This window comes from Eutrigla gurnardus (assembly GCF_963514095.1).
Source record: "Eutrigla gurnardus genome assembly, chromosome: 10".
NCBI lineage: Eukaryota > Metazoa > Chordata > Actinopteri > Perciformes > Triglidae > Eutrigla > Eutrigla gurnardus.
Window position 1 is genome coordinate 27,497,676 of NC_139924.1, and position 70,281 is coordinate 27,567,956.

At 42.1% G+C, this 70,281-nt stretch overlaps 6 protein-coding genes and 1 long non-coding RNA gene across 7 annotated transcripts in view; 5 read left to right on the forward strand and 2 right to left on the reverse strand.

The window, feature by feature from the left end:
* The window catches only part of tsr1 (TSR1 ribosome maturation factor), a 7,166-nt gene extending 4,825 nt beyond the window's left edge, over positions 1-2,341 (reverse strand). The window contains exons 1-5 of the mRNA XM_084020318.1: positions 2,192-2,341; positions 763-866; positions 441-669; positions 212-346; positions 1-125 (exon numbers count right to left, since the gene is read on the reverse strand). The exon at positions 1-125 is cut by the window's left edge and continues 306 nt beyond it. Coding sequence (XP_083876444.1) covers positions 1-125; positions 212-346; positions 441-669; positions 763-866; positions 2,192-2,318 — 720 coding nt within the window. The 5' untranslated portion in view covers positions 2,319-2,341. The remainder of the gene's footprint in view (positions 126-211; positions 347-440; positions 670-762; positions 867-2,191) is intronic.
* A 1,794-nt stretch (positions 2,342-4,135) lies between these two features.
* Positions 4,136-16,870, forward strand: taok1a (TAO kinase 1a). The gene is made up of 20 exons (XM_084020154.1): positions 4,136-4,574; positions 7,048-7,297; positions 8,170-8,241; positions 8,329-8,430; positions 8,515-8,560; positions 8,678-8,774; positions 8,856-8,969; positions 9,053-9,144; positions 9,289-9,382; positions 9,472-9,553; positions 9,654-9,821; positions 9,933-10,133; positions 10,264-10,392; positions 10,515-10,751; positions 10,835-10,963; positions 11,049-11,252; positions 11,348-11,587; positions 11,966-12,178; positions 12,339-12,521; positions 13,183-16,870. The coding sequence occupies exons 2-20, from the start codon at positions 7,166-7,168 to the stop codon at positions 13,711-13,713; spliced, it is 3,066 nt and encodes a 1,021-aa protein (XP_083876280.1). The 5' UTR covers positions 4,136-4,574; positions 7,048-7,165; the 3' UTR covers positions 13,714-16,870.
* Positions 16,871-16,983: 113 nt separating this feature from the next.
* LOC311019774 lies at positions 16,984-19,101 on the forward strand. The gene is made up of 4 exons (XR_014597832.1): positions 16,984-17,109; positions 18,049-18,186; positions 18,361-18,405; positions 18,488-19,101. It is a non-coding gene; the product is annotated as an uncharacterized lncRNA (long non-coding RNA).
* A 511-nt stretch (positions 19,102-19,612) lies between these two features.
* paf1 (PAF1 homolog, Paf1/RNA polymerase II complex component) lies at positions 19,613-24,287 on the forward strand. The gene is made up of 14 exons (XM_084020186.1): positions 19,613-19,829; positions 20,637-20,669; positions 20,779-20,871; positions 20,989-21,110; positions 21,207-21,273; positions 21,343-21,444; positions 21,529-21,634; positions 21,909-21,977; positions 22,177-22,280; positions 22,368-22,484; positions 22,585-22,713; positions 22,805-22,910; positions 23,262-23,340; positions 23,464-24,287. The coding sequence occupies exons 1-14, from the start codon at positions 19,783-19,785 to the stop codon at positions 23,913-23,915; spliced, it is 1,626 nt and encodes a 541-aa protein (XP_083876312.1). The 5' UTR covers positions 19,613-19,782; the 3' UTR covers positions 23,916-24,287.
* A 209-nt stretch (positions 24,288-24,496) lies between these two features.
* gmfg (glia maturation factor, gamma) lies at positions 24,497-26,196 on the reverse strand. Its single transcript, XM_084020187.1, has 7 exons — positions 25,927-26,196; positions 25,486-25,582; positions 25,343-25,392; positions 25,216-25,267; positions 25,048-25,128; positions 24,766-24,839; positions 24,497-24,669 (listed from the first exon to the last, which is right to left on the reverse strand). Exons 1-7 carry the CDS (start codon positions 25,927-25,929, stop codon positions 24,598-24,600), a joined length of 429 nt encoding a protein of 142 aa, XP_083876313.1. The 5' UTR covers positions 25,930-26,196; the 3' UTR covers positions 24,497-24,597.
* Positions 26,197-27,082: 886 nt separating this feature from the next.
* On the forward strand, positions 27,083-39,644 carry samd4b (sterile alpha motif domain containing 4B). The gene is made up of 13 exons (XM_084020070.1): positions 27,083-27,418; positions 28,809-29,366; positions 29,470-29,940; positions 30,038-30,280; positions 30,437-30,546; positions 30,864-30,950; positions 31,069-31,360; positions 31,564-31,649; positions 32,069-32,184; positions 32,397-32,595; positions 32,981-33,107; positions 34,627-34,710; positions 36,687-39,644. The coding sequence occupies exons 2-13, from the start codon at positions 29,171-29,173 to the stop codon at positions 36,713-36,715; spliced, it is 2,040 nt and encodes a 679-aa protein (XP_083876196.1). The 5' UTR covers positions 27,083-27,418; positions 28,809-29,170; the 3' UTR covers positions 36,716-39,644.
* A 140-nt stretch (positions 39,645-39,784) lies between these two features.
* On the forward strand, positions 39,785-44,128 carry socs9 (suppressor of cytokine signaling 9). Its single transcript, XM_084020071.1, has 2 exons — positions 39,785-39,933; positions 41,379-44,128. Exon 2 carries the CDS (start codon positions 41,533-41,535, stop codon positions 43,225-43,227), a length of 1,695 nt encoding a protein of 564 aa, XP_083876197.1. The 5' UTR covers positions 39,785-39,933; positions 41,379-41,532; the 3' UTR covers positions 43,228-44,128.
* Positions 44,129-70,281: the final 26,153 nt, after the last annotated feature.

Sequence of the window (70,281 nt, forward strand, 5' to 3'; positions counted from 1 at the left end):
CTGCTCCGAATCCAGAGGGAAGAGACGGGCGTCGGGGAAACGGATCTCTGTGATCTTTGCCAGAGATCTCTTGGACTCGACCCTCTTCTTCACGGGGAGGTCAGACACACCCTGACACACCAGAGCTACGAGGGGATTCAAGGACAAGCGGTCAGAACGAGTGCATCCCAATGGAGGAGCCTAAAAGCAGCATGTTCAGGTTCATACCCACCGTGGCTGGGGAGGCCCTGGGCAAACAGGCAGGAGAGACAGTAGTCTCCATAGCTGTCCCAACCTTCAGTCGAGTCCAGCACAAACACAAGGCTATCTGCAATCTTTGCCACGTCCAGCAGGGAGTGGATGTCCGCTGTCCAAAGAAACCATGAGAGAAGCTTCAAAACATAACATTTAACTCACTTTATTTCTCTTGAGTCCAGTTTTTGTTCCTCATCACTACTAACCCGTGCTCTGGCTTAGAAAGGTGAACCTTTGCTTAAAACGAGGCAGAAGCAGCCCAAAACTGTCACTGATGCCGCTGACGCACTGCTCCTGATGCACGACGCCGCCGGCCGCCTCCCCACGCAGCAGTTTGGTGACAGCGCCGGCGTCGACTCCGGCGTGGAGCGACAACACGGCGACCAGATGAGGAGGACCGTCCCTGGTGCCGAGACGTCGCTTTTCAGTCAGGACCTTCATTAAAAAGGATCAGAGCCACGAGCATCAGTCAGCAATTTACAGAAGACTCTTCTTCTTCATGCAAGATAACAAAAATAACTGGAATACCATGTCTTTCTTATTCCTGCGTATCTGGGTGGCTTTGTGTCTTCTGTCCATCCTCTTCTGCTCCTTCCTCTGTTTTTTGGTCAGGGCCGTCACTGAAACTCTCCCTGAGAAAACACAAGGATGTATTCGTGCATGCAAGATCTCAAGTCAAGTCTTAAATCTACACGTGGGTGTGCACTTTCAGAGGCTTAATTTAGATGCTTTATTGAGCAAACCGCATAGTATTTGCACGGTCTCAATAACAAATTGCAAAAACAACGTTCCTTAACAGTTCAGGGAAGTAAACCACAACCTCGCTACTTAGAAAACACCTTCTAGTACAAGAAACCGCCGTCCGCCTCCTGTTGTGCATCGTGCATCACCCTGCTGCAATATGTTAATAAAGGCAGATAAACAGTGTCGGTATGCACACATCCTGCTTATCAATCACTGCAAACTCGTATCAAAGAGGACCATTTTTATTTTTATTTTTTTTAAGAAGTGCCGTTTGGTCTAAACGTGTCATTTAGATAAAACATACGATGTAACTACAGGCGGCCAACGAATCTGCAGTAGATTTGTGAACAGTGTGCGAACAAGATTTTCACATGGCTTTCTGGAGGCTATCGGAGTTATGATTGATGTCTTCTCGATGGACCACGTATCAAAAACACCTGTTGGGTTCAGTGCAGTCCAATTCAACAGAGACTGTTGTGACTTTGTGAGGCTTATAACGATTTTTCCCCTCTTCTTCTTCTTAGGGATTTATTGATTATATGGATAACATTTAAGGCCATATTCAGTTCAATAAACAGCTCTCTCAACGAACAGCTGTTGTAAATATAATTTAAATAAAGGGTTTTTAAAAATACACATTTTTAAAATGTATTTATGCATTATTTATGCAGGGGACCTGATCATCTTACTTAAGATTATTCTACACTAACAAGGAATGTTCCCTAAAAAAATGTCTTATCTATATATTAGTTAATACGTTTATATTACACACATGTAAAGTGATTCCAGTGTGTTTGATAATATCGTGAATCGCAGTTATCTTGGACAAGATCCCACGCATAATATTACTACTACTACTACTAATAATACATGCATATAAAGTTGTTAAGCATGAAAAAGGTATGACAACAGCAGCTCTTCTGATACGTCTGGGAGCCCTGATTGGCTGCCCGTGCTATAAAAAGGTCACGGGGTCAACAGCGAAAGAAGCGTTTAGTCAGCAGCGTCTCGCCGTCGGTCGTTTTTACGCACTTAATTTAAAATAAATCTATACATCTGATTTACATGTAACGTCACCGCATGTTTCTACTAACCTGCCACGTAAAACCTGAATACACAACCCACGTGTGTTCGCAGATCCGCGGCCGCAGCGACAAGCTAACAGTAGCCGTAAAGTAACGTTATAAACCCGTTATAACCGGACGCGGCCTACCTTTGTTTTCTCTCTCGAGTTCGCCTTTCGTCCGGTGCTTGCCATGTTTGTGGCCTTTATTCTTCTGCTTGTATATGCCGGGTCTGTGGCCCTGTTGTTTTTCCTCAGTGGCAGCCATTTTCACCATGTGGGAAAGGCAGCACTTTTTTACTTCCGCACTAGCGCTTACGTCATTAGCAGAGGCGTGTCCTGAGACTTTCCGGGAGAGGATCTTTCTTCAAAATAAAAGCATATTTCGTGATCTCGTGAACGTACTGTCAGAGGGTGTGAAGTAATGACGTAGAAATACTTCGTTACCTTACAAATACTTTGTTACTTTGAATTTTCAGGTATCTACTTACTTTCTACTTATATTTTCAAAACAGACATTAATTTGATTGCATTTGAGATAATTATCTATTTGTGTTTTTCTTATTAATATGACTCAAGATTCAGTTAGCCTTTGTAACAACCGAAACAGCTTTTTACTTTATGCTTTCAGTACATTTCAGAGCCTGTTTTTGAAGAGTTTTTGAACACAGGTACTTCTACTTGAGTATAGGATGTCTCCGCATAGTGTATGTCTGTGGGAGGCATTTTCCACGTCAATGTACATGCAGTAATACTGCAATCATAAAATATAAGCCAATTTTAGCTCATTTTGAAACTACTGTGGATCTGAACAAACTGCTCACAATTACGGTGGCAGCTAAAAAATAAAGTGTAATGAATAACATATCATTTTATCCTGTTTACCTGCCCTCTAAACAAAAATAGAGGAATAAACAGACACATTTCAGCAATGAAAATATGGAATTTTTATATCTGTCAAATGCAATGCCTTGAAGAATGTTTAGGAAATAAGAATAGGTGAAAAAGAGAAAATAGAGGAATGTACTGTGTAATTACGCTGCTGGTAGTTGAGTATTGTTCCTATGAAACGAGATCCCGTACACGATCTTTATTCAACTGTCAACATCAGTCATTCGTCATTCATTCCAGTGGCAACCTCTGAAGAGGAAGCGTGTCAAAGTAATGCAGCCTCCTCCGCTTCGCATTCAAGCGGATCCAAGAGCTGTCGAAGAGTCAACTCGAGTACAACTTTGCCATTCGCCGGCTTCAGAACAGGCAGGTTATTGTACGGGGCTAAGTTGCCATGCAGATAGTGATGGGTAGAGAGAGAGAGAGAGGCTGGAGGGGGTTTTCTTCTGCATGACGTTTCATAACAACACAAACCAACCAAATGCAGAGAAATGAATCAGCTTTATTGGCCAAGTAAGTGTGAACACATACAAGGAATATGACTGGCTTTTTGTCGCTCTCAATATACATACACAGAAATAGATATACAACTAAAGCAAGGATAAGAATCTGAATAAAGGTAAACAAACATTTCACTACTATCAACCAATATAAATATCTTTTTTGTATATATATAAGCAAATGAGATTTAAGTCCGCCATCATAATGATTTGAGATTGTTTTTGTTGTTGTACTTTTACCAATATTAGTATTCTTGCACAATATGTTCACTAACCAAATTATTGTGTTTTTGATGACCTTTGACCTTTTTTTCTGCCGCCATCATCAAGCCAAAACAATGTCCACTTGTAGGCTATATAAGAAAAAATGTCACCTATTTATGAATATTTTACAATATGTGATAAAGTAGTTAACCCTTATAATAATTTTCAGATAACAGCATTTTCTTCTTTGTATATTTATTAATATATATTTATTTAAATATAATTGTAATATATATACATATAAAATCGTATCTCTGGATGTTTTTGGGTCAGAGAGAGTTTACTTCACGGACAAACCGTCAGGGCGGAACTGTTGTTTTTCAGCATGTGGGAGGGAGACGGACACACAAGGCGGAGCAGCAGCTGAACTAAACGGCTGAGTTACTAGTTAACGCCGCCGTGTGCGGTCAAACCCGCGGGGTTGTTGTCTTTGTTTCTGTCTAACGACATTCGCGGACACCACTGTGAAGTTTCTGGGTTGTTGTTGTTTTTTTTTTTTTTACTGGGGTTTGAACCTCCCTCACCCCCCTCCTCCTCCCTCCCACCAACGTATTTCCACGAAGGGAGGCGGCGGCGGAGCGCTCGGCGGCCATCTTTGGACTTGCCTGGGAGTGGGATTCGACTAATACTGGCAACCCCAGTTACTTCGAGGGTGGGGATTCTTTTTTTTAATTTTTTTTTTATTAATAAACCTACGATCATTTAGAAAACCCGTTGTAAACCGAGTGACAGCGGTCGAGAACCGAAACGGATTTAGGGCAAACGAAGTCACTACGCCGGCGATGAAACGGGAAGAAGACTTTAACGATCTCAAACTGTTGTGAATTACACGACATTCGCCCCAGTGCTTGAAACCCTGGCCTGTCAGGAGAAGAAGGGTGAGTTTCAGGCTCGCTAGCTAGCTCGTAGCTAGCTTAGCTAAGCTAACCTAGCTAAACATCACACACACAAGCCTTAGCGTGCTAATTGTGCAACGTTCTGGTAAATAACTCCCATAAGTTAGTTGAATTGCAGGTCGTTGTCGTGGTTACCAAACTGTCGTCGTTGTAAACGGGTATCGCCTTCGGGATTGTTTGATCATATGACACGTAACTTATCTTAGCTAACGTCAAGTTTGGTGTGTGTGGGGCTAACATCAACGTTGGCTAGTTTTGGGACTTCCTGAAACCCTTCGTTTCCCCCCTTCTGTCTGAGCACGCTTGGTAACGCTGTTGGCTCGTCTACGTTTACTTTTGTGAGTTTTGGTTTACTTGTTTTGACAGCTGACACAAGCTGCTGAAAAGTGGCTTTTAAAGAAATCCCCACTTTCTCTCTTATTCCACTTTGGGGCTGTAACAGTGAGGTTTTGCTCAGGTGACTTGAAGCAGGTAAGACCTCAGATCGTTTTGAGTCACTTGAGATAAAGCATTAGTCACTTGATTGTGGTTTAACGCTACTGTACAAGTGTCTACTTAAACCCACTGACAAACTTCATGAGGCCAGATTGCCATCTTACTTATTAACATGTGGCCTGTACATAAACATATTTGTCTTTTTTGTTCTTTGACATGTATGAAGATAAACTCTGGTGATTACATCCTTTTCTTCTTCTTCTAGGGATTGCAGTGCCAAAAGGAAATGGCTTAACTGACCGTCATTACGTATAAGTTTTAAAGTGCGTGTTGATTTCTAAAACAAAGCGATGGTGGTGACACTCTTTTTTTGTTGCAAAGCTTCACTTGAACAACTTTTTTTTTCACAGTGAGACATTGCAACGCGATGTCTGTGAGCATGCCATTGCTGTTAAGTCAAGAAAAGACAGATAATGACTAGTCAAAATGCTCACCAGGGCCCCTTCCTACCTCCCTATAGCTGTGCGAACAGGAAATGCAGCGCAGTGAGGGCATACATTGGGAATTCCAGCCCTCCAGCTTTGTTGTCCTGTCCTGCTGCATTCTTGTGAATATCTGTGTTCTTTTTTTTGCGAGTCAGAGCACACGGGTGGGTGGGTGTGTTTTTGTTAATTTTTTTTTTAATGAAGGTATGTTATCATCACTCACTTATATTGTGTGCACGTGTTGGAAAAAATGCCATCGTGAGAGATGACAACAAAGCTCATTCATGGGGCAACAATGTAGTAAAGAACAATGGCAATAAAGAGGCACAGTCCCACATGGTAATGAGGCTTTATTCCAGGGCCGGGGCTGAATCTGTGTGGAATAGTGAGTTGTTCAGTGTTGTTGTGTGAGACAAAAGATGTCTGCTTGAACTGGGGGCTGTTTCTCCCAGGCTGGGAAAGAGAAGTCTTGTGACTCTAGTGTCAGCTCTGCATCTGTTTGCAGCTGATCATCTGAGCCGCGTGGACTCAGAAAACTCTCCTCAGTGATCTTTTTATAGTCTACATCTGTATTACAGCAGTGCGGCTGTTTGACAAACTTTTTTAATAGGCGGTACACAGTTAAAAGTTTACGGCTGGCAGTGGAGGTGTGGACCTCTGCTATATTCTTTAATTTTTATCCTATATAAAAACACCCGCCCTCATAGCCCCCGGTGGTATCTCGTCAAGCAGATACTGGTTTTATGTGGTGATCTCTTGTGATCGGGGTAATCCAAACACATCCAGAAGAAAACTCTTTTCGGGGGGGGAGGGGGATTATTTATTGGAAAGGCATGATGAGTTTTACATTTTTCAAATTGTCTGCTTTGTATTTATTGAGAATGGGTGTCTTGTGTTTTTGTGTGAACTGAGCCTTTTAATCACTTGTAGGGAGGTCATATGGATATGGCATGTTTGACAACGCGTGTTTACGGAGTACTTACAGGTCTAACAAGTAGTCCAATCATTGGAATGCTTTGTTTCGGTTCAGGCGCCTATCTCGCGACGAGTGAAGCGCCGCGTTGTCACCTCGGTGTCTTTGTTCAAGCTGGAAATTGGCGGCTGCGAGACGGTTCTTTGTATCCTCCTCACATCTGTCTGTCTACATACCAGTCAGCGAAGGTGTGAGAGGAGTTGTTAGGACACAGCTCACCGGTTCCTTTACTCTGGTTGCTGTTGCTGTGGAAACAGGAGACTTTTCTCTATCTACCTCCAGGATTTCCGACTGGCCATTCGCTGACATCGTGGTTCGGTTGGGTTTAGTTCGACGCCTTCTCTCGCTCTGGACACCCGTGTGATGTTTCACTTACCTGTTGTCTCTCGCTGTAATATATAGAATCAATACTGTAGCATGACATTATCATGGTGAGGAGCTTAACTGTTGGGTAGAGACAAACAACATACTAATTAACTGAGACTATTCTGCTGTTTTAATACCATGCTGTTTTGTTTTTTCCAGTCTACTCATTCTTGTTTTTTTCCCCTTGTTTGTTTAGCTCTGAACACATATGAGACCACTGTCCTGCAGATGAGCCATTGGTGGGGGCTTTCAAGTCGCTGTCGCAGACCCAGATAGTTCCTGGCGGCAGCGGCATTGCCCCCCGACTCCCCATTATGCCCAACAGCAGTCGGGCGGGGAGCCTGAAGGACCCCGACGTCGCCGAGCTCTTCTTCAAGGAGGACCCAGAAAAGCTCTACTCGGATCTGCGTGAGATCGGACATGGCAGCTTTGGTGCTGTATATTTTGTGAGTATTTCACTATACAAGGTTATTGTCCAAGCCAAAGGCCATGTACAGTCTTGGCATGAGAACTGTGTTAAAAAAATGGAATCACCGTTCATGTCAGTGAGGCCACTGTGTCGGCACATTAGAGCAGGAAAGGGTCTGGTCAAAAAATAAAATGTTGGGCTTGGCTCAGTTAATCAAATACATTCAAATGGACATTTCTGTTATAGCACTGTTTAAGATGACTGGCGTTATTCAAATGTTTACCTCAGCATTGTCGTGGATATGAAAGCTGCCCTGATAGATTCCCAGAATATTAGGAAAGTCACATTATTGTGAGCCTGTTTCAGCCTGTTAAATCTTCACAGAACACGCTTGAGAATTAGGACTTTGTAGCTGTGAAGGTCACTAGGATGATATTGATATCATTTGTTCTGTTTTGTTTCAGTATTAGGCAATAGGAGAGCATTGTTTCATCAACCACAAATGCCGTTTAGATGGTTCAGAATGATTCAAACTGTTTTAGAGACACTGAGTGTCTGCAAATTACTCAGCAAGCAAACGTCACAGTAGAAAATCAGTTATTATGATGTTTTTGCCTCAACATCTTTGAAATTGTGATATTTTGGGTGTGACTTTGCATAATGTGTTGACTGAAATATAACCTGTTCTATCTTCGTGTCGTCTGTAATATGAATCTTATGACCAAGCAGTTCTAAGCGTTCATTGAGCCTATATAATATGACTGATCGTGCTCTAGTACCGGTTGTGTTGTCATGATAGTCAGTGAGGTCACATACAGTTGATTGCTGATGTTAATAATGCAGGGAGGCATAAATACAGCTTCATCACTAAACTCAAAGCTAACAGCATGTACTGTGCTTATCATCCAGGCACGGGATGTGCGGACAAATGAGGTGGTGGCCATCAAGAAGATGTCTTATAGTGGAAAGCAGTCCACTGAGGTACGAGAGCCTTCATGACCTAAGTATTAACAGGCAAACTGTTTTGTTTGTTTACCTAGTCCTCTAATTTTTTTACTATTTTCACAGAAATGGCAAGACATAATCAAGGAGGTGAAATTCCTGCAGAGAATACAACACCCAAACAGCATAGAGTACAAAGGATGTTACCTGCGAGAGCACACCGCCTGGGTAAGATCCGACACGAGAGTCAGAGATGACGATGATGACTAAAATGTATCACCCACTGATGAAACACTCTGGATTTCGTTGCAGCTGGTAATGGAGTATTGTCTCGGCTCTGCTTCAGATTTGTTAGAAGGTGAGAAAACCTTTTTGCTCTCCAGATGATTGCACGACATCAAACCCGAGAAGGTAGTCTTAACTTTCCAAGTTTATCCACGTCGCCTCCGTCTTGATTGAATGTGTCCCTTTCCAGTTCACAAGAAACCTCTGCAGGAAGTTGAAATAGCCGCAATTACCCACGGGGCTCTTCAAGGGTTGGCTTATCTTCACTCCCACAAGATGATTCACCGGTGAGTGGACACGGCGTATGCCCTCGGGCGTTCTGTCCTCTGTGCCTGGACTCTAATCCTTTCCTCTTTTTGTTTCATCAGAGATATCAAGGCAGGAAACGTCTTGCTGACGGAGCCGGGGCAGGTAAAACTGGCAGATTTCGGTTCTGCCTCCATTGCCTGTCCTGCCAACTCCTTTGTTGGGACTCCATATTGGTACGCTGCTAAACATTTTTTTTAATTCTATTTAACATGCGTATTTCTCATTGTTTATGTGCTGAATGTGTTTGTTTTCCCAGGATGGCCCCAGAAGTAATTTTAGCTATGGATGAGGGCCAGTATGATGGGAAGGTGGACATTTGGTCTTTGGGAATAACCTGCATTGAATTAGGTATGGTCACTGTTGTACACGTCTTGGTTCACCTCAAAGATTTAGATTACATCTCGTAGCTAGCAGTAACTGAATAACATACATTTTCCTTTTCTTTATTTCTCTGCAACGTCTGAATCATGTGACCCGCTACTCGGTCTATAGCTGAGAGGAAGCCTCCGCTGTTCAACATGAATGCAATGAGTGCCTTATACCACATAGCACAGAATGAGAGCCCCACGCTGCAGTCGAGTGAATGGTAAGCTTATCATTAAATGTCTAAGAGCTGCTCTATTGTTTCTCAAATAGAATGACTTCATAAAACAATTCCATCTTCTTTTTTTTTAGGACGGATTATTTCCGAAACTTTGTAGATTCTTGCCTTCAGAAATTTCCCCAGGATAGGCCCAACTCTGAGGAGCTCTTAAAGGTAAGAAAAAAAACGGATGTCATATTATGTTTGAAGGTTAATCCCTATAACTATATGCAGGATTTGAATGTGTTCACAACTGCCTGTGTTCTTCCCCCAGCATGCATTTGTCCAGCGTGAGCGGCCGGAGTCGGTTCTCATAGACCTGATAAGTCGGACTAAGGACGCAGTGCGAGAACTCGACAATCTGCAGTATCGTAAGATGAAGAAGCTCTTGTTTCAGGAAGCCCACAATGGCCCCACGACGGAGGCACAAGACGAAGAGGAGGTCTGTCGCCTTCTACCAGCCTGCATGTCTCTCTCATCTCTACCATCTTGTGTTTCGTATCATTACGTCATCCTAGAGAGCATATTGTAATCTGATTACTGCTGTTTTTAGGAGCCAGAACACAGCGTGGGTAGGACGGGTACGGTAAACAGCGTGGGGAGCAACCAATCCATTCCCAGCATGTCGATCAGCGCCAGTTCCCAGAGCAGCTCCGTCAACAGTCTGACGGATGCAGGCGACGACAAGAGCGAGGTGGAAATGGACGGAGATCACACGGTCATGTCCAACAGCTCTGTGATCCACCTGAAACCAGTAAGACCACCTGCAGCCACGTCCTGTCACATGGTTCAATGTGATATTCATTTTAAATACAGCATGACATCATTGTGCTGCATCTTGTTCTGCTGTTTACACCTTCTGTGTGGTTTTGCCTTCCTTTCAGGAGGAAGAGACATATAATGAAGAGTCGGAGTCGAACACCCGGCCAGCTGAGACCCAGTCCCCGCCCGCACACACCCCGCGGCCGAAACGAAACCGCGAACACTTTGCTACTATACGCACAGCCTCCGTGGTAAGAACGCCGTTATCGTATTTGCTGATCTGATGGAGAGGATGGATGCATGGGTTGTTCAGAGGCAGACATCTTTCCACATATTGTCCAACAATATAAAGAGTTTCTTGTGTTTGTTCCAGCTCACTCGCCAGATCAAGGAGCATGAGCAGGACTCGGAGTTGAGGGAGCAGATATTGGGCTACAAGCGCATGAGGCGGCAGCATCAGAAACAGCTGATGGCTCTGGAAAACAAGCTGAAGGCTGAAATGGACGAGCACAGACTCCGTCTGGACAAGGAGCTGGAGAACCAGAGGAACAGCTTTGCCCAGGAGATGGAGAAACTGATCAAGAAGCACCAGGCGTCCATGGAGAAAGACGTATGCTCTCCAACTCATTTATGTGTCCGCTGAAGAGTCGCAAAGATTCCCAAACCCATTTATGATGTGAATTTCTCCAACAGGCCAAAACGTTCACCAACGATGAAAAGAAGTTCCAACAACACATTCAGAGTCAGCAGAAGAAAGAGCTCAACAGCTTCCTTGAATCCCAGAAACGGGAGTACAAACTCCGCAAGGAACAACTTAAAGAGGTGAGGGGATCCAGGCCTGCTTTAGTCTCCGAACCCTTCCAGTCAGTTTATGAAGTCTGCTCTTATAAACGTTCTTCTGTTTTAGGAGTTGAATGAAAACCAGTCGACACCCAAGAAAGAAAAGCAGGAGTGGTTGTCCAAGCAGAAGGAGAACTTCCAGCACTTCCAAGCGGAGGAAGAGGCCAACCTGCAGCGCCGACAGAGGCAGTATCTGGACCTGGAGTGCCGCAGGTTCAAACGGAGGATCTTGATCGCTCGCCACAATATTGAACAGGATTTAGTGCGTGAGGTGAGCACTCCACTTCTCCTGCATCGCACTGCCGGGTCTCAAATGTTTAAGATATAAACGCATTCTGAATGTTTTTTTATTTTGCACATAATTAGGAGCTAAACAAACGTCAGACCCAGAAGGACTTGGAGCACGCCATGCTTCTCCGGCACCACGAGTCCATGCAAGAACTGGAGTTCCGTCAGGTCAACACCATCCAGAAGACGAGGGCCGAGCTCATCCGCCTGCAGCACCAGACGGAGCTCACCAATCAGCAGGAGTACAACAAGAGGAGGGAGAGGGAGCTCCGACGCAAACACGTGATGGAGGTTCGCCAGCAGCCCAAGAGCCTCAAGGTGAGAACTCCTTCTCTGTCCATCGAATATTCAGTAGATACTCTCATTTCAATCATAATGAAACGCTGCCCCGGGCTGCTTGTAAGGGTTTGTTTAATATGCAACACGCTATTTGTCAGGCAAGACCCATTTGTCATCTTGAATTAGGCAAGATTTGCTGAAACCAATGTGCTCTGCATCAAAGCAATGTGTAAATGTCTCTGTTTTGTTCAGCAAACCCTTTTAAAACCACACCGAGAACAGAAGCTGAGCCATATTCCTTATTCATGTCATGCCTGGAGTCACGGTTCTCGTTGCTTGGTTTGAGCCCCAAATTCACGTGATTTTACAATAATGTTCTGTTTTATAGACCTTTTGCTACGTTTTCTCTCCTCCTAGTCCAAAGAGCTACAGATCAAGAAGCAGTTCCAGGACACGTGTAAGATCCAGACCAGGCAGTACAAAGCACTGAGGAACCATCTGTTGGAGACCACGCCAAAGTCGGAGCACAAGGCTGTCCTCAAAATGCTGAAGCAGGAGCAACACCGCAAACTTGCCATCTTGGCAGAGCAGTATGACCACTCAATCAATGAGATGCTTTCCACTCAGGCGGTGAGTCTGGGAATGCCAGGAATGTAGAATCCTACAGATGTAAAATAAGACCATGAAGGTGCCACCCAATGTCCCATTTTTTTTAAAAAGGATTTGTCCAAATCTGCTATAGCTGTGTTTTTATATTCGTTGCTGATCCTTTATGGTCTCTGTCCCGTAGCTCCGTCTGGATGAGACTCAGGAGGCTCAGTGCCAAGGCCTGCGAATGCAGCTACAGCAGGAGCTGGAGCTTCTCAACGCCTACCAGAGCAAGATCAAGATGCAGACGGACGCCCAGCACGACCGCGAGAGGAAGGACCTGGAGCAGAGGGTGTCACTCCGACGGGCCCTGCTGGAGCAGAAGGTTCTCCTCCATAATGATTATTGCCACGGTTTTAGTTGTCGAGGTGCTCTTCATTTATAAAACCCCCGCTCACTGTCGGTTTATCTGGTCTGAACACTTCCACTCCGTCCTGGAGAGCTTTAATTAGGTAGAATCGTTTAAAATCACCTGTGGCTGTGTGCCATGGGTGTGTTGGGACTGGAAAAGTAACTTATCACAGCAGGCATTTTTAACTTGTCATAGTAGGAAAAGCAATGTGTAGCTAATAATATTAACAATGGCTCTGTTCTATTCCAGTTAGACATCAAAGCTGCTAAATGGAATTCATCCATCCTTAAGGAAACACAAAAGGTGTAACTGATAAACTTAACGGGTGTTTTTACACTCGGGGAGTTGGGGTAAAACTATTGTGATATTTAATCTAATTATGTTGGTAATAATTGCTTCTTCAGCCCACTAGATGGTGCTGAGTTTTTTTTATTGGTACAGTTGGTGGGATTGGAAGGAACAAAGATGGAGTGTTGGTCAGTGGGATGAGTGGTTCCCACCTCTGTTTTACGCTATGATTTTTATTTGGTATAACATGGATGGATGGATGCCAGTAGAACACGGTGCAGTTAAGTGGCTCTGCTGTGAAGAACAAGTTGTAATAACTTTATTTTATTTTATCTTTCCCCTGTAGATTGAGGAGGAAATGATGTCGTTGCAGAACGAACGCTTGGAGCGAATCCGGAGCCTGCTGGAGCGCCAAGCCCGAGAAGTGGAGGCCTTCGACTCCGAGAGCATGCGTCTGGGCTTCAGCAACATGGTGCTATCCAACGTCTCCCCGGAGGTCCTCAGCAATAGCTTTCCCGGGGCTCCGGCCAGCTGGAGTCACCATCACCAGCAGCACCCGTCCGGGAGCTCCCCGGGGTCGCAGTGGGGCGGCGGAGGTTCGGGCGCGGGGTCAAGCCACCACGGCAGCCATCACCACTATCACTCCAGTCCGGGAGGGCCACCCATGCAGCAAGGCTGGGGGCAGGGAGGTGGGCTCCCCTCACCCTGGGGCCACTCGTCGGCAGGATCCCTGGTCTCCCGCGGCAGTGGAGGTGTACAGAATAGCCCCCAAGCAATGGGGAGGACACCCTCGGGTGGGCGCAGTGAGCAGAGCATGAGCAGGAGTACCAGCGTCACCTCGCAAATATCTAACGGGTCGCACCTCTCCTACACATAGATGCTCCCCGACGGCCCCAGGAGGCGAAATATGAGTGGATATGTAGAAAGAGCGGGACAGAGGATGGGCGGAGCTCTGCTGCTCGGCCTCCCTCTGCGACCCCCGACCCCCCCGGTGTTCCTCCCGTGTACAGATGTGGATGTGCGATGACATAAATGTTGCTCAGGTCAAAAGGGCTGGAAGAGACGCAGCCCGTCCTCACGGCAGTTTATCGGCACACAAACAGATCCTTAAGTTTATGTTACATTAGCCGTTTTGAGTGTCAACACATACTCCCATTTGTTCTTTTGATTTACAGCTCTCTCTCTTGCAGATTTTTTTTTTAAATATATGTTTTGTGTCACAGCCATTGCTCTCATTTTGCACATGAAACACTGTTAAAAAAAGGCTTTTTGACATGTGTTGACGATGTCCTTAGAAATGTGGTATCGAACAATCACAGTAAACTGGTTTTATTTAGGACCCCCCCTCCCCCCGGTTCATATTCAGTTGTACACTGGTCGATTCTGACGGTGGGTTAAAAACGCAGCACGCCGAACTAAAGATGCTTTTGCTGTTGTGATACCAGCCTGCTGTGATGGTCATTGTGATAATTAGATGCCTCCTTTTTGGGGTCAGTAGTTTGATTTCAGCAGGCAAAATGAGACTTTACAAATCAGAGCCAAATACAACAAAACTGTTTTCAACACAACTACAGTGCCTTTTAACCCTTTTATTATATAAAATCACTCGGATGTTTGTTTTAAATTCCACTGAAAATGATTTTCTCAGATTGTTATTTACTGTGTATGCAGTGAAGTTGGTTCAAGTCTTCTAAATGGTGAGAAATATCAAATCCGTACTATATTTCTGGGTCTTCAGAGTGATGGTACACCAAACGTCACAGAACGCCATCGTACACATTCACAGGACGATAGAAAGAAAGGAGACTTGTTTGCGTTCAAAAAGAATTCTCAGATTGATCTGGTGGGGGGTTTCTTTTCTTTTTTTTAACAGTGCCTTTTAAACTGCTGCCTTTTTCAAAGCACTTTATACAGCGGAATATATGTATAATTAATATTTGACTTCTTTTCGCAAAGCACCTGGTGGATGAGTGTTTTCGTCGGTACGCGAGTAGTTAAGTGGAGGACTGGAGCTAATCCTTCTTTTTTTAAGGAGCCATTTCCCAAGTAAGACCTCCTCTGTGCGTTCCTGCTGACTTCTGATTGAATGGAGGATGTTTAAGAACGGTTTGGCTACAGTTTCCAGAAAACAAACTGAGTTGACCGAAGAGTTTTCAAAAAAAGCTAGATGAATAGATTGTCATGACCATGACAGCAGGCTCGGCACTACCAAGAAATCTACACTGTTAACAGAAGTGTTTAGGACCCAGAAAAGTGACACTAAAAATATATTCAAACAGGTGCTAAGTTATAAAAGCTACACCATCGTCAAGCTCATGCTCGCGACGCGGAAATGTGAAATTCAGTCGACGAAGCACATTCTGGAAAAACAGCCAAATGCAAAATAAACGTGGCAAAAAGCACTTAGGAACACTTTGATAGCTCTAGCAGTTCCTGATATCTGTCTGTGCTCGCTCCCTTCCCTCTGGTCTGTGGTTGAGAAGTCCTTTAAACCTTTTTTTTTTTTTAAACCCGCCTCTCTGTACAACTAAAAATGCTCCCTTCGAATCACAAAGCTGGAGTTAAAAATGTTCATATGTGTATATTTTATTAAAGAAAAACATTTAAAAAAAACTAAACTTGCATTTTTAAGGAAAATAATTTCTAAAACTAACTTTATTTAACTGACAGGCCACACTGATAATTAGCCAACCTTGTCACTCAAAGTGGGTTTGAGTTGTTTGGACGTAAGCTTAGCGGGAGGAATGCCTCGTGTGCTCGTTGTTTGCCGTCGTCTTCTTTTAAAATGCCACTTTTTCTCTTTTTTTTTTAGTCAAGCGGCCGTCTTTGAGCGTTATCGAGTTGATCATCATTTGTCTTCTCCTCTGATTCAGAGCCACCGTTTCAGTTGCCGGCTCTTTCTGAATGTCATACTGTGATATATATTCCTATCACATTTGAGGACACAAAAAATGCTGGGGTCTTTTTTTTTTTTTCTTGAATAAATAGGTGGGATGTTCATTTTCCACGTGTATATATCCTATCCTTGAAAGTATGCATTATATCAAGTTACATATGGTTTGGTCCCAAAACACGTACTTTAAAAAAAAAATGCCGAGTGACTAGTTCAAGCTACTGTAACACAGCAGGTTGTTTTCATCATTTCTGTTCTGATTTATTGATATTTGGTCAAGAAAATGGGAATGTATTCATCGTGATCAGAATCTTTCCTTCGGTCAAAAGCCAAGAGTTGGAATGTCAGGCCAATCAAACCTCACATACATGCCAACCTTACGTTTGTATGCGTGACTTTTGTTCACTTTATGTCAATGTAGTGTGTGTGAGGGGGAGTCTGGATATTGTCAATCATTGTCAGGGTCATGAGACCTCCGCAAACTCTGATTTTATTATTATTATTATTATTTTTTACTTTTAACGTTGATGTCAAATTTTGTCCTACTGACTGAAAGTTTATGGGAAACTGAACGAGAATCGGCAACAACAAAAAAAATGGCGATCCTTTCTATGGTCAAACACTGTGCCATACCTGAGTTGCCAAGCCCAGATACCACTGCATTGTCTCACCTCGATGGGTTTTACCGATCGGCGTGGGCTGACGGCAGGAACATGTACGAAAACACAAAAACAAGTTGGTTCTGGTCTCGTGACCAAAGTAAAACAAATGAATATAAAAACTAAAAAAAGGCTTGAAAAGATGACGTGGTGACAGGCAAATTATGAAAAGAGATTGCATTTCTTTTGAAGATGTCAGTATTCTTCTTTGGCACATTACCACTACAACTCATAACCTGTATTAAAATGTATAGATGGTGGAACACGTTATTGAATGTCGAGAGAGATTATGAAGATGCTACGTGAGAGACGGTAAAGTAGTGGATTTAAATTGTGTAAAAAAAAATTAAAAAAAGATTCATAAAGCAGAATTAAAAATAGGATCAAATTTACTATTTTGTTTGTATTATATTTACCATTGTGTTGGCAGAGGGATATTGAACAGAAATCAGCTGTAATAAAGTAATTTTAGTATAACTGGCCAGGTGTTTGTATTTTATTTTATTTTTTTATTATTGTTTTTTTTGTACACTAATCACGTGACACTACGTCGATGAGGCTGCTGGAAAGTCCTCCGCGGCTCAGAGGGCAGTTTGGCAACCGATGACGTCGCAGCTCCCAGTGTGCGTGCAACGTGATGACGTCGGGCCTAGTAAACAAGCGGAGTGTTTTTGCTAACCCGTTAGAGGAATGCCTTTACAGGAGTCCTCCTTTACTTAAAGTGAGTACCGGTAAATGGTGTTACAACACCAATCAGTAGTTAACCAACTTATTATGTTCACCCCGTTAGCGACATGAACACGTGACAAATGTAACTTCGCACGCTTACGTCACGCAAACGGTGTTAAAGTAGCGTGCTAACTAGCTAGCCAGCTACAGCACTTACTTGTATGGCGACGTTAGCATCCAAGCTAACCGCGTTATTAACTTCCCTGCATCGAGATTACGTGAAAAACAATATGAACGATTTCTTTAAAACTTCATATCGTGTTACCATCGCAGTCGGCGACATTTAACTTAGTTAATAGTCGATATTTAACGTTAACTTAGCGGAAACGTTTGCTAGCTTGACTTTGAACAGCTCATTTGTTTTTATTTGTTTTAACAGTTTAATTAATAATCAAACAGCGTTGTAAACATTTACAAAAATAACAGCAGAAATACCAGGGGATCAGAATATATATACCCAGAAATCATAACTTAGTTTGTGAAAAAAGTTATATAGGATACACAGATTCATGGTTTTAATAGATTTTTTTGCTATATAATGTAATACAATAAGATCTTTTTTACAGTGTATTTTGTGTAGTTATACCGTAGGAGTATTTTATGACATGATTTAATTTAGAAAACATGGGATGTGTTTGAATAAATTAATTAAAAGTTATAAGAATGTATGTTGACATGCCACATGTTTTAATGTATGAACCTGTGAGAAGGTTAGGATGTAAACTGCATGTTAAAAGGAGCATATTAAAAGAAGAGGGCATAGGTCAGGACAGGTGAAGCTCTTTGATAGCCTCACCTGTATCCGCTGTGTGTGTGTGTGTGTGTGTGTGTGTGTGTGTGTGTGTGTGTGTGTGTGTGTGTGTGTGTGTGTGTGTGTGTGCGTGTGTGTGCGTGTGTGTGTGTCTGTGTGTGTGTGTGTTGTCGTCCTCAGAGTCTCCAGCATGTTGTGTGAAGTCCTGCTGTCATCGCTGTGGTTCCTGTTCGTCATCTTCTGGGTCGAGACGATAAGTGTTTGGCTGTTTCTGTCCACGTTCTACCAGGACCAGGCATTTTACCACTGGGGAGATGGGTAAGAGATGTGTTTCTGTTTTTTTCCCTTCTCATCTGCATCATATATTCATCATTAGACAAATGCTCACTCTATGTTAGGGTGTCAAAAATGCGGCCCGATGGATGGAAAAACACTCATAGACAACATTCATTATGGAATCAAGTGTTTGTTTAAAAATGATTTTAATTACAGGGTTATGGCAGATGATCCTGGACAGATGATATACACATTCAGCAGGTAAGAACTTTATTGTCACCCTGGCTGATTGCGTTTATATAAATTTGAAATATGAGCCGTGTCATCTCCTATCTCTCCGCAGAGTTGACACCCGGATGCAGTCAGACATGCAGACCTGAGACGGGAAAAGATCAAGAACTGGACTGAAGTAACTCTGAAGTGAGGGCTGTTGCTGTTATGTGACTGAAGAACATATGATGGAAAGCAATAGGCGTTTTTCCTTTGCACTGACCTCTCTGTTAACATACTGTAAGTACATGTAGGCCCACTTTTATTAATAGGAGAGTCACAGCATGACTGAAGGTGCAACTAATAACTAGCAGAATAAATGTCGCAGAAACCGCTTTAAAAAACAGGTTTTAACACTGAGATTCTGTGACACAAACCAAGATGGTGTTTTGATAATTCTGTTCTATGCAACCACGTGTTGCTGTCTGCAGCTATTTTTGTGTTTTTAAATATCAGATTAAAGTAAATCTGAATTGGAAGATGAGTTAATGATTTGATACATTTTCAACAATAGGATGTATGTAGTAATTTAAATATAAGTGAAATGATACTTTTACAATATGCAACTCTTTGCAAGCCTGTGACATTTATTTTTGTATGTATGTATGGTTTTTGGGGGAAAAAAGTGTTGGTCTCTTTTTGCAATTGAGATAAATAATGTTCAATATGCTAAATAAATAAATATTTTACAGGAACAAATATGCTTGACTGCTTTTTACCCTTTTCTTTAATGTGTTGTATAGTTTATTGTGCATGTAAAAGGTGTCTGGAGCACCTCAAGTGTTCAAGAGTCTCAAAGTAAGGTATTTGCATTTTTACATATAGCAAAGATTTGTTTAATGGTTGCCATGTTGAGAAGACCCACAAGGTCACAGTAGATTTTATTTGGTCGCCAGATGAATTGCAGAATTTCCTCCATGGTCTTTTATTTAACATTTATATCTGCAGTCTTTTTTTGTATTGTTCTGATAATTGTGCTGCTTCTATTAAAGGCATACATTCTGTTTTACTGATGATAGGTTAGTCCGTTAACTCCACCTAAATGTATAACTGATGAGAGGACATTTAAATTAGGCCTAAATGCATTAATTTAATTTATTTATACTTACAGCACGTTCTCCTGGTCCACACTCCCACTCCAGTCCAGTTGGTGGCGGTAATGCGCCTTTAAGCTGGCTTGCCACAACCGCCAATAAACACCAGCGAAGAAGAAGCAGCAGCAGAAGAACGCGACACCGCCGGGTCAAAATGAAAATGCCGTTCACCTTTTGATTAAAGTTAGATTTAATTGTCGTGAAGGTTTGTGGTCGCGTGTTATCCGGTCGATCACTCCTGCAAACGAAGAAGTGTCTTCAGTTTGTTGTAAACATGGCGCCAACGATTCAAACACAATCCCAACGGGAGGACGGCCACAGGCAAGTTCTAATAAATATATATATTTACATTGTACAATGTTGTTAAACGAGCTGGCTGTCTTCATTGGACGGTTAATGTCATTAGTTCATGACAAAGCAGCTACAAGTCTTCAACTCTTCTGTTTATCAGATTGTATACAACGTTAGCTATCGATGCTAGTTAGCCAGCTAATCTTTAAAAAAGCGAGGATCAAGTTAACTAATGCTAGTTCCGGTCATTTAGCGCCCTAACTTCATTATTTCTGCGTTAATTACCGTGGATTGTGTCCATCCACTCAGTCGTAATAACGTGATGCACTCGCAGAGGGCTAACATTGTGTTCATGATAGCTGGCTAATGTAGCTACGGTTAGCATGTCCTAATGCTAACTAACGTAGCGGGTGACGTAGAGCTCGGTTATTGTTTACCCTTACATTAGTATTTTCTCATAATAACTCGTCATTGGCCACATTATATATATATAAATACATAATTGATTTGTGCTTCACAATGAAAGACGTGTTTTGCTGAGTTTTTTTTTTTTTTTTTTTTTATATCACAATTTTATCGGAATATTGTGAATCGCAGTTATTGTGTCCAGAATAATTCATACTTGCATGAAATTTTCTTTTTGTACTTATTGTAAGTCGCTGTGGACAAAAGCGTCTAGCATAATGTAAATGTAGTCTAGAATATTGTAAACATGCATCTGGTCATCCAAGTGTAATATTCTAAAGGTCAAAGCGAGCAGTGACCTCATCAGTGACCTTTTCACTGAAACATTTCTATCGAACAAGAAGTCTGACAAAAGTCTGTTTTCTGTTCCAGTCGGCCGTCCTCACATCGAACTGTTCCAGAGAGGTAAATAGATTCAGCACCATTAAGTTTTTACTGTGATGTACAGAAATGTCAAGCAGGCCTTCCTTTATAAGAAGTAAACAAACATGCTTTTGTTTTTCCCCTCCGACAGGTCAGGGGTCGTCTGTCGAGTGAAGTACTGCAACAGCCTGCCCGACATCCCGTTTGACCCCAAGTTTATCACATATCCGTTCGATCAGCACAGGTAAACACGCAGCCTCTCCACTCACGTCTGGATCACACACACACACACACGCACACACACACACACGCACACACACACACTTCAGAAACACGGCTACATGTGTTTTCCTGTTGTTAGGTTTGTACAGTATAAAGCCACCTCTCTAGAGAAGCAGCACAAGCACGAGCTCCTGACTGAGCCGGACCTCGGGGTCACCATCGATCTCATCAACCCAGACACCTACCGCATCGACCCCAACAGTAAGTCTCCGGTGGATGATGCGTGTCACCACCCAGTTTGGATTTTTTTTAATCACGTTTATATTGTAGACTGATGCACTCTTTTCAAACCGTCAGTACTGTTGGATCCCGCTGATGAAAAGCTGTTGGAAGAGGACATCCAGGCTCCATCCAGTTCCAAGAGGTACGGCTGCTAAAAAAAGAAGCTTTATGTTCTTATAGATCCAATTTTAAACATCTTCTTCCTTATAAGGTCGCAGCAGCACGCCAAAGTGGTGCCGTGGATGAGGAAGACAGAATATATCTCTACAGAGTTCAACAGATACGGCGTTTCCAACGAGAAAGTGGAAGTCAAGTAAGTTGTGTTCACTTTGAGATTGTCGCCTAGTAGATGATTTTTTTTGTGTGTGTGTTTAACCGAGACCTGTTTTGTGTTTAGGATCGGTGTGTCTGTTAAACAGCAGTTTACAGAAGAAGAAATCTACAAGGACAGAGACAGCCAGATTTCTGCCATCGAGAAAACATTCGAGGATGCACAGAAATCGGTCAGTCAGCTAAAACAAGCCAAACTCAATCATTGTTGTTTGAAGACGTCCTATTACACTTTACTGCTTCTTCCCTTTCCTTTAGTGTGTTTATATAGTTTTGTTGTTCATGCTAAAGGTCTCCATAGTGTCAAACCCTAAAGGTCATGAGTTACTCTCCCCCAAAGGAACTCTGCTGTCATATAAAAAACAGCACTTTAACCCAAAATGCAAAAGTATTTTGGGCAATTGACAAAACGTTTTATGGTTCGTAAACATGTTGTTGTCTCTCCAGATTGCACAGCACTACAGTAAACCCAGAGTTACTCCTGTGGAGGTGCTCCCCGTGTTCCCCGACTTCAAGGTGACTTAGACTTTCATGTTTATTTACTGTGTATGATTTAAAATGACATGCAACAGGCACTAACGCAGTAGAAGTACACAGAGGGGAACTCTTCACTACAAAATACAGCAAATTTACAAATGTGTCTTTGCTCCATTCAGACACACCGGCACTGTAAATATTGATCTAATGATGTATTTGTACATGCTCTCTCTCCCAGATGTGGATCAACCCGTGTGCTCAGGTCATCTTTGACTCTGATCCTGCACCTAAAGACATCACGGCACCAGCCGGAGTGGAGATGATGTCTCAGGCCATGATCAGGTACCCACAATATATCTGTTGAGTGAATTTACGTTTAAAAGATCACGTTTTTTTTTGGCATGAACACTATTTGTTTTCTCACTACAGAGGTATGATGGATGAGGAAGGAAATCAGTTTGTGGCCTACTTCTTGCCCCACGAAGAAACAATCCGCAAGAGGAAGAGAGACTGCGATGAAGGGATGGACTACATGCCTGAGGATCTGTACGACAAAAAAATGACTATACATTTAAAAATCATATCGTTGCTTTCCTTTGCTTATAAACTAATAAGTAATAATCCATTGTATTTGACTGTTTTCCAGCTATGATTACAAGATTGCCAGGGAGTACAACTGGAACGTCAAGAACAAAGCCAGCAAGGGTTACGAAGAGAACTACTTCTTCATCTTCAGAGATGGAGATGGTGTTTACTACAACGAGCTCGAGACCAGGTGAGTCATTTGCACCTGGACATGAGGGAGAAGGAGATGTGATGCAGCTGGTTTAGATCCAAGTGTGACGGCGTTTTCTTCTTCGCTGCAGAGTGCGTCTGAGCAAGAGGAGAGCCAAGGCTGGAGCTCAGTCCACCACCAACGCCGTGCTGGTGTGTAAGCACAGAGACATGAACGAGAAGGAACTCGAAGCTCAGGTCTGTGTCGTTTCTACTCTCTGGTGTCTCTTGGTTTTAAGCTGAACACTCAATTTGTCCATTTTTTGTATTTTTACCGCTCATTGGGACAACATTAATGTTGGATGGAGAACGTTGAAGTCAGATTAGTGACTTATTTATCTTAAAGCCAATCGTTTATTTCCATGCCTACATATTTATTTAGAAGCCACTTAAGTTAGGAATAAAGAAGTTATAGTGACACATTCAGTTGGTCAGTTGTAGTTTTGTATTTAACAATCCTTTCCAACGACTACTCTTGTGACTGAACTGTATTAACTATCGGATTTGAAGGAGTACTGATGACTGATTCTCCTTCATTGTGATTCTCAGGACGCACGTAAAGCTCAGCTGGAGAACCACGAGCCTGAAGACGAAGAGGAAGACTTGGATAAGGACTTGCAGGACTCTGGTCAGTTTTCTTTTTATTCTCTGCCAGTGAAGATCTCATCACTTGGTTTTTTACTTATTTGACTCTGCTGCACTGTAATAACATGTTCTTTAATCCCTGTGATATTTGAATCGTTTTCTCCAGGTGATGACAAGGAGAAGGGCAGCGGCAGTGAGGCTGAAAACTCTGGTAGTGAATCTGAGCGGGAAGATGAGGAGCTGGAACAAAGGCCAGAGGAGGAGCCAGAGGAGCTGGAGCCCCCAGCCAAGCGGGTCAGGAAGCCGAGCGGCAGCGGAAGTGAGAGCGGCGAGGAGAGGACCAGGGAGATGCGTGACGAGGAGGAGATCTTCGGTAGCGACGACGACAGCGAGGACAACGACAACAAGGCGAGGAGCAGCGGCGAGGAGGGCAGCGGCAGCGAGGACGAAGGCGGGAACCGAGGAGGCAGCCGGAGTCGCGGAGGCAGCCGGAGTCGCAGTCGCAGCGCGTCACCGGCACACAGCGACCGTAGCAGCGAGCGCTCGGAGACCCGGGCGCAGAGCGGCAGCGGCAGCGACCGAGCCTCGGACTCCAGCGACGCCAGTGACAGTGAATGAAGTCTGGGGTCGTGACGGCGAGGTGAAGGTCACCTGTACCTGTACGTTCAGCTCCAAACATGGCAGCAGCGTCCTTTCACTGACCTCAGTACAACGCTCAGTCCAAGGGCAAGGCGTTCCTTTCGATTGCAGATATCAGATAAATTTGTGTGCAAGATACTCGTTGGATTTAGACCGCGGACGTCGCTCTTCAATCCAGTTTTTTAATTGTAGATTTAACTCTCACACCGGTAGCTATTTGTACACCGCGTCCTCCTGATTCTGTCTGGATCATGTAAAAAAATGTCTTTGTTTTTCTGGCCTTTTGATGTCATTGTGCTTTAAAAGTGGTAATAAAATGCAGATGACGTTTTGTAAGAAACGGTAAACACAGCTTGTAGTTTTTTCTACTCCTTAGTGGATTTGGGGAACGTCTTAATTCCATAAATATAACAGTTTATTCTGAAATCAGCCTGAAGAAGAACAGAAACGCTCATTAACAAAGATATCTAATATTTGATTTGTTTACTTCGACTTTCGTTGGACAAAAATAGTGTTCATGTCTGCAGTTATTGATTTCAATGCAACACCATTTAATATAGTCATTTAATATCAATGTCATGCACAACGATTGAACTTTAATATGGACCTGCATGTCACAACACAAAGACAACAACGAGATGTTTGTCTTGGAGATGCACATTCAGCGAAAAAACGCCAGCTGCTTCTTCAGCCATTCTTCTGTCAAGTCCTCAGCGTTTCTCGTCTCGAAGACCTCGCGGGGCAAAGCGGAGACTTAAAATCATGAAATGTTACGAAACTTGTCAATAGAGGAATCAAAGCTGCTGAATGTAAAAACGGTGAGATTCACCTTTGTGAGCTCTGCTTCTTGCACGAGTCGAGTCTTGCTGCCTGCATACATCATGTTTTGCTCCGGCTTACATCCTTTTAAATGAAAATTACATTTTTTTTTTGTATTTTGACCAAACATTCCTCAGCAGATCCAATAAATCTTCAACAATAATTTCTAATAAAGTGGATTTCAGACAAGAAGACACCTGTTAAAGTTAAGTTAGTCTGTTAATCAGAATAATATTAATCTAAATGGAGAGATTTCTTTTTTATTGAAGTTACTGTTAAGTTAAGTGCTTACCCATCGGACTGAAGAAGATGAAACACAGAGGGTAAGACACCCTTCCATCAGCATGGACCAATTTGTAGCTGTAAACGATGAATGTGCACCACCGTCAAGAAATGTAAAACCTTTTTTCATCTTGCTTTTGTGTGAATTTAAGGATTTCGCTTTATATTCGGGAAGGATATCTGGGTTGCTGCTCCGGAAGTTCTTCTCTCAGTTCATCCATTGAGATGTCCTAAAAGAAAAAGTTGATTCTGAGTGACTTTTAATGAAGGAAAATATATATAGGAATATTTATAATTTGACTTGCCTCATATTCCCCTTCAAGGATAACCAGCTGTTTCACCATGTCTATTTTAACTAGGGAATACAAGTGATGATTTAGGTTTTATATTGCACTAATATGTGTGTTAATCAACTTAAAATGTGTTGATCATTAGTTGAGATACTTACTCAGTATGGCAGCGTTGTTGGTCTCTTTTCGAAATCTAAACGTTCTCAGTTTAGCTTTCAGACTTTCGTCCACTTCACACACGACCAGAGAGCTCGACTGCAAAATGGCGTAAAAAGAATATATCACTTGAAAAGTGTCGTTGGTTTTTAGGCCAGAAATAGAAACAAAGGTGGCTCGTTGACGTCTCTGTGCATCTTACGTGCACGCATTAAAACATTCACAACTATTCTGACATATTGAGGGTGAAGGAAATGCTTTTGCTGCAAAAATGCAAAAGAAATAAATATAGTTTCCTGTTTGAAAGGGTGCGGGGGATGGTGGAGATGTTGCAATGGTGTGGTAAAAACACAAATACATACGGATTTACAGCTCATACTAAAGAGTAAATTCCAAAAGTAAAAGCAAAGCTTTTTTCAAGCAGTTGCATCGGTTTCACCTACCATTCTCAGCGGATCCTTTTCTGCCTTCCTGTCTCGGGGGAAAGTAACAACCTGACGGCTTCTCCTGATGTCAAAGTGTCTACAGCACACACCAGTGACTGCTTCCTGTTTTCAGCTCTGCCCGCGTGTTGCATCAAATCAGCGTGACTATCTTTTATGTTGAATAAGCAGGCATAAAAAAACTGTTATCTTAATATGTATTTATGACTTTGTGTTTAATAGCATCAGATAGAAAGCTTGAAAGCTTCCTCATCCTTTAAAAACCAGAATAAATGCACATGTAAGTAAAAGTATAACAATTTACTTATACTATATAAGTCAAATGTAGACTACTTAAACTACTCAAGTAAAAAGGCTCCTGTCACAGTATCACACTTCTGTTACTGCTCTCTGCTGGTGGAAACTGTAGGCATGTTGCTGCTCTGGCCCCACCCCAATCAGTCATGTCAATGTGTGTGTGTGTGTGTGTGTGTGTGTGTGTGTGTGTGTGTGTGTGTGTGTGCATGCCACTGACAGCTGAGAGCAAACACCTTATTGTAAGACGTTATGCTTTCAACCCGTACAGACTAATACAGCAGTTCATTTATGTTATTTGGTGTTGATTTACATCTCAACACCACTGAGGAAAATCCTAAAAAAAAAACATTTTCTATTTATATAATTTAAAACGACCTCCCCTTGTTCACTGATTTTCTGCTGAGACTCCCAAAAAAAATAAAAAAAATAAAAAAAATACTGTATCAGCACAAAATCACCTGGCACAAATGTCAATCCATTCAGCATTCATTTATCAACAGGGCTGTGGTGCAAGTGGATGTCCTCTTACATATGTTAATTAATTATTTTTTAGGTTTAGGGCTGTAAGGGCAGAAAAAACTACTGGAAAATCGAGGACTTTGGGACATCAAATGGAGATTTTTCATCTTTTTCTAGGTCTTCTAGTAAGATATAGATAAAGATAAAAGTAGATAATTTTATTGTTATTGTAAATAAATAGTTCATACGCATGAATAAAGCTCCAGACTCGTGTGTTATTACATTATCTGGGTGGGAAGCCTTCCTGTGTCATTTACCCAGACAGTGGGCGTGGCTAAACCTTACGCACCAGACAGACGTATGACGTCGCGCTCACGTCTTGCGTCAACTCAAAATCGAAGTAGATTTCTCTCCAGGCGTACACTCTTTTTATTTTCTGCACTGGAATAAGCATTTTTGTTGTTGTTGTACATACATTCTTTACCATGGCCTCGCTGGACACACGGCAGCTCGCCGCTGCAACGGAATAACCCCGTGGAGGAAAATACTTCGTACGAAGGGATCGAAATCTACGAATTCTTTCAGCTAAGCTAACGTTATTGCATCTATTAGCAAAAAAAAACTTGCTAGGCTAAGAAGCTAGCGCTAGCACTTAGCCCCCTACCCTAACCCGTCGAGCTAGCTATGTGTTAGCACTTTAGCCTAGCCTTCGCTAACCAGTGACAACTGACAAAAGGTAAACAACAAAACCTTTTTTAAGTCTCTTTATTGTTGTTATCACAATTCATCTAGTTAACTAGCTACTGTCTATTTGTTTAAAAATGCGTTTTAGCGTCGCCGCTAAGATTATTAAGTAACGCGACGAAAACGGGAGAAGAAGGGGGGCAGTTTAACAGCATTAACGACAAAAAACAAAAATACAAATCCCGACTCCCTCATCGCTTACTGGGCAGACCAAACCGACGATTTTGGGAGGGTTTAAATTAAGTTTTTTATGAAGCTACTATGAAGCAATTGTGTGTTTTGGGTGAAAATTGTGTTTCGAAGCATTTGATTGTCATAAAAAGGGCGACACCTGCTGGTCGAGCCCTTTGTATCGCGTCGATATAGTCGGATTAAAATCTCGAGTCCACGATTAAACAGTTAGGTAGCGATGTTTCTGTATAGTAAAGAGCGTTTTACAAACAATCTGGAGGAGCTAAATGCTAACGCAGATTAGCTCTGCACTGTTCCAGGGTTAGCATCCGAGCTAACTGAAACTAGCAGCTATCATGCTAGGTTGGTCCGGGTTGCAACGTTAGCCCGGTGTGTTTCGGGTTCATAGAGGAGGGGGGGGGGGGGGGAGTAATCACAACAACATATGATAAAAACACAAGTTTATTCCTCTAATATAAACATCGATGCTAGCCTGGTGATGTCACAGGTGCTACTGTGACGTAAGCATCCCCTCTTTAGTCAGTCAGTCAGTCTTTACTTTACTTGAGTAGCGGATGTAACCTGTGATTTTTAAACCTAATTACCCCTCGCTGCTGTTTGTGAACACACAGCACTTAGTCGTCGGATAGCAGTTTATTTTAAGCGTCTCTCTCTCTCTCTCTCTCTCTCTCTCTCTCTCTCTCTCTCTGGCGTTAATGACCTGGATTCTTATCTTCTGCATAGTGTTTGTGGATTACTTCACCCCCCTTTTTTATCAGTGTGATTATAACTTGAAACACTGTGGGCAAGATTGTTGGGATCCAATATGATGTGAGGAAGTTTCATAACACCCTACAGTCACAGTTATAACAGACTTGTCTGGATACTCCTTTATTATAAAATATAATACATGTACAGTCTATTTTTATGGGGAAAAACAGGTTGTCCTTCACAAACTAAAGCCGAAGATTCATCTCCATCATTTAAGAAAATGACGACTCTTGTTTTCAGTCTTAAAAGCAGAAAAATATATCTGACCAAACAAGACGTGTCTAGTATGTAATCTGTGTGGTTGGTGTCATGGTGAAAGAGGTACAATTATGTATTACACTGATATATACAGAGTAAATATGGTGTTGTTTAAGACTTTAGACATTAGTTAAGTTGTCATCTCAGACTGTTGTTTTTTTCTCACTTGTGGTTTTTGATAGGGCACGGATGATGTGATCCTGAACATGCCGGAGTGAAAAAAACAAAGCTTTTTCTCTTTTGTGACATCGCCGACTACGATTGACACTTTTAAGCTCCACTTCATAAGACGATCTTCGCCGCTAATCCACACAGCATCCCCGTCTGCAGTTCCTTACCGCACCTGAACCATGTGAGGGCCCCTCGGTCCAGTCTGAGGGGATCCCAGGACTGTTGCAAACACGACCCCGCTGTGCGGGGCGAGACTGATCCTATCTGTGTCTTTTGAGAGAGAGAGAGCGGCCTTTCCAGTACCCCTCCCTCCCTCCCCTCCCCTTCCCTCCCCATCCACACATTCCTGTTCTCCTTACTGAGGAGACGCGCCATGATGTTCCGAGACCAGGTAGGTATCCTCACAGATTGGTTCAAGGGCTGGAATGAGTGTGAACAGACGGTGGCACTGTTGTCCCTCCTGAAGAGGGTGTCCCGCACCCAGGCTCGCTTTTTACACATCTGCCTTGAACACTGGCTGGCGGACTGCACAGAGATCCACATCCTAGAAGCCGAGGCCAACAATGCAGGTAGTTGGGGCATTGTTTTTATTAAATTGAAGAAGGCCTTAATTAAACCATCAATAAAAGATGAATTGCTGTTGAAATGCTCTGTTTGCCCTTTTGTCATCAGCAATTGTCAGCCAGTGGCATCAGGAGCCAAAGGAGAAGGTTGTGTCCTTGCTGCTGTCCCATCTGCCTCTGCTGCAGCCGCGGAACAGCGAGGCCAAATGTGAGTACATGAAGCTGCTGCAGAAGGTGTTAAGTCACACGATTGAGAGTAGCCTGTTTGTGGAAGAAAGCAGGCAGCTGCTGTCATACGCGCTCATCCACCCTGCCACCACACTGGATGACCGCACCTCTCTGGCCATGTGGCTTAACCACCTGGAGGAGCACCTATCGGGCGGCTACGCCCCCCGGGCCCCATCTAGCCCGTACCATCCACGCCAGGGCTCAGATGAATGGCCCAGCTCTGCTGAGGCTCTGGACCCCGGCCACGCCTGGCACGACCAGTCCCCCTCATCCAGCACGTCTCCGGCAGGCCAGAACGGACACATGCCTTTCCCAGGCGGGATGTCTTCTCCCATCAACAGCAATAACACTGGTACCGTTTATCATTCTCCTCATTTTTAACAGTGTTACCATTTCTTTCAAACAACTCCCTAAGTCTGCTGATCGTCATATATTAATTCTCTTACCAGGTCTGGGTGGGCAGATGCAGCCCAGCCCTCTGAAGAAGTCCATGTCCGTTATTCCTTCCAGTCCCCAGGCTTGTGGCTCTGAGTGGGTTTGCCAGGATGACATAGGGGGCCGGCAGAGCTTCATCCTAACGGACCACGCACCCCTTTCCCCTCAGAGCAGCGTGGCCTCCTCGGGCAGCGAGCAGACAGAAGAGCAAGGCTCCTCTCGCAACACCTTCCAGGAGGATGGCAGTGGCATGAAAGGTCAGAGTTCATTGCCTCACTGAGCCGAGGGTGCTCACAGTATTTTTTTACTTAAAAAAAGCCACACATAGCTGAAAGCTGTGGTGATATAATAAATGTTATATATTTATAATCTAAATGTAACATTACTTTTTGCCCCTTGTGTATTTGTTCTAGATGTTCCCGCATGGTTGAAGAGTCTCCGCCTTCATAAATATGCATCGCTTTTCTCCCAGATGACCTATGAGGAGATGATGATTCTCACCGAGCACCACCTGGAGTCACAGGTTTTTAAGCCTCCCTTTCACACACACTGGGGCTGGGCTTTGATTACTCCACCCTCCTTATCAATCGTTAACATTACTGTCCTCAAACCTGATGATACATCAGCTTTCAATGAGGCATGAAATTAAGCGACGCACCCCCCAGTTATATCAAGCCAGTCACACATACAAATGGTGCGATTTTGCCTCTGCCCCTTGGCTTTAATGAAACAAATGGTGATTAGGTTTGTTATTTAGTAACTGTATAAATTGCACAGTGTTCCCACAAGAAATTACTTGTCTCTCGTGGCATCTTGTTACTTTCTCTCTCTCCTTTTTAGAACGTCACGAAAGGAGCGCGGCATAAGATCGCCTTGAGTATCCAGAAACTGCGAGAGAGGCAGAGCGTGCTCAAGTCTTTAGAAAAGGTAATTCAAACGGGATGGTATTCTTCTCATGATTTAAAAAAAAATGGGGCAACAGTGTTGTCGATAACCTCGGAGAGCGTACGCAGCGTTTGACAGTGATGTCGTCGTGTCACGGCAGGATATTTTGGAAGGGGGGAACCTGCGTAACGCCCTCCAGGAGCTGCAGCAGATCATCACCACACCCATCAAGGCCTTCAGCCCCCCCAGTGCAGCACAGACCGCCCTGGACGCAGCCACCACCGCCGACGCTGCCAACTCCCCGTCAGAAACCACAAAAACCGGAGCGGACAAAGAGCCGGCCTCAGAGGGCTTCCAGTCCCAGAACCCACCTCCCTGCGATGGAGACTCCTCAGCCACACCCATCTCAGACGGCGACATTGCAGGACAGTTCACCCGTGTCATGGGTAAAGGTGAGATGCTTTGTTTTTATCATCAGTTAGTTATAATAACAACAGTGTTTAAATACTATAATGTCCATGTAGATTTCAACATAACACACATAGTTACTTCATAAATTATCCAAATCCACCTACACTCATATCCACAGATGTGATCTCAGCTGCCAGTGTTCTTAACAGATATGAATATATAATATATATGTATATTGTTTCAGTGTGCACACAGCTGCTGGTGTCAAGGCCAGACGAGGAGAATATCAGCTGTTACCTTCAGCTCATTGAGAAGTGTCTGACACATGAGGTGAGAACCTGCAGCTTTTCATTTGTTGAATATATTTAAGTCATTTCTATGCATGCATTGTTGTAAGTGCACCTAAATGTAGTCTTACAGCACAATATATAATATCTCAAACCTCTATAAGCGGCCACATGCGCTCTCTCATCATCCAAGTTTCAAATTGTCATAAGCACAGTAAAGAAACGTGTTTCCCTGAACAATGAAATTCTTCATTTTCTGTCCAACAATGTAACATCGAAGTATAAACATGTAAATGTCAACATGTGCAAGCTTTGTATCATAAGCAACAATTGGGGAAAAAGTTGCTTGGGCGATGTGGATGCTGGACCTTTTTCCTTTTTTAAAAATCAGATTCCAGAAGGATCTGTTAATGCTCTTTGAAACCCTTTTCAACGCCTCTGCTGTCTCTTTCTCCGTGTCAGGCTTTCACAGAAACTCACAAGAAAAGGCTGGTCTCCTGGAAGCAGCAGGTCCTCAAACTGCTCCGCTTGTTCCCTCGGAAAGCTATGCTGGACATGCCTGTGTACCGACAGAAAGGGTGAGACTCCACCGGCCCTCTTTCCTTTGATCCTCCTCTTCAGCGGGGGGAGATGTCAGGCCGGCTGAACGTCACATTCTCCCCGTCTCTCCTCTCTTAACTTTTACTTTGATCCTCTTTCCCCTTCTCTTCCACGCCTCATTCAAATACCCTTTCATAACCGCTCTGATTTATGATCCTTTCTGTTTGTTTCTGTTGTATTTGTACTCCAGCTGGACCTATGGGTCCAACTCCCTCCCCACAGCAGGCTCTGTGAGTGGAGTTGTAGGGCGGCGGGGGCAAAGGCAGTTCCAGATGCCTCCTCGCGGACTCCCGGCCGGACGCATCGGCCTTCTGAGTCCCGGCGGGATCGGGGGAGCATCTCCACGCCACACACTCACTAATCCTGCGCTGGCGGGCCAGGGTAGACAAGTCAGTATCCCCGGCACCGGATGAGCCTTGTAACACCAGTTTGTGTGGTTTTCCATGTGGATAAAAATGTTTGCTTATGCTGAAAGCAGACTACACAGCATTTTGTGATGCAAAACTTTTCAGCACAAGTCTGTGTTGTGAGTTTTTATTGTCCCATTAACGATATCTGAAGGCATTGACCCGCATGATCACCTGCCCAAGGAGTCATAAAACAAGTGAGACTTTGGCAGGTTAATCAGGATTCACTTTTTGATATGAATTTATTTTATTATCCTAGCTTGAAGAGTTTCTGCGTGGTGCCTTGGGTGTGAGATAAGCACAAACCACGTCAGCCTCCCGGGATGAGTGGCGTGTGCGTAATGAGAGTGTGTGTTTTCCTCTGTAGAACCTGTGGTTTGCCAACCCTGGCGGCAGCAACAGCATGCCAAGCCAGAGTCGCAGCTCTGTGCAGCGGACCCACTCCCTCCCGGTCCACACCTCCCCACAGACGATGCTCATGTTCCAGCAGCAAGGTATCGTACCAGCTCCGGCCTCTTTTATTCCTCTTTAATCTCTGGTGTGTGTGTCTGTGTTGGGCCTTGTTTTTGCCAAAAACCCTTACCAGACCTGTCAGTCTAATCGTTCAAAAATCATGAGAATTGCCACTTTTCATGCGTGCGATGTTGCGCTGCTGTTTGCTTCCCTGCCGTTGCTAAGCAACCAAAGCCTGCACGCTGCGATGAAGGCGATGAGGAAGTCGCCGTACTTTAGCAGTAAGCCTCACTGACTAAACTAAACGGAGTCCAAACAATGAAATGGATTTCCAGCACCGTAAATCCCGTAAAGAGTCGCTTTACTGCTTGATTTGTCAACGTGACATCTTTGGACAAAAAGGGTGAAGTAGGTGGAGCGAGAATGTCATGTGACCAGAGTGTATGTATTCTAAAAAACAAAAAGGCGTCTCAGTCGTCATTACTAGTCTTCTTATTTGTTGTCGTCTTGTCGGAAGAAGAGCATTACCCTGAAACATCATGTTAATGTGTGACCTTTATTTAAATTGTCATTGTGGTTTCTGGTTCAGCACCTTCAAACATTAGTTTTTGTCCCCTTCGTTTGAATGTGGACAGTGAGTTTAAACCAGGGACGGTGGAGACGGCACATAACTAGGAATGCAGAGCTGAACGCCCGCCACGAGGGATGAAAACGACTTTCACCGTCAGTTTGTCGTTAGGTGTTAATGCTGCAGTGAGAGACACCATCACACCGTCAAAACGAGCTGCGTTAATTGGAGTTTTGTGTGAACGCAGCTGAGAACTTTTTTTTAATTTCTAAAGTAAAATACTTTTTTTGTTGTTGTCTAAATTGGAAATGGTTGGTGGAATAGAAATTAATTGGGCGTTGCAGATTTGGCTCTGATGGCGATACGAAACACAACTTTTGTAGAAAAGAAATGTTAAAAAAGGGAAAACTTGGTAATTTGGTTGGATGCTCTCCGTCTCTGCCAAGGACGAAATGACAAGACGGCTTCGTGGCTTGTTGCCGTAAACAATCTGTCATCTCGTACAATTAGCATAACTTTTATTTCGGATGCCTTGTCCCGCGTCCCAGATGTCACGCATGAGGATTGTAGATTAATCTTTCCTGTCATTTGTTCAGCAGTCAACGAGGACGTTTCCATGATGGAGCATTCTGTGTCTGCAGCTACTTCAGTTCATACCAGGGATAAGTTAGGATCTTATCACAGATCACCATAAAAAACATGTTTGATCTCCATTATCGAGATAATGGTGAATATTGTCCAAGTTGTGAAGTAGTTTTCTTTTTTGTTTTTAATACAAGGATACATAAATACTTTTTTTCATTTCATTTTTTTAAATATTATTAATTTACTTTACAAAATGTAGTAAAAAAAAATTGATTCCGACGTATTTTAAGCATATTTTGAGGATTATCTTTTACAGGACTCTCACTGCAGTTGCTTTCAATTCAACTGGATATCCCCCCGGTAACCAGATAAAGCAAAGCATGTTTTTTTTTTACTCATTCCCCCAGAATGCCAAGTTCCAGGTGCCGACCTGGAGATCAACCCCACGCTGGAGTCACTGTGCCTCAGTATGACGGAGCATGCCTTAGGGGGTACGTTTTCACACTAGACCACCAACCAGACTCTTTATTACGTGTTAATCATTAACCCGTGACAGAAATGGATTCACTGAACATCAGGGAGGGCGATGCACTTATTGCATTTATTCACGCTTATGCAAACAGAGAAGTCTGATGACTTTTATAAGCCATATTTAAATAGTTATACTTGTGTGTTAATTTTTAATAACCTCTAAATTATACAATATACAATACAATAAGTCCCAGTCGGGGTCCTCCTTGCAGAGAGAGAGAGACTTCAGTGCATCATATGGTGTACTCGAATGACACAATTTGCATCGTGGTGTCAAACACATCCTGAGTGTGTCCCTGAGGTGAGATTTATTTAAATGTAAATTAGATGGAAGTCGGGGCGTTTAAACTATTTCCCTTCCTTTCTCAGAGACGATACGTTTACTGCTGTATAACAATCAGAAAAAACATATTGTAGCAGTCTGTGGTCCCCCAGAGGTCTAGATAGTAGCTCACATTAGTCCAGAGACCAGACCAGACCATGTGGAGGAACCAGAGACTGTCTGTGGTCCCCCAGAGGTCTAGATAGTAGCTCACATTAGTCCAGAGACCAGACCAGACTATGTGGAGGAACCAGAGACTGTCTGTGGTCCCCCAGAGGTCTAGATAGTAGCTCACATTAGTCCAGGGACCAGACCAGACTATGTGGAGGAACCAGAGACTGTCTGTGGTCCCCCAGAGGTCTAGATAGTAGCTCACATTAGTCCAGAGACCAGACCAGACTATGTGGAGGAACCAGAGACTGTCTGTGGTCCCCCAGAGGTCTAGATAGTAGCTCACGTTAGTCCAGAGACCAGACCAGACTATGTGGAGGAACCAGAGACTGTCTGTGGTCCCCCAGAGGTCTAGATAGTAGCCCACATTAGTCCAGAGACCAGACCAGACTATGTGGAGAAACCAGAGACTGTCTGTGGTCCCCCAGAGGTCTAGATAGTAGACCACATTAGTCCAGAGACCAGACTATGTGGAGGAACCAGAGACTGTCTGTGGTCCCCCAGAGGTCTAGATAGTAGCTCACATTAGTCCAGAGACCAGACCAGACTATGTGGAGGAACCAGAGACTGTCTGTGGTCCCCCGGAGGTCTAGATAGTAGCTCACGTTAGTCCAGAGACCAGACCAGACTATGTAGAGGAACCAGAGACTGTCTGTGGTCCCCCAGAGGTCTAGATAGTAGCTCACATTAGTCCAGAGACCAGACCAGACTATGTGGAGGAACCAGAGACTGTCTGTGGTCCAAACAACAAGGTCTCTGCTGTATTTATGTCTAGATGACCTTATTTGGAGTGTTGATGGAGCAGCTACAATGTTAGCGTAGCCTAGCACCCATCAACCAGACTCCATTCAGAAAACCAGCGGTTTAAAACTAGTTATCTTGTGGTCTTGCAGACAGAAAGCATGACTCAACACTTTTTACAAACTGACATAATTATTGAGTTACTTCAGCAACCTTTTGATCAGTTTATTTTGATTAAATCACAATAACACAGTTGTTTAGGGTTCATACTGCTGTAGTAAACCAGCCGATGTGTCTCTTATGAAGCAGCACTAGTGGTTATTTCAGCCATGATTGGTGAAACGTTGTTGCTGTCTACGTCGAGATAAGCCCCTCCTCCTCTCCAGGGCGAATAAAGGATATCGTATGTACTTTTGATTCAGCAGTGAGGTGTATTTTTATGTGTGGAAGGAGCTGCTATTTATCCAGAACAATATCTAATAAATATAAGATATGCTGTAAAAGATAAGTAATAAATGTCTGACGTACCATTAAAAAGAAATGCAGTGAATGCAAAAATGGCATCGACAAACTTTTTCTTCAGCCCCCTCGGAAGAAAAGGGAGTGGAATTCTCCAACATTTAAGTACCCCGTTAAGAGTGAAATGTGAATGGTGCTGTGTATTTTATGGTTGTAAATGTCTTTTCCAATCTTCTTCCCCAGATGGAACAGACCGGACATCAACAATATGAAAAGAAGAGAGTGAGAGAGAAAAAAATACACTTCAGTTGAGGCCTGTTCAGTTCCTCATCACCCAGCACAAAGATATATGTATACTTAAGAAAACCAGGCAAAGCAGTCACTACAAAATGACAAAAAAACTGTGTATATGTTCTCTAATATTTTTGTACTTTATTATATACAACTAAGTTTATTAAAATGGAATACAGATGATTATTATATTGCAGGATAAAGGAAAAAACTGCTCCGTGTCACCTGCAGGACTGTGACATGACGTGCAGAGGCTCAGTTTGCCATAGTCTGAGAGAAAAACGGTGGATTGGTGCTGTCTTAAAAAGGGGTTCAGCCCTATGAGTTACTCTTCTTTTTTCCTCCTGCCTTGGAGCAAGGCATCTTTCCAGAACACACTTGACAGCCACGCCCCCCCCCCCCCCTCCCCTGCACCACATGATGTGTAGATTCAGACTAGAAAAATGTCTAGCCAGAAGGAAAAAAGGCACTTTTATTAAATGATGTCTGCCACCAAACTGTAAGTGGTCCCTGAGGATGAGCTCGCCGGTATTGACACGCAGATACAACAACGCTTCCTCGCCACCCTAATTGTTCGATAACCAGTGCTAGTGAGGGTTTGTGTTGGTTGAAGCTGAGATGGCTTTTCTTGGTTCTTTTCTCTTTTTTTTTCATCCTCTCTCTCGAGGACGTGTTTTTGTGGCTCGAAAAGCTTGCAATTCAACCTGTTATTTCCCCCCGAACACAAAACCGAAGGGACTGTCCTCCTCTAAGTGTCTAACAAAGCCAAAGAGAAGGGTTTGTGTGGATTTGAGAAGGATATTTGTAGTCAAACTCAACAGAATGGTATACTTTTTTCTTTAAAGAGGAACAGCAGTGCTAATAATTGATGCCAGCTGCAGTTATGTGTTATTTTATGCCCTACTACATAAATGATGATGAATCTCATTTTGTGCCGAGGAACACCCAGAGGGCTGAATAAGGGCTGCTGAGGTTTGGACTGCCCGGGAGCTGATTTGATATTGAATTGATAAAAGAGGAGGAGGAGGAGGGTAGAGTGTTTTCAATTTTCACTCTAATGCCGGGTGAGAAAACTAAATGAAGCCCATCTCGAGCCGCTGGCCTCCCTTTTGTGATTGGCTGTGTGGGGAACGAAGCTTGATCTTGTAATAAATGCTCTGGAGCGCAGCGCCTCGCCCTCGCCGTGCCCTCTCCTCCACAATCGGCCAACGTGATGATTTGATGATTCATACTTTTCTCCCAAGGTGCTTGACAGTGTCCATATTTTTTTTGTCTCGATGTGTTTTTCTGTCTCGGAGCCCGAAAACATTATCATGTGGTGTCAGTGTTGAGTCAGAAACTTTGTCTTATACAGGCCTCTGTCTTTTGAATGTGGCAGAGCGGAGGTGCATGTGTGTGTGCGTGTGTGTGTGTGTGCGTGTGTGTGTGTGTGTAATATGGTCTTAACTTTTTGGATCACTCTTTGGTTGCATCATAAAGGCAGGGATAACCTTTCTCATTTTTATTTCAGCACAGCCGTAGGAGGTCTGTCTAGTAAATACGGATATTTACAGATTTTTTTTCCCCAATTGTATTTTTTACTCTCCCTTGATATTGATAACTTATGCTTATTTTCTATAATCGCATGTTTTGCCACACTAATACAGCACTGTTGTAGATAGAGGACACGGTTGTCGATTGGTCCCCCCCCTCCCTCCCCCCTCCGGACGGCTAGAGAGCAACTGATGTTGTATGTTTTTACCGCCTAACTGTCACTGTTTACATCTCTCTGGGATAACGCCCCATGTCATGTGATGTGATGTCATGCATACTTCATTGTCTCACTGTGTAACACATTAAAGAACTTGACGCCTTCTCTCACATGAGCTGGCTGGGTTGATCCTGAACACAAAACCCTGAATCCATGGACTCTGCGTGAGTCTCAGTAGGTTGAGGCATGTAACGCCTGCTTCTCTGGTCACGCGGTGAATTCTGCTTCCCCCCCTCCCCGGCCTTGTGATTGAACTGTTTGGCTTTCATGTCCTGTTCAAGCAACAGTGCATATGGTGCCTGAAAATGCACAGCTCCAGCGATCCTCAATGTTGATTCAATGGTCTTGAGTAGTCATGGATTTCTTCAGAGCAGGCTCTTGGATAGATCTGACTTGCTAAAAGCATCACACTCATGCCCGCTTCAAGGACTTTCAGTGAGTTAACAATGCTGACGACTTTTTAAACGACTCACCCCTCTTTTTTTCTTTTTTTTAAACATTCACTATACTGTATATCTTGTCTGTTATGTTACATATGGCTCAGATTGTCCTTCTCATAGCCTCTGTAGCTTTGGACGGCCTACATATTACTACGAATAGACACAGAGGTACAGTGCAAGTGCATAATGAAGATGTGGGGTGAGGGTGGGTGGGTGTGGGTGGGTGGGTGGGGGGGGATGACGATGCTTATCTGAGCCACAAATGATGTGATTTGAGTAAACTGAACACTAACAAGAGGCCATGGAATCTGTTTACTCCATGTTTACATTCCAGAGAGGCTGAAATGAGTTCAGCCTGGTGAATTTCACATACCGAGCATCATCCACGAGGAGGTACAGAGCCTTGTGTCACCGTGGACACGTCTACAACCAAGACCGTGTTAATAAATGTCCCTGCCAGGCTTTAATTGTTCAATTAATGCTGCCAGCTGTAGGCTTCCATCATTGCTTATATATTTGTCTTGTACAATTTATATTTAATTCTAATGACTCCCCCTGGACATTTTCTAATATTTTATGAACCTTTTTTTTTTTTGCATCCCATGCTTACTCTAGTTTTTTTTTTTTTTTTTTTAACTGTCACTAATGTGTGAATGGTCTGAAGTGCAGCATCCACCGGATCGTTGACAGTCCAAATAAAGAGGTTCAGTTCTTTTGCAACTTCACTTTGTGGTTCTTGTGTGTATTATATGAACTGTGTTAGCACATTTTCATTTTTTTATTTAAATATTTTTTTTACATGTGACGCCCCCTTTACGTTCTGACGTCCCTTATTCGCTCGCAATTGCGTTTTATTTCCGGGTTGGGCGGCTTTAGCCTTTCGTTTATCAAGCTAACGTGAGCTAGCCGCATTTTTTTTGTTGTTTTTTTTTTGTTTTGTTGCTAACGCCATTAGTTTACCTGAGAAGAAACGGGAGCTATTTCACCGGGAAACTTCATAAACATACCCGTAAGTATGTTCCAAAGGCTGTGCCGTGTTTAGCGCCGGATACAAGTCTCCTTTAAATACAATTTAACCTTTCCTCCCGACCGCGGAGAGAAGTTAGCACGTAGCTAAGCGTTAGCTGCTAACTTAGCCTACCTAGCAGAAACGGCTAACGCTACGTGCTAATGTTGTTTTTTTTTAGCTCGGTAGCTAACGTTAACTTGATGTTTTTTCATTGTAAAAAAGGTGATTTGAAGTCGTCGATTTGCCTTTTAAAATGTGATATTCATCATGTATTTAACGCCGGCTAATGTTAGCTTGTATGGGAAAAGTTGAGAAGCTAGTTTCAATATTAGTTTACGTTGTTTTGACAAGAGGACAGAGCTTTCGTTGTTTTTCCAAGGCAAACAGAGGATGTTGGCTTTGAATAGGGGGATTAGGACTGTCATGTTAGTGTTCTCGTCATGTTATTTTATTTTAAACTACAGTCAGAAACCTTGTAGCTAACGATAACGAACCATATCTGCTTTCTGATAACAATCGGCGGATGGAAAAGTTAAACTCGCTTTAACGTTAAAGTAACGTACTTTCAGGTGACGTCAAGCATCTGTCTCCCTGTTTGTCAGCTGTGGTTTAGACAAGATATGCTATGAAACCGGGAGTATATTCTATTATTAAAGCTAAAATAAGATAATAAGCAGGCAGGGACAACTTTACAGACAGCTGCTTCCTCTTCTTATCATTCTTCCTCTTGTTGTTATTATTACTTCTTATTATTTTCATTCGTGTTATTCTCATTATTTCTTAATATTCTCACTATTTTCATTTGTTTCATTATTTTTCTTATTTCTGAATATTACTTATTGTTCCCATTCTTTTAATTCTTCTTATTATATTTTCTTTCTTCTCATCATTATATTTTTTTCCATGTTCTTGTTGTTTTTGTTCTTATTCCTGAGGCTCACACAGCGATGTGATTAATCAGACTGGAAGCCTGTGTTGTTTGCTTCTTTTAGCTCCCAATACGTTCCAATAATTCACAGTTTGTGCGTGAACTCTGCTCATCTCATAGACTCAAAGTATCTATACACTCAACACTTCTTAGTGTAATGGGCAATTCAACCACGACACAAACAGACTCCAGAGTGACAATTAAGTTTAATCTACTTTTTCTATGCATAAACCACAAAAACTGGGCCCAGCTTTTCAAGTGGGAGTCTTTACTGGTTAATTGAGAATATAACCAGCAGATTAAATGATAATAAGCATCAGTTGCAGCTTTACGCCTTTTTGTAACGGTTCAATACCAAAAACCGAAAGTTATGACCTTCATGAAGATACAATTTCCAGCAGGGCTGTTGAGTTAGATTGCATCAGTTTCAGAAAGCTGTTTCACTTGTAATATGACAATAATCTATCTCATAAAGTTAATTGCAGGCTTTAAGCGGAACTGTTATTCTGTTTTGCAGGTTTAACTCTCCAAAAGCCGGAATGCAGGGACGATGATGTCTCAAACAACGGATGTGGATGGGAAACGTACCGCCGAGAGATAACTGCAATCACAAGTCATCCATTGGCAACGCCCTGGAGCGGCACAACTGTTGCTTTGTTACGTAATCCATTATGTCATTACCGAAGGAGTCGGGGACACGAGGGAAAGATCGAGAGAGGGGGGCCCGTCCGAAGGTGAGACAGAGCCGGTCAGAGGAGAGACGAGATGCAGGCAGTGGACGGAAAGGGAGAAAGGGGAAGAAAAAAGGCCTCGCTTCCCATGAACCCGCAGCTGAGAGGCCCGTCAGCGACGGCTTTGAGTATGGAGAGCTGTTGAGTGACCTGGAAAGCAGGGATCAATCTTCCTCCTCTCCTCTGAAGGAGAGTTGGAGATGGCAGAGTTTGGAAGCTGCTGCCTTACTCGGACAAGAACGGGTAACAGCCAGACCGGGACTTGGAACAGTGAGTTCTGCTACGGAGATGTCTGCTCCCAGTGAAGCTGAGGGCAGAGGGTCGAACAGCAGCCGCACTCTGCGGCAAAAAATCCAAGATGCCATGGGGCAGTGTTTCCCGATAAAGACACACAACGCGGCGGTACCACCGCCATCTCCACAGGCTCTGTCCTCATCCGCGGCCTGCGCCTCCTCCAGGCGAAAGATCCATCTCAGTGAGTTGATGCTGGATGACTGCCCTTTCCCTGCAGGATCAGAGCTGGCTCAGAAGTGGTATCTCATTAAGCAACACACAGCCCCCATCACCCAGCCTCCCACGCTCGACTCCGCAGTCGTGTGCAGCGCCCCCGCTGCAGCCGTGGCTCCTGTTGTGGAGGACGTGGACGACAGGTTGAGAGAGCGCCGGCGCATCAGCATCGAGCAGGGCGTTGAGCCGCCGCCCAACGCAGAGATCCACACGTTTGAGGTGACGGCCCAGATTAATCCTCTGTACAAGCACGGCCCGAAGCTGGCTCATGGTATGAACGAGTTAGCCGGGGTCGACCGAGCGTCCGCTCAGCAGCAGCAGCAGCAGCAGCAGCAGCAGCAGCAGCAGCAGCAGCTTCTTCTTCTCCAGACACAGCAGCAGCACCAGCTCCTTCTGCAGAGCTGTTTGGACACTCTGGATGAAGTCGTGGCTTCGGCCTCAGCCTCGGCCTCTGCCTCGGCCTCAGCCTCATCCTCTGTCCTCCCCTGTGATCCTATCCCCGACCCTGTGGTCGAACCAGAGGTCACAGCGAGCAACGAGCCCTCTACAGCCGTTCTTCCTCCCTCGCCTGAGGATCCCAAATCTCAGGATGGCTACCGCATTCACACTCAGATCGACTATATTCACTGTTTGGTTCCCGACCTGCTGCAGATCACCAACCTCCCGTGTTACTGGGGGGTGATGGACCGCTACGAGGCGGAGACGCTGCTGGAGGGAAAGCCCGAAGGCACCTTCCTCCTGCGTGACTCTGCCCAGGAAGACTACCTCTTCTCCGTCAGCTTCCGCCGCTACGGCCGCTCGCTACACGCCCGCATCGAACAGTGGAACCACAACTTCAGCTTCGACGTGCACGACCCCAGCGTCTTCCACGCTCCCACGGTCACGGGACTGCTGGAGCACTACAAGGACCCCAACTCCTGCATGTTTTTCGAGCCCCTGCTGTCCAACCCCATCCATCGCTCACAGCCTTTCACCCTGCAACACATCTGCCGAGCGGTCATCAGCAGCTGCACCACCTACGATGGCATTAACATGCTTCCCATTCCAAACGCCTTGAAAAAGCACCTGAAAGAATACCACTATAAGCAGAGAGTACGTGTACGGAGGATGGATACCTGGTGGGAATAACGACAACAGAAATACAGACTAAAAGAAACTACTAAATACATTTCTAACACTCACTGAACTGAAGGAGTCTTGTTCTTCACCCTATCTGGCCGTGTTAACCTACACTCCAATGTACTTATTTATTGTATTCCTGCTGTACATGTCTTAACAATTGTACTAAACCACACTGATGAGACGATATGTAATCTCACAATCTTGCACACCGAGCTCAAATTAAACAAAAGTCTGTGGTGTTGAGAGGACTACGCTCACACATCCTCTGTGTTTATCAAGAGTGTCTAAATGAGCTTAATTATCTAACGAAGAGGCAAAGTGTCCTAGCGTGAATCGAGATGATTATAATAGTTGTTCATCAGTCACGTGCTGAGAAGGTGGAATACATACTGACAAGATATTCTTGCTGTGGAGTTGTTGGAGTGCAGCGAGAGTCAATCAGCGAGCTCGCTGCACACGGAGGCAGTTAAGTAGAAGGCTTGCTCTCGATATTTGTCACATATTGAAGGCATGATTATGCTCGCGTTAGTGTTGTGGTTTAAATCCAGGGGAAAAGGTGCGGTTGAATGAATATCGTATGCTTCTCCATCATTCAGCTGCTTTGTTTCCAGGTTAGGTTATATAACCACCTGCAGTTTCTCCTGTGAGGCATGCAGCCGGCGCCACCGGCCTTCATTAGTCCTGGAGAGAAAGGATCAAATGTGGCCTTTGTGAACTTGTCAGCAGCAGGTGAAGCAGCTGTATTATCAGAATACAGATGATGAAGCCTGGATATTTATGGTCCATATTTAACTTAAAATCTGACTTGTGGTCAGGCTTTTTGTTGTTTGTTTTTTTGATATTGGTGTGTAAATGTTAATGTGTGGCGATCCAGATCCTTTAACAAGACAAACATCCTTTCCTGCTCCTCCTCCTCCTCCTGTGCTTTTTTTCGTAGAGCTGGGATGTCCACACACTAATCTCCTATTCCAGCATTTCAATGACAAAATTACCATAATGGATTAGCACTGATGAATCTTAATTAACAGAAAGATTGATGGGAGAAATTATGTGTTTTGAGGTTTTCTTTATTTCTGGAGCTTTGACATTGGAGTGAAGGGAAGGTAAAGCTCAAAATACAGTGTATGAACCCAAGTCAAGGGGGTTGGATTTCAGGGAATGAGAGGACAATATGCCTGATGCAGGATGTGTGATATTCTATAATATACCTGGTCAATGTTAAAAGACATTGCAAATCAGCAAAATATGAACAGATCAACCAAAAAGAAATAGAAAAAAAACTATTATCTTAAATACAAAGATAAATTATGCATTTTATTGATATTAAAATACCTTTTATAGGATAAAGCTATCTGTTGACATTGTGAATGTTCACTAAAGTAGTATAAATGTCTTTGAGACTTTGACTTTTGGTCTTACTCAAAGATTAATTGCAAAATGTACCTAAACCATGGACTGATTTACTGCTGTATGTGAACGGCATTCTGCATGAAAACGAAAACACAGGAGAGCGACCTCACTGCTAATTGTTGCGTGTGCTAAATAGTAATCACAAAAGACAACCGTCCCAGTCGTAATGGGAAAGCGTGGAGAATGGATCCCAGATCATCCGCCAAGCCGCTGCGACGCTGTTCTCTCCTTGAGACGGCTGATTTGATGTGCAGAATGCAAATCATCCATGACAAGCACCGCTTAATGAAGCGGCTGTAATTTAAAACAGCAGCTCCGAGGTGGCGTTAAAAGTCTGCGTTCACAATGCAAAATCAGGATCTTTGACCTTTGTATACCCAATTAAGTCCCTATAAAAGGAGACATTTGACCCGTTATTCATGCACAAGTGCAGGCCACGCGATGAACCCTTCACACAAGCACTTTTACACCCTTGAAGGCTTTTGTTTTTGTATTTCCAAGCACAATGCGACACCCTGCAGTCTGCTCTGCCCGCCAGATACCATCCAATAATAACTCTTTATTCTATCCAGTTTCCCCGTCATCTCCTAAAAAAGTTGATATGAATCTAATTCACTGTGTGATCATTTGGTACGTTTCAATAGACGTAGAAATAGAAAGCACAGCAGACTTGCAAACATTGTTCCAGGAATGTGTGACGTGTCAAATTATAGTTTAATAATGAATACCTATTTAGTTGTGTGTAATAGAGCATTTCTTATAAACTCAACATGACTAAGTCAACAGTCTGATCTTGTCTCTATTTGCCTTTTACTGACTACGAAATGATAGTTATTTCCAGGGAAAGACATTATTCGCCCAAAGTGTTACTAATTCAATAAACAATTATATAGCTCATTAATTATGCACATTATCAGCAGCACATGCACGTGAATAGGTTTTTTTTTTCATATGATACCATGTCTCCATCGGGGCATTTTGCTGTGTTGCATGGAGCACAGCAGGTGGCTGCAAAGAGCTTCCGTGTGTTTCACGCCGGCTGCTCTCGGCCTCGTGTGTTCTCTGTGTGCGGCGCTCCGAGGGCGGTGGTGGTGGTGGTGGTGGTGGTGGTGGTGTGGTTGCTGCAGCTGCTGCAGCTGCCGGTGCTCATCATGCAGGTATTACTGGTCCCTGAGGGCCAAAAAAAAGAGGACTTTTCTTTGCCTGGATCAGCGGGCCCAGAGGGACGGCATGCTCAAGCAAAGCAGAAAGCTGATTGGCTACACATACTTAGCGTGTTTGTGCCTTGTTTGGACGTCTTTTTTTTTTCTCCCTTCCCTCCACCAGGGGAAGAGCTTTCACTCTGAGCATAATCTCCACAGTTGAGCATCGTGGGGGTGGAGAATAAGCTTGGAATGATCAGAACACCTGGGGACAGCTACTACCCCCCCAAATAATCTGCCCCTCATAATTGCCCTTAAAGGGCTCGGCGTGGCTCACACTTGGTTTACGTGAGACTGAGCAACCGAGGCGTTTTTGTTGTAGCGCCGTGCTTCCGGCTGCCGTGTGCAGACCCAATGCTTGTGGACTCAGCTAGCATGAGCCTCAGCATGTCTCTATCTAGGCCATTAATTCAGAGGAGGGCGCATCAAACTGATTTCAGATATTCTTGCAAGATGCATACAGATATGATTCTTCTTATCCACCCTGGAGAGCAGGAATACATTTCTATGACAGAGAAAACACAGCAGCTGAGAGAGAGAGAGAGTTATTTTTGGTCAGTAAATGAATCCAGCTGAATTTCAACCTTGAATTTGATTAGGAACATTCTTGCCTATTTTGAGTCGCACTTTTTCAAACAGAGCACTCCTTGTCAAAACCAAGTCAGTAATTCCCGAGTTATTAAAGTTTAAAGCCCCCCCCCCCTCAGGAGGTACATTGTCACACAGTGACATGCTTACGTTTGATGTTTGTTTCCCTGGAAGCAAGCCTTTGACAACACAATATTTCCTTTCCCGCCTATTTAAAAATCCAAACGCACCCCCGTTCTCTCAGGCATGTAACTCATATGAGGCCTTTGCTGCAGGAAAAAAGTCTCACCTGCACAATCTGCCTGTTTCCCCCTCTGCACTGACAGGTTGTTGACAGAATAATGCCGGTGTTTGGCATGCTACAGCTAAGCCATTGGATACGACACAGATTGATGAGTTTGAAATTGCAGTATAAATGGCAGCCCATAGATATTAAATGAAAAATAAAGAAGATGATACACCGCGGTGTGACAGGTGATGATGTTTGGTTGTGTATATGAAGTTTTGCAAATGAACTTATCCTGTAATTTCATGTCAAAAATTGAGTTCTGTATCGTAATGCGTTTTGTACAAAGGGACTGTTACGGAGTCACAGATAACAAATACAATTATAGATAAGCACTGTTTGTTTTACGGAGCATGGCTAATTATAATATGCTGTTGAAAAGGCACGTGCATCATTAATAAAAGGTAGGCAAAAAACGCATAATTGCATGAATGATAAATCGAAGTGCATTATAACTCCTGCAGCCTGTGACTAATTGTGCTGTTGCGCAACAGTTGCATTGACCAGCGTGCTACAATGAAAACGTACAAATGAGAAAAGCAATGTGTCGACATCGCCAGCCGGTTATTGCAAGAGTCATTCCTCACAGCGGGCAGCTTTTTCCAGTGTTATTTTTCTGCCGTTCGTTTTCCATCCTTTTAACGTTTTGTCAGAGAGTGGACACATTTAATTTGCAGGGAAACATGCTGATGGAGCTCAGGCAGCTAAATGATCAGGACTCAGAGCAAATCACACAAACCATTACTTACATCAGCTTTGTTTGCCGTCATGCACAGAACGATTTTGCAAAAAAATAATTGGCCTTATACTCTTTGCACCAACACGGTATGTGTGTGACAACACGCCTATATATCGTTCATTAGAGTAAGTGCATTTTATTTGATAACCTTGCTGAAATGCATTTTTTGTGAGTCACATTATTGTAAATGTTTTTATTCACAAGGACTCAAGTGAGTATGTATATTCTAGTAATTACCTGTTAGTGCAATATATGATGACAATATATACCTAACCTAACATAAATACACATTATTCCAAGGAACGCAGATATATCAACATATTTCTACCAAGGCAGGATATGAATATATATATGAATATATATCTACGATGGCAGATCTTAATCGACCAATTAGTTCTAGAATGTAGGTCCACCACCTTTATGCAGGCAAATGTTGCCAAGTACCGATATTCCGTGGCTCTCTGGCTTGATGGTTTGAATTTGGCAACATAAGAAATGGCTCAGCTATTGTAATCATAAAGAGAATAATAAACAATATTTATAGCACTTGTCATAACAAAAATGCTGCTAAAAGTGCTTTACAAAACAAACCAACAGGCATTAAAACAGAGAACAGAGTGAGAAAGCATGGAACACACAAACTAAGATAAATAAAGGCATACATTAGGACTAATACTCGTAGTAAAACATGTTAATGATGCCAAAAACAGTTTTTAAGATACAAAGTCATAAGACAAGTACAGTAAATATTGAAAAACAGTAAAAGTGACATGTGCTGGGAGTTGTTCCAATCCATCTGTGCATTACAGCAGAAAGCTGCCTCGCCATACTTTTTATAATTAATTTGATAATTAATTTAATTTAGATTTTTACAGATATGACGTATGGAGCTGTTGTTTCAAGGAGATAAGGACGTATACACCCAAGGACAACTTTGGGGGGGGGGGGGGGGGGGGGGGATCATCATCAATCATGAAAATCTGCATCTAAAATGAAAATTCAGATAGACGTGATTTTGTCGAGAAGCCGGAAGTGACCCGTTTGCTCATTTAGAACGGAAAATATTTAGACATTATTTATTATAAATATAATCACATAATTATAAATAAAATATCTCATTAAATAAGCTATAATAATTGATTGTCTTTCATTATTCACTTCATAATAATAATAATGATAAAATCTGCTTAGGTGTAATGTTCACCTACAAGTTGAGCCGGGAGCTCCAGATACTCGCTGCCATCTTTGTTTTTGGCGGAACATAAAAGATCGTAGTCATTCATCCCCAGCGTTAGCTAGGTGTTTAATATGTTCTGCTAAGGTGTCGAGTTAGCTCTGCGGCTAGAACTAACGTTAGTTAAGTTGTTTTTTTACTTTCTTAAAACCATGACTAGACAAAAGTACAATGCGGACGTTTGCATCTTCGCTAATGTCGTTGGTATCTGAGCTAACGTCCGTGGTCGTTAGCATCTGAGCTAACGTCACCGGTCATTAGCATCTGAGCTAACGTCCCCGGTCATTAGCATCTGAGCTAACGTCCCCGGTCATTAGCATATGAGCTGACGACCCCGTCCGCACTAAACTAGCTACTTTGGAGGCACGCGAGAGTTCGGAGTTGACCAGCCAGATACTCGCGCGAGGGGACACGAGAGCCTAAATCCCCGGTTTAAGTGACAGGTGGAAAGTTTGTGCCACACACACAGATGTCCGGTACCACCAGTGAGCTGCGGACTGTAATGGGGGACCCTGAAGAAGAAGATGGGCTACTACTGCAACAGACGCCCACCTGGATCCTCCAGAAGACGAAGTAAGCAATTATTTTAAACTCATTCCGCTTCTGTTCATGAAGTGTAAAGTGTGTGTGTGTGTGTGTGTGTGTGTGTGTGTGTGTGTGTGTGTGTGTGTGTGTGTGTGTGTGTGTGTGTGTGTGTGTGTGTGTGTGTGTGTGGCGTTTGCAGCCGCTTTGCTGTGGGTTTGCTGATCAGCATCGCAGGTGTGGTTATTGATTGTAGTAGAGCAATGTCACAATTTGGATTGGGTTCAGTTTGTCTGGGTTATTATTTATTGTTTGGAGCTGGTTATTGGTAGTACGTCTGCCTTTTATACTGCATGTTTTAGCTTACATTTTTAAAATGATGATCAACTATATGTAACATTAAGATATCTAATTATGTTCAGCTGCACTGACATCAACATGCACTGGTAGTTTAATAATAAAAACACACCTCCTTTTTTTAGACTCCATTTCCCCCAGTGTTCGTGCAGCGACTGTGACATACAGCAGACATGACAGGTAAATGTTAGCAGTGCTCTTAAATGTAGATTGCCTGTATTAACTGTCTGCTTCCTCAGCGCCTGTGGTAGCTGTAGGCAAAGTTATTACCTCAGAATAGGCCCCATTCTGTGAAGCACGAGACATGAGTGGCAACCTGTTGGGGAATGAGAGTTGCCGGGGACATGCATGAGAGACTGGAGGGTCTAACAGTGCTGAAATGGAAAAACACATCTTTCACCTTTTATACTGTGCACCATTTCAACAATATGTAAATATTAAATGTATTTTATATAACAAAATCTGATGTGCTTACATCAACTAGTACCAACCAATTTCAACCAATAATAGGACATCCGTGACATCCTTTCTCTTCTTTGATAGATTTGTGAGTTTTTTAAAAATATGTGTATTTATAAAATCACTAGAAACTATTGACTGTTTGGTGTGAAGGTAACAGTGAATGTTTGATTTTTGAGAGCGCCAGATACCTGCTGGTTTTCATTGTAGGCATAATTACAGACCATCACACACCTGCTATGCCAAATGAACATAATTAATTGGAAGTACTCCGTTCTATACAAAGCCATGTCAAATTTAGAGAAGAGCCGTTTCGCTATCACAGCTGAGGTGTTTCGTGTTGAAGAAGCTGGGAAGTTGAGAAAAACTAAAATGAAAATCCCATGTCAGGATTATGACAGGACCACACTGAGATAAAAAGTTTACTGAGCATCTGTAGTCTTTTTTTTCACTTTAGTGAAATTGAAACTTGTTGACTCTGCAAATGTGTCTCTTAATTCAGTCTACGCAGCATTCTGGGATCTTGTACTGCTTTTTTCCCAGGTTTTCAGTAATAACATGAACACAGAGGTGGAGAAAAACTGTCCTTAGGGCAGCCCGGCAGCTCACTGAGTAGAGGGAGAACACCATTAAAGCCTGAGTCCTTGCTGAAGCAACAGTCTGTCTCTCTCTCCCATCAAACAAAGCAGAAATGATCTTTGAAAATGAATCTTTAAATACTAAGTGTGATGCAAAAATACGTCAAAGAGAAACAACTTGACATGCTGGATATGTCAGCGATTGGGCTGCAATATGATTAAAGCTACCGTGCACCTTTTTTGCTGTAAGGCTAAACGTGTGTTCACATCAAATGCAAAGGGAATATATCACGCTGCGCTATTGCATATAAAGTCATTGCAAATTTGATGCTGCAAATGACGGCGAGTTGAAATAATCCAACTTGAGAAATTCGCCTGACGATGTGATGCGAAAGCCAAGTTGAGGTTCTTGTCCCGTCGTCGCCGAATCAGTAATGGAGAGAAAACATGTCGTATTGGTCTGTGGTCTCCCGGAGCTCCACGATAAAACCACACATTATTACAGAGACCGAATATATTAAACATTCTTTATTTTCTCTCTGAAGTTCAACATCACACAAACACTGTAGAACATTATAAAGCTGAATGTCAAATAAATAAAATGGCTATATTAAACTAAAATCTTAATTCTGATCAGTCAGAAATTTCATGTGATACAGAACACAAACTAAATATTAGGTACAAAAAAACCACCTCATTGTATCCTTTCCTTTGGATAGATTAAACTGTTTAGAATTGTTGGAAAACAAACCCATAAATAAATAGACAAAAAACATCATGTATATATCCTCAGTACAAATTCAAGTAGCTTTTAAATGTCAACGAAGGAGAATATAAAGGCTAATGCTGTCTCTTGTTTTGCTTTGCATTTGGCGTGAACGTACCTAAAGAATTTACAGGAAGTCATAGAAATAGTTGCATCCTGCTAGATGGGATCTGTAGGCTTTATGTAGTTTGTCGACCATGTTTGGATTTATTTATAACTGTTTGTAATCATCTGCAGAAATGCGTCTGGCGTTGTATTCTAGCCTTTGTTCTTTTTGTATCTCTGCCTTGTAAAGCATGCTGTAATTGCTTGTTTGGATATGAGCTATACATGACCTAATAATTTTATTATTTCTTTGACAAGATATGTATATGTATGGTGGCAGGATGTCATGTAGATGTCTCAGTTGTCTCAGTTGTCTTTATATAGAAACAAACTCTTCTGGATCAGTTTGTGTTCTCATAGCCTTCATTGTTTGATGTGTTTTGCTGAATCCATCTTTCCTGAAAAGCTACTTCTGCTAATTTCATGGAGCTGCTTTGGTTTCAGAGTCCTGCTATTGTGCATGCTGACACACTGCTGGCTTACTGGAACGTATATATAGCAAAGCCATTGTTCGTCCATTTATCATTGCATGGGCTTACAATGCCAAATGAGACTGTCCGCTGTGCTGTTCAGCAGTGAGGCCAATGCTACAGTACCTTAAACTTGCATTCTCTCTGCTGGCCATCAGGGGGCGAATCCTCAGGTTGTAAAAAAAGAAGCCAGATTGCATGGAAGTCTATGAGAATGTTACCCTAGTTCTCACTTGATTTATTATCCCAGTAAACATTATAAACATTTATGGTTTATGGTTTCAATCTCTAGTTTCAAGCCTTCTTCAAGTCCAAATATGGTCACTTCCTTCAATGGTTGCAAAAAATCCAAGAGGGCGGCGGCCAAAATGCTGAACTCGAGGCTTCAAAAGTGTTTTTCCACAGACAAATGGGTGACGTCATGATGATGAGGTCCTCTTCTTATACAGTCTGTGAGTAGAGCTGTGTTGAAAAAAATCGATTTTCCGATTTTTAATCGATTCGCATATTAATGACCGATTATCGATTCGTACGTCCAAAGATCGATTTTTTTTTTCCTTTTAATGTGAGACAATACAATAAACCACCGAGTGATACAAGACATACTTGAGAACACAAGACATAAACAGACTTTTTTTTTTAAATTAAAATAATTTTCTACATTTCCCTCAGTGAACTTTTACCCCCGCCGCATCACTAAATTCACGCAGGCGAGCTCGGTCTAAAAATAACTCGAAAACAATCATGGCGTCGGACAGTGATGGTGACGTTAGCCGAAACGGTTCAAATACATTTTTCATTTTTAATAACATTAACCCCCGGATCGAATCGAAATCGGATCAAAATCGGATGGAATCTGAGAAAATCGGAAAAAATCGATTCTGAAACTTAAAAATCGGAATCGAATCGATTCTTGAAATTTGAATCGAAACCCAGCTCTATCTGTGATTGAGTTGTGGATACACACACTTTGGACTAATATCAACAATAACAATGAAGTTTTCCCACCTTAACCCGTTCAACAAACTCAAAATAAGTGAGAGAGATATAATCAATTGCAGTCTGTACACACTTTGCTGTAAAAATACTAATTTATAGAGAATAATTTTCCTTGCAAGTACAGTAGTGGATGGAGTTATCAGTGACCTTGTATAGACGGCTTTGCATGTCTGTATTACATCACACTTTCGTAGGCGTATGAGAAGGATGGAGAACATCACCAGCCGTCTGTTAAACAAATCTCAACTAATGACTAATTGAGTAAATGGAAAATAACATAGAGCCCAGACAAAACAAATTACATCACGCCTATGCTTGTGTGTATGTGTGTGTGTGTGTGTGTGTGTGTGGGGGGGGGGGAACGGTGGCCATAGAAACTGGAGAATGCAATTAACTTTTTTTTATATATAATTTAAAGGCCACTGGAAAAGTCTGCACAAAAGTCTGCACCCTGTGAAGACAGACTTTCACAAAAAGGAGCTCAGTGGGAGGAAGGTTTAATTTCTGTTAATCTTCTAGAACTGCAAATGGATCAATAATATGGGACCTTAGAGTGCATAGGGGCTTTTCAGGGACTAGAGGTGCATATCATTTACTGTATAGGCAAGGCCATTCTGTGATTTATATGAAGGCGTATTTGCATTCAGTGCAATATTTAATTGGGAGCTGGTGCAGAGTCCACAGAATTCAGGATTCTAATCAATTTGAGCGTTTCTAGTCATTCTGACAGGCATGTTTTAACCATGATTGATGATTGGGAATATTGAAATAAAATCTAAATTATTTTAGTTTTGTTGAATTTGAATTTTAAAATAGTTCTCAAGGCTGGTTTGGGAATCTAAATGGGATTTAACATGTGTGGTGAAGGGTGAGGTCAGCCTCGAGGATAACATTCAGACGGAGGAAGCACAGGAATGCACTCATTTAGTTTCAGTGTGGAAAAATAACAGCAGGATTTTATTAGCATTGGCTTTAAAAAAAATAATGCCAAAGAAGCTGATATAAATCTTTATGTCTGAAGCACATAATTGAGGGCAGGAGAGCATCTTTTCTTTCTTATTCATAGGATGGCCACACTAAAAACTGACAGCAGGAGTTATGTTTCAGAGCGGAGTCATAAGTATGTTTGGAATAACTACATCAGCTGCTTGCTTGTTAATAGAGCTTCTATCTCGCTGCCACTTGTGCTTTGGTTTTATTGGTATCCTCCTCTGCCTCCATTTCAAAGCAATATGGTTCAGCCCAGACTTGGCCAGTGCTGCATAATTAAATGTAATAGCAGTGATTTCTTTTCGGTAATTAAAGTAACTACAGTGGATATTTAGCATATGGAGAAGTGCACATTTATTCAAAGAACAAATTAGGAAAAAGGAAAAAGCTCAATTGGACTACTGTCGGTTTTTATCTGAGGAAACAGTTTTTTTTTGGCAAAAATAAAATGCTCCCAAAAGTAATGAATTGAATGACGTGTAGTATTACAAGGAAATGGCTCTATCTTTGTTATTTAATACCACTTTTTATCGTCACGTGTGGCCCACTCTGCACAGAATTGGAAAATTGCTAATGATTGATTTGCAGCTGAGCGGAGAAGGTGTGGCAAAGCAAAGGAAGGCAGATTTTTTATCACATTATGGCTTGGCATGACGGCACGTCTCTGGCGCTCGCACAAGTCCAATCCAGCTGCCAATTTCTTGCTGCTGTGGTCAGACGGGACGAATGAAGGCACGTTTTTGGCACGAAGGATGTATTGCAAATTAGGTGAACAAAGATGATGATTATGCAGTGATGGCTAGGTTATTATGGGTTTTACTATGGATGGCGCACAACTGTCATGTCTCTGCTTTTCATCTTCGCCTGTTCTGAAAATACCCCCCGTTGTAGGTACTTTTTAGTAAGGGCCCAGTAAAAAAAGAAAAGCCTAGTTGTCACAATGATCATTATTACCAATGTGATTTGTTTTAATAGATTATTTCTTTCTGCTTTCTGTTTTGGCGTGCTCTTAATATTTTATATTGGCAGGCTGGGTAGGCTGTTATTTCAAACATGGAGAAAATATCTGCTTTATATATTACATAATATCATACTGTACGTTATTGGCAGTAAGTTGAATGTTTCATTTGAGTTGACCTTGTATTGAACAGTGGTGTAGCACTTAGCTTGTTGAACTAAAGTGAATACTTCTATACAAAGGTATAGATAACTCATTCCCTGTTGCCTGAGTAAGAGGTTTCACAGTTTAAGAAGAGAAAGTGAGCAGTGAATGCCTTTTATTGTGATCTGGACATGCTTTAATGCTCATAATTAAATGATAAAAAATGAATGTTAGCCACTTCTTCTTCCTGTAATCCATACGAAGGACATTTACGTTTTTAATTTACCAAAAATTGTTTTTTTCACTAAAATAGACATTCACTATATATATATATATATATATATATATATATATATATATATATATATATATATATATATATATATATATACTGTATATGTATGTGTATATATATATATATTCTATAACAAAATGTGAGGTAAAGTGATTCCAGGTTGCTTTAGTACCAGTTTTATGAGTTTCAAGCATATTTTGTTGGGGATAATATGGGATAAATTGTCATATCACCGTTTTATTCAAGAAAAGGCAGGATTTCAATGGAAGTGTTTCATTTCAGGAGCAGAGTTTTTCAGGGGGAGAGTAACTCCCTTTGGACATGGACTTTAAGCTTTGACAGCAGAAAACCACGACACACTAAAGGAAAGGGAGGAAGCAGGAAAGCATAAAAGGTCCTCCTTTAAGAACTGCATATTGTACCAAGAACCTTCTCACAGTAATAATATCCCAGTCGGAGTAAATCACACCCATGCATGCACAGAGTTTGACTATGTCATCGCAAAAATAAGCCGTTTCCACAAAATCATCCATCAGCGTGCCACTGGCTCCGTTACTAGCCAGCAGTCCTGTTGAGTCGTAGCTCACATTGACCTGACGTGGAGCTGAAGGGCAGCCAACGACTGTCCCATGTCGTATCAACGGGGGGACAATAACAAGTGTCTCATGACACGTCCCTGTTAGATGCACAATCAAAACAGAGGCGATTCATTTTATGAACATGGATTGCTTTGTTATAATAGAGGGTGTATGCAGCTGTGTGGATTGCAAGACTTAATACATTATTTTTTATACGTTCTAATAAAAGCAATACTACTGCGATCATCCAAGGATTTTTCCTCACGGCAATCAGCTGGATCCAAATGTAGGACAGCATGTATTTATTTTTGGGTCAAATATAAAAATAATTATAAACTTGAGTTGATGGGGTACAGAATGAGAACAGTGTTGCCTGTTCAGTGTCATCCTGAGAGAAAATATGCCCATAGTCTACTTACGAAAATCCATATCGAGCCTTTCTGAGAAATCCTTAACCTGCTAAGGGAGCGGGGAACTCATTTGCATATTCTTCCCCACCATGGCGAGACCCCATCCTGAAAGAGCTGAATCACACACTGCTGCACACAGTATGTCGGGCATCCTGCCCCCGAGCTAGGATCTAAAGCAACATCAGCACATTGTGTGTCTCACCACATAACTGCCAAAGGATGGGGAGCTGAACCTGTTTTTCTGCTGTTTGACAAGGAAGCTCAAAGACCCAGATTTGTGTTGTTAGGAAGGGCAGATATGTGTAAAATTAGGTGACAGAGTAAGTTCTTATTAATAATCTTTAATTAAAGGGCAAAATACAGATTCACTCACGCATGAAAGACCAGCTGGAGGTGCATTTATGAAACGGGAAACAAAATTGCATGATCGCACCACCATGATTATGACATCATCACGCATGGTAAATCATACAACAACATTGTGTTTAATACAATGTTATCATACGACAACATTGTGTTTAATACACTGTTGTTGTGTGATAACATTGTGTTTAATACAATTAAATTGTTCAAACAAGGTTATTCAAGGACACTTAATTTACATGTGAATGAGGAAGATACAGTTGTGTTGATGCAGCCTGTGTGTACAGTGTATGTGTGTGAGGTGTGCGTGTGTCTGATAGGAAATAGAGTTTTATAATATAATGCATTTCAGAGGAACACAGTTCATTGGGTATATTCATAAAATATAGAATAGTCCAGCACTCAACTTACTTGACCGTACCTACAGAACAATTCAGATGATGGACTTCTCCCTCCGTGTGTGTGTGTGTGTGTGTGTGTGTGTGTGTGTGTGTGTGTGTGTGTGTGTGTGTGTGTGTGTGTGTGTGTGTGTGTGTGTGTGTGTGTGTGTGTGTGTGTGTGTGTGTGTGTGTGTGTGTGTGTGTGTGTGTGTGTGTGTGTGTGTGTGTGTGTTCTCTCTCTCTCTTTGGTATGTCAAAGCTGAAAACTCGCCGTCGGCTGCTTTAAACACATCATGTGGAATTATTCAGAGCCTGAGATTATTCTTTGATCTCGATTCATGAGATAAAGTGTGACATATAATGTGGTTGTCTATTTTGCAAGAAGAGTAGCAGACCTTCCAGCACGACTGTTATCTGGTGGATTGGTTTAACATGCATCGTAGATAGAAATGTTTGAGTGATTACTGCTGAATTTCAGCTACACAATGGCCTTACTGTTCCCTGCTAGGCGTCTATTTTTTTTTAATCCAGCATAGGTTTTATTGAAGAGGAAATGATTAATTCAGGGAAAATAAATGTTAACACATTTTATAACAATGTTAATATTAGTTTTATCACATTTTCTAATTAGCATCAAGTATCCACAGATAATATAAATAGCTGTTGCAATTATTTTGCTGCTGTTTCAAACACCTTGCTTTAAATTGTATGTTGACTTGAATGGTTTAGGATTGGCATAACATATAATTAAAAGAAATAAGCCTAATGAAGGATGGTCGTCGGGAGTTTTCCTGACTCAAAATGATGCATAGCATTTGCACGCAAATAATTTGTTTCTAGTTTCTACTTTAAATTGTTTTACAGTAGTATTTCTGACAGTCTCTTTTTATGGATGTATGTGAACTTTTGTATGAATTTGAAATAACCCTGCTTTATGTCCTTCCATTCCAGCGGTGTAAACAGACACACACTGGTCGTTGTAGTCAAGGATCATGGAGTGGCTTTCACAAACTGACCTTTGCAACAGCATTTAAACACCAGCTGGATCTATTAAAACCTCAAACGGCAGAAAAAGAGAGAAAATAAGCCTAGTGTAGCTCTTCCCTTTCCCACTAATTACAATTCAGCGCCACCACACTGCATCGTAATGCCGCTTTCAATTATTGTCAAAGGGTTAAAATGTGATTTTAAAAGAAAACTGGAGAATAAGATAATGTGTTCATTTGTCATGGAGCTGTTGAATCAAAAAAAGGAAATTCCCCATTGCATTTAAAATAAATTGTTCATGGCGTCACAATAACCTAGAGAGTTAGAAACTGATTACATCGAGTGAAAAAGTTTGCAAAGTACGAGGCCGACACTCGGTTTATGTGATAAGATTAAATTTCAATGCAGCAGTTTGATTTGCATCTGCCTTTTGAAATCCATCTTTTAATAATAATTTTCATTCCCAGGCCCAAGAAAATACATGAAGCTTCCGTGTTAAGTCACACTTAAGTCACTTGTTGTGATGCTGTGAAAATACTTTTTATTTCGAAAATTGCATATTTCTCATATCAAGCCAAGAAACCCTGTTATATCCGCTGCTGTTGTGTTGGTGGAGTGAATTAAAGTAACCTGCCCTATCAACACAAACCAGGAACACACAGGTTTCATCGGCCAACGGTTTCCAATGATAATGGTATGGAACTATTATGCAGCACATCATTGTGTAGGCTGTTATGTGGCCTGAAGGCATCGACGGTCTCATTAAAAAGTGAGCTTAATTAATGATCTTGTCTGTTACAAGTGGCGGGATGTGCATGGGTACCACCCCTGCACATTTACACGTTGTCAACATGACACCCTGATGGCTATCTCTGCTTTATGATGGAGAAATCCGTGTTGCATTCGTCTGCGAGGAGTGTGGATTGAAGCTAGATGTTGCCATGGCGCCTACAGAAACACTGACCTGAGGGTTTGGTCACTTTCATTCTAACAGACAGCGAAGAATATTTGGTTTCTGCTGCTGTCACCAGGCAGCTGCATTCGGGAGCTCTCTCACGCTCTTGCTCCGTAATTAGAAACGGGAAGGACGGAGGGAACAGCATTTAACCTTCACGTCCCCTTGTTTGATTCAGATTTAATTTTCACTATTCGTGTCACCCTCCGTGCACAACTTATGTCTTGATTCGAGCACTTTTCCCTAAACGGTCAAGGTCCCTCCTTTTTAAATCAGGATTTGTGCACTCTCTCGTTCCACTTATGCTCATCAAAAAAAAAAGACTTAGCAATCTGAGCTCATCCTAATGAGTTGTGAGGTGTTTGCTCCTTGTCCACGCCACAGCTAATTTTGTATGCCAACTGGGTCGCCGGGTTTGCTGCCCTTCACTGCGTGCACCGAGGGAATCCCAAACTCCCGTCGTAGAAAAGCACAGGAAGCTGTGACCTCTTTTGAAAGGCTATGAATCATCCTGTTATCTCCGGCTCTTTTAGGCGGCAGGGACTCTCGTTCCAACGCATCACTGTCGGGTCGGGCCTTGGTAAATGAAGTGGAAAGGCGGTAGTAATGACATTGCAATGGCATTTTCAGAATTAAATTGGGAAATGAAATTTGCATGGCCTCAGATGTGCAAACATTATTATGCATCAAACTCCAAAGAAAGTCGATGCAGGACGGAGCTTAAGTCACACAAAAGGGTAGCATGATAGAAAGATGTGCTCAGTAATGCTCTTTTCCCACAGAGTGGTCCCAGGGTTGGGTAACAAAGCACACACACACACACACACACACCGTCATTAGCATGCCCTATGCGTGTCTACTCAAATCACCTCCTCGCCTTGCTGCTGCAACTCAAAACAACCAGCCCTTCAAGTCAGCTGATTAAATGCAGCAAATCCCTGCGTTGGCTGATTTCCTCTTAATTGGTTGAGAGACCTCAGGCCAAGTTTAAGCGTTTTTTTTTTTATATTCCCATTTAGGTTTCCTTTGTCTGGCTTCCTCCCACACTCCAAAGACATGCAGTGTAAGATAATTGGTGACTCTAAATTGCCCGTAGGTGTAAATGTGAGCGTCTCTACGTGTCAGCCCTGTGACAGATGACAGGTGACCTGTCCGGGTAGACCCTGCCTTCGCCCAATATCAGCTGGGATTGGCTCAACCCCTCCACCCCCCCAACCAACCAACCCCCCCACCCCCTTGACCCTGAGTAGGATAAGCGGTTCCAGATGATGGATGGATGATTCCCATTTAATATTCACCATATTTCACCTCACCGGGGATGATATTGATCTTGAAAATGTTGAAAGATGGCTGCTAATAAACTGTTTTCAGGGCAGCGCAACAGCTTACTTAAATTAATTTTAGTTTTGCATATCTGCGCGGCAGCCTCGCAGGGATTTGACTACTAATTTTTCTGTTTTCAGGTTTTGTTTTTTCTGGCATGCACACGAGGCCTGTATCTGTTCCCCCACAGACCACCGCATGTCTCTGAATAAGCAAACAGTCAAAATGTGTTATTTTAGCCCCACGAGAATGGGTTGCAGCTAAAACACTTGCTTTAAAAAAGGAAAAATAAATAGCATTTAATTCAAACTTTAATCCTGTTGTCCAATTATTCAGGCGAGTGAGACCTCGCAAAGATGGAGGACATTTGATTGATAAATGGAGGGATTTGTACTCTCCTTTCTAATCTATGTGCAGGAGCAGAATGAGTTTCAAAGGTCACCTCTCTACCTCAGACAGACATAATGGATATGTCACTTCTGTCTATGTTTGTCGTGGCGAGGAGCGGAATTTATACAAGTGTCACATTGCACATTAGTCCTCAATCCCATTGCATGGGGTTATATTCCCACCGCTTTAAATAAGGCACTCTAACAATTTATATTTTATAGTTCCAGTGCAGAATAGTTCCAGTGGTGATGAGGGAGGTACCTATATTGCAACTTAACAACCAGAGATACTGAATAGCAGTTTCTCTTTTTTTTTTTTCCTCCAAAAGCAGAGGATTAGAGAAGAGCATGAATTCATGGTCAGAAATGTGTCACCAGCAAGCCATTTGCAACTATAAATGATTGTGTTCATACATGCGCCCAAGGGAAGGACACCGTAAATCACGGGCATTGTTCACATGTGGCATAATGCCAAATTGAATTCTTCAGCAGAAAAAAAAATAGGTTTGAGCTGGCCATCTGCCAAAACGCAAAGCAAATCTTGCTCGTGCCAAATGACGGTGTTAGCCAAGCGGGATTTGATTATGGATTATGCTGTTTAAATATGGCTAATAATGGCTGTTATGGACAAATTAGACGATTCTGGATTAAAAGGATTTTGAGGACTGTAACTGTAAAATCTATATTTATAGAAAGCTTTTTTTAAAATACGTTTTGGATTTTACAATAACATTCCTCAAAATCATCTTAATCCAGAATCTTCTAATTTGTCCAGAACAGCCACACATATTGCAGCAGATTTAAATAATATAAAAAAATATATATATACACATTTTTCTTACTATTAATGACTGTGACATTTCTAAATGTCTTGTAAAATAGGGCACATTGCCTGTCTTTGAAAGGGGAGATGGGACACGTGGTGGTCCAGAGCTGGTCTGGGGCCCAAGAGATGGAGAAAAGGCTAACCTTTTAAAATAAAATGAGATTAGGTCATTCATCCTTGTCTCAGCATTTCCATTGTACCGTTTTGTGCAGAGAAGAGATGAAATCGCAGCAATCCAAAGGCCTCTCGCACAAAACCGTAAAACTTAAAATTAGGTTTCATGCTGCCCATAAACAACAGGCTACATGCTGGATAGTGGAGCAGAATATTCCAAAGACTTTTAAGACGGATTCTCCTGGTTTGTTGCTCTTTCCTGGTGTAGTTTTGGTCCAGTCACCTCCTACAGTGCAAGGTCGATCCTTATTTCCGTTTCATTCATTCATTCAACCTTTATTATATATTTGGAAATACAATTAAGGGCAATCCTCTTTTTCAATGTAGCTGAGATTCATAATCAACAAGACAAAAGACCAGTGTAGGCCACTATAACAAAATCATTGTAGGTGAATTCATATAATGTCAATAATAAAACATACAGTAAAAGAATTAGTAAATAAATAATTCAAATTTGTTCAATAAATATGGCAAATGAGGTAAAACCGTAAATTAAGAGGGTCAAGTAAAACAGTTACAGACTGGGTGGGGTAGATTTAAACTGGCCATTAGAAATGAGTGAACTGAGTTCAAGGGCCTGTTAATATACAGATTCTACGAAGTCATTGTGTGGAGAAAAATAGAAGCCATTTCTTCCTTTCCTTTAGGTCAGGATTAGAGTTAGATACAGTATGTTGCATTGCATATGCCCAAGCTAACATCATCTTTTTATTGAGGTGTTGTCGTCCCAGAAGTCACTGCATTAATGAATATAGTTCAGATTGCTCAGAATAGCTGCAGGATTTCTTGATGTGCTAATTCAAGAATCCACCGTGTCTTAGTGCAGAACCATTTTGTGTTCCCTTTGACTTGATATTCATGTTTCTCTACTTTGATCAGCTTGCTGTCGGTGGGAAATAACTCAAGATGAGGTGCTGCTAATCCCTCAGAATCTGTGTTTGCAGTGATTAGCATTCTCTAGAAGTGAATATTCATAGTATTTAAATTCATAATTACGCCGTGCTCAAATAAAGCACCAGACACCGGCACAGAACTAGACTACAAATTTTAGATTTTTTTATTTTCAGCCCCTGACTTGGACTTAATTCCCCTCTCAGTTACTGCAGGAATAATTCTGACCAGACTAAATATCCCACAGGGAGTGAAATCAGTAATGAGCCAATTCTGTGTGAGACTTAAATAACACCAGAACAAAAATGTCAACATGGAAACATCTGATCCTTTTTTTTGGGTGAAATTTTGCAATTATAATGAGCACTTGTTGCTCAGTAATGACATGTTGCTCATAGTGGATATCGAAGGCTTCAGATTTTATGTTTGGTTGTCAATGTTTATTAGAATGGATTGCCTTTTCACATCATATTATTCATGAATTATTGACAGCAGCAGGTCGATTATACACAATTTAAATGATAAACTTTCTTAAAAAATGTAAACTTGCATTTTCGTCATTATTTTGGAAGTTGCATTGAAAGGGTATGTATATTTTGTAAATAAATGGTCAACGGACCTGCATTTATACATTCATTTTTTACAAACTTTTTATTTAAACATTTTAAACGTTTTACAAAACATTTCCTGACATGACTTTGAAAATGTGTGTTAGACTGTACAGTAGAATGAGTTAAAATAAGTAAGTAAATAAATTATAAAATGAATAAATAAATTAAAAGGGGAAAGAAGGAGGGGGAATTAAAATAAGAATAAATAATAAAAGTAGAGATGAATAGAATTAATTAATAAAATGATTAACTAGATAATAAAAATAAGTTATGAAACACACACATCGATACATCATCCTACACATTTATGCATACACATACCTTCAAACATGTATATACATATGTATAATTAGATTAAGGTAAAGAGGTATATTACTGCGTAAAAATAATATATAAAAACAGGATAAGTAAATATAGCGCAGTGCTTTTCTATTCTATTTACACTACTTCTACACTCAATACTAAATACAAGCTACCATTTAAGTTCTTTCAAGATGCAAATGACAACTTAAAAACCCCAGAAAAAACAGTGTTTGCTCCCCAAAAACTTTGCACTTTGAGAGAACCAAAACAGCTGCAGGGCATCGGAGCCCTGGTCCACGTCGGTGAGTCACAGGCTTCCAGTTTTAGACCTCATGTCATTCCCATTTAATATTTTCATTAACGCCATTACACCCAGAATGCTCTTGTAAAACTGATGTCATCGTTGTAACAGATTTACCTCTCCGCCCGAGGAAATGAGCAGGGCGATGGTAACCTTTGGTGCGGTGGAGATAAATCCCTAACTCGGGAGCTACTTCATTTCATCACACACCACCCTGAATTAGAATAAACCGTTGAATCGTGCTTCACTGGTGCTTTAAGAGTAACACAATATTGCAGTTAGGACTCTGTGGTGCACATCCATTACTTCCTTCTCTATTCTCTTTACACTTTCCCATTACAGCCCACTGCAAGTGCCCACGGCGTGTCCCTGGCTGGGATATCAAATGCTGCGATTTGGGAGAAGTCGAGTCAGAAAGGAAGAGACACTGTGAAACCCTGTAATATCATCTTTAATATCACCACTTTGTTCAGTTTTAGGGGGCTATCAGCACAGTAGTCCTGGCCTCAGTGACTCCTTGTCTTGTGTGATGTGTATAAAGTGTTTTTATATATTTTAGCAGAGCAATTTATGACTTCTACTCAGGAAAAAGTTTAGCCAAATTCAGAAATGTAAATTTAGGGATTGTTTTTTTTTTTAAGCATCTGTTTAATAAAGTAAACAGATGTTAGATTTCTACAGACAACCATGGCAACCGCATGTATTTCCCAGTAGTTAAACCTTTGTCTTTAATGAGCAACAGCCATGCACAATCAAAAGAGTAAAGATGGCAGTAGAGTATGCCTTTGGGGCCTACGATCTTTCAACGCTTTGTTGAGTTAAAAAGCCAGACATCTTTGCTTTGATGGCAACGGAATACAAAACAGCAGGAAGGTGTTGTGCCTTTTTCCTGTTGCAACACAGTTTAAGAGAATTGATTACAGTTTTTAGTGAGGAGGCAACACTGCCAAAGTGCAACCAAAGCAATGTCGAACTGGAGTTTCAGTGTGATGCAACTAATTCATGGTGAAGAATGACCGTTTGCTCTTGCATCGCCAAAGAATAATCAAAGTAGGAGGTTTGGTATTTTGCTCCATAATCACTTAAAATGTCTTTGTACTTTTGCCTCTGAACTTTTTGCAAAAAACAACTATGATCAATTCTTCTCCATAAATGCAGGAGGTTCATTAATGTCGACATCAACTGCGCATTTTTTTTTCGAACACACAAATCCATTTCACTACAACTGCTGTCGAGTTATTAGCAGTGTAGACACGGGCAAATGAAATTCTGAATAACCATTAACTATCCACGCAGTCTAAATCCTATGTGGAAAGCCAGCTGACAGGGTGATTTAGATAAACGTATACATGCATTAGGAATTCTACTTTTAATTGTGCAATTAAGGATGCAGCTGCATCAGATGCAGTTAATTGAATAATTACCTCCTGTTATACACTGCATGTTTAAATACGGGATGAATATAATTATGGATGTTACCGTATTTGAAAATGCGATGTCTTTAATCTATAATGCTAATTGTTGGTTCCTCCCAAACTGCACACAGTGCATTATTTACATTCTTGTGCCCGTTGTGTTGGAATCAGTGAGGTTGGCCAGACTATGGTGATATTTCCCTTCCCTGTCAAGTTTCTCATTACTACATCACCCTTTAAAACCCAGTAAGGATACAGAACCAAAGGGAGATTGATGGATTTTGGTAGCAGCATCTGCAGGACCTGATAAGCTGAGTCTAGGTGGTTTTATTGAATCACGACCCTTGACTATCTCCATAAGCCATGTTGCAGTGGCCGGATCCTAGATGTGGGTCTGGATAAGCTCTGGCCCGCACATCATTCACAGCTTCCAGGAAACGGATCACCAAAAAGGATAAGAGAAAATCAAGTTATGATACATGTTCTACGGGTCACCACACCTTGACAGTGAGACTGCAGAGCTCCCGCCTCCATCGAGCTGCTTTAAAATGCGGCGCACAGTCGGAGTCTCTCGGCTCTGCAGCTGCAGCATGCCCTCCAGCAGATGTGGTGATAGGACGGTGTAAGACGGGATTTTCACACGCCTCAAATGCTATTTATTTTGACAATGCGGAGAGCGAGGGTGCGTGCGCGTTAACACCAAGGTGATACAAAAACTTTGTTTGATCATGAAGCGAGGTGACTGTAGTAGTTTATCATGGGTGAAGTACACTGCAGACTGGATCCCCCAGTAACGGTGGGGTGATGGGTTGCATATTCATCGGTTCCAGGTTCAGACCCATCGAAATGTCACTGCGTTGCACTTTTTAGAAACCGTCACAATCTGGTCAAAACATTACCATCGTAATTACGGGGTGTTTCTGCAGCTTCATCTCGTTTTTACTGCCTTACACTCGACACGCAGCATCGCTCAGAACCCAAACTATCTGTTTGACGACAGATAAACCTCAGGGGGGTTTGGACTAGATTTGTGGGCTTCCGGTGTAGCCGACGGATATCCGGGAAAACACTTCCCTTTTCCATTATTTAACAGTCTGGAGTTGGAGCTGAGAGACGACCGGATGCCAGTTTACAAGATAATTTTTGATCCATAAAAAATTGAAAGTGTTAAAGACGATGGCTAGTGGGTTCCCGAAATTTAATTTCAGCCAACTTGTTCTGGCAAAGCCTGCTCGGACGTGATTAGTCACAGCTACAACCAGAACCAGAATGCCTCCGATACAATAATCTAGTCCTGTTGCCTACATCTGAATGAAGAGTCTGTGTAAAGAGATTAAGGAAACTGAGTCCACGTAGTGACTTTTTCTGTCAGAAAAGCGTCTGCAGGGTGACGAGCAGCGCTTCATCCCAGCGGTTAGTTTCAGAGCTCTTTTAACAACGTTTCTATGACAACAATATCCCCACTCTTACTGCTGTTGTATGACAGACTAGCATCGCCACCCTTTTGCTTTTAATTATCTATTTGGCTACTATCTATTTGTTTGGAATTATGTATTTCCACCATGAGCACCGGAGGATGATTGCTTCCTACAAATGCACATTTCTGTTATCTTTGTTATGATAGTTTCCGTCTTTTCCACGTCACCAGGACACAGTTCAGAGTAGAACCCGACCGATATATCGGTGGGCCGATATTAGGCATTTTCCAAACTTTATTTATCAGCATTTATAAAGGCCGATAAATGAATACGAAACACCCTCATAGAACTTAACAGAATTTGTCTCCAGTCTTGTTGGAAGTTATATTTATGAACCTTACCAAGTCTTTTAATACTGGTAACTTTGTGTTTGGTTGTTGTTGTTATTGTGTTTTTGTTCAATGGACTTTAAAAATACAAACTTAAGATATAAAACTTTAACTTTATTAGAACTTTAATATATTTTGATGTTCCTCTGTTCCTTGTGACAATAAAATAAACAAGTTTATTTTTTAACTGCATTATCATATTATTTTTTTGAAGACTCATAAATAACTACAAATACACACGTGGACAAAATTGTTGGTACCCCTCTGTTAATGAAAGAAAAACCCACAATGGTCACTGAAATAACTTGAAACTGACAAAAGTAATAATAAATAAAAATTTACTGAAAATTAACCAATGAAAATCAGACATTTCTTTTGAATTGTGGTTCAACAGAATCATTTTAAAAAACAAAATAATTAAACAAGCCTGGACAAAAATGATGGTACCCCTAGAAAAGATTGAAAATAATTTGACCATAGGGAAATGTTAAACTAAGGTGTGTCCTCTAATTAGCATCACAGGTGTCTTCAAACTTGTAATCAGTCAGTCTGCCTATTTAAAGGGTGAAAAGTAGTCACTGTGCTGTTTGGTGACATGGTGTGTACCACACTGAACATGGACCACAGGAAGCGAGGGAAAGAGTTGTCTCAGGAGATTAGAAAGAAAATTATAGACAAGCATGTAAAAGGTATAGGCTATAAGACCATCTCCAAGCAGCTTGATGTTCCTGTGACTACAGTTGCACATATTATTCAAAAGTTTAAGGTCCATGGGACTGTAGCCAACCTCCCTGGACGTGGCCGCAGGAGGAACATTTATGACAAAATGAAGAGACGGATAATAAGAACGGTAACCAAAGAGCCCAGAACAACCTCCAAAGAAATTAAAGGTGAACTCCAAGGTCAAGGTACATCAGTGTCAGATCGCACCATCCGTCGTTGTTTGAGCCAAAGTGGACTTCATGGGAGACGACCAAGGAGGACACCACTGTTGAAAGCAAATCATAAAAAAGCGAGACTGGAATTTGCCAAAATGCATATTGACAAGCCACAAAGCTTCTGGGAGAATGTCCTATGGACAGATGAGACAAAACTGGAGCTTTTTGGCAAGGCACATCAGCTCTATGTTCACAGACGCAAAAATGAAGCATACCAAGAAAAGAACACTGTCCCTACTGTGAAACATGGAGGAGGCTCAGTTATGTTCTGGGGCTGCTTTGCTGCATCTGGCACAGGGTGTCTTGAATCTGTGCAGGGTACAATGAAATCTCAAGACTATCAAGGCATTCTGGTGAGAAATGTGCTGCCTAGTGTCAGAAAGCTTGGTCTCAGTCGCAGGTCATGGGTCCTCCAACAAGATAATGACCCAAAACACACAGCTAAAAACACCCAAGAATGGCTAAGAGCAAGACATTGGACTATTCTGAAGTGGCCTTCTATGAGCCCTGATCTAAATCCTATTGAACATCTGTGGAAGGGGCTGAAACATGCCATCTGGAGAAGGCACCCTTCAAACCTGAGACAACTGGAGCAGTTTGCTAATGAAGAGTGGGCCAAAATACCTGTTGACAGGTGCAAAAGTCTCGTTGACAGGTGCAAAAGTCTCATTGACAGTTACAAAAATCGTTTGATTGCAGTGATTGCCTCAAAAGGTTGTGCAACAAAATATTAAGTTAAAGGTACCATCATTTTTGTCCAGGCCTGTTTAATTAGTTTGTTTTTTAAAATGATTCTGTTGAACCACAATTCAAAAGCAATGTCTGATTTTCATTGGTTAATTTTCAGTAAATTTTTATTTATTATTACTTTTGTCAGTTTCAAGTTATTTCAGTGACCATTGTGGGTTTTTCTTTCATTAACAGAGGGGTACCAACAATTTTGTCCACGTGTGTAACTAATGTTAGGGAAATCTGTTAATGTTGTGTTACGCGTTTCTGAAATAAAAGAAAATAGATATCGGCCGATATATCGGAATATCGGAAATTTAAATCAACAAACATTTGTATCGGTATCGGCCTTCAAAATCCTTTATCAGTCGGGCTCTAGTTCAGAGATGTTCAACTTGAAGCGCTCATGCAGCGACCGCACAGAAAAAAGGGGCACAGCGCTCCGGAAAAAGACGCTGGCTGCAGCACTTTTTTCTCCAGGCGGCTGCTTACACTCCCTGGTCGTTGGGAAAGCTTCCCAATATGCTACATGCTGTGTATGATGTTATTACTTGTGTGGTTTCTTGCTGAGATGACAGGTGAAAATGTAGCAGGAAGCCAACACATAGGATAGATAATATTGATCCGTGTGCACTGTCCTCATAAAATGATCATAACAAACCTAATTTTTTTTTTTTACTTTGTATGGAACTTTAATCACAAAAACACCATCATTTATTCAAGATGAACCAGAGGCAAAAACAATACCTATTTCGTCTAACAAAAACAGCGCTGCCGCTGAATCCTGATGTTTTTTGCGTGGCCTGCAGCATGCGGCTGACATTTGAAAAGGTTGGGCTGTGTATGACACCGCAGTACAAGTCGAGAGAAAGACCTGTGAATCAAATCCAGGCTTTCTCTTCACACGTTAAAAACGAAAAACAGATCAATCTTTGTTCTGTATTGTTTGTTTCCATCATTCCACACGGATTAAAGTGAGTTTTCTTTTTACTTCTGTGTTCATTGTTGATGTTGTTCGAACTAAGCATGAGACGGTTTTTATCTGCAAGAAAAATAAGTCTGAGGCATCGGGTGGAAATTGGAAAACAGAGTAGCTTTGCTGTAACAACTGTATCCAGTATATCAGTTAACTGTTCATATTGCTGGAGAGAGTTTGGTTTCCTCTTATATATATATTTGCAATTTTTTATATATAACAATGCTATTACCCGCCATAAACGGACACATTTACAGAGATCAAAAAGTGCATGCTTTTACTGTGAGTAGGGTGCAATTTCTCCAAACAGTAATGCTGAATAATGGCTGTGTGTGTGTGTGTTTTTTGGTGTGTGCTAATGGGAAGCTAAATCACGGTGCCTTGTCTTCATCACCGCTCTGTGGATTACCTCAGCAGATGGTAGTTTTGGAGCAGCCTTTCTGTTGTCCAATGAGACTGTTTGGCAGCATATTGTCAGGTGCAATCTCTGCTGCTTTCTGTACGCTCCGCTATTGAATATCGGATAAATATTTGGCGCACTTTCTTCTTTTGTGCTTTGTTGACAAAACGACTTGGGCATCTGCTCTAACGATCCTGACTGT

Coding starts and splice junctions, on each gene's coding strand:
- taok1a (XM_084020154.1), top strand. CDS start 7,166: ATGCCCAACAGCAGTCGGGCGGGGAGCCTGAAGGACCCCGACGTCGCC. Junction 7,298..8,169: donor GCTTTGGTGCTGTATATTTT/GTGAGTATTTCA, acceptor CTTATCATCCAG/GCACGGGATGTGCGGACAAA. Junction 9,822..9,932: donor AGGCACAAGACGAAGAGGAG/GTCTGTCGCCTT, acceptor TGCTGTTTTTAG/GAGCCAGAACACAGCGTGGG.
- paf1 (XM_084020186.1), top strand. CDS start 19,783: ATGGCGCCAACGATTCAAACACAATCCCAACGGGAGGACGGCCACAG. Junction 20,872..20,988: donor TATCCGTTCGATCAGCACAG/GTAAACACGCAG, acceptor TCCTGTTGTTAG/GTTTGTACAGTATAAAGCCA. Junction 23,341..23,463: donor TAAGGACTTGCAGGACTCTG/GTCAGTTTTCTT, acceptor CGTTTTCTCCAG/GTGATGACAAGGAGAAGGGC.
- gmfg (XM_084020187.1), bottom strand. Junction 25,268..25,342: donor TCCTTGAAGGGGAATATGAG/GCAAGTCAAATT, acceptor TTTTTCTTTTAG/GACATCTCAATGGATGAACT. Junction 24,670..24,765: donor AAGAAGCAGAGCTCACAAAG/GTGAATCTCACC, acceptor TTGCCCCGCGAG/GTCTTCGAGACGAGAAACGC.
- samd4b (XM_084020070.1), top strand. CDS start 29,171: ATGATGTTCCGAGACCAGGTAGGTATCCTCACAGATTGGTTCAAGGGC. Junction 31,650..32,068: donor AGAAGTGTCTGACACATGAG/GTGAGAACCTGC, acceptor TCTCCGTGTCAG/GCTTTCACAGAAACTCACAA. Junction 32,185..32,396: donor CCTGTGTACCGACAGAAAGG/GTGAGACTCCAC, acceptor TTTGTACTCCAG/CTGGACCTATGGGTCCAACT.
- socs9 (XM_084020071.1), top strand. CDS start 41,533: ATGTCATTACCGAAGGAGTCGGGGACACGAGGGAAAGATCGAGAGAGG.